Source organism: Corvus kubaryi, unplaced genomic scaffold (assembly GCF_017639235.1).
Source record: "Corvus kubaryi isolate FWS band 111438036 unplaced genomic scaffold, C.kubaryi_AGA036_p1.0 138, whole genome shotgun sequence".
Lineage (NCBI taxonomy): Eukaryota > Metazoa > Chordata > Aves > Passeriformes > Corvidae > Corvus > Corvus kubaryi.
This window is the reverse complement of record NW_024580672.1, coordinates 16,129,065-16,185,820: the sequence shown is the minus strand read 5'-3', so window position 1 is coordinate 16,185,820 and position 56,756 is coordinate 16,129,065. Positions and strand designations below refer to the sequence as shown.

At 40.7% G+C, this 56,756-nt stretch overlaps 1 protein-coding gene across 2 annotated transcripts; it reads right to left on the bottom strand.

Annotated features, from left to right (window-relative positions):
* Nucleotides 1–23,134: 23,134 nt before the first annotated feature.
* On the bottom strand, nt 23,135–55,953 carry TRUB1 (TruB pseudouridine synthase family member 1). Of its 2 annotated transcripts, none has more exons than XM_042019401.1 (8): nt 55,793–55,953; nt 54,016–54,108; nt 50,704–50,759; nt 37,537–37,618; nt 33,032–33,104; nt 31,691–31,836; nt 30,522–30,578; nt 23,135–29,154 (listed from the first exon to the last, which is right to left on the bottom strand). In XM_042019401.1, exons 1-8 carry the CDS (start codon nt 55,932–55,934, stop codon nt 28,940–28,942), a joined length of 864 nt encoding a protein of 287 aa, XP_041875335.1. In that variant the 5' UTR covers nt 55,935–55,953; the 3' UTR covers nt 23,135–28,939. The 2 variants fall into 2 exon arrangements, with proteins under 2 accessions (XP_041875335.1, XP_041875336.1); XM_042019402.1 differs by having other exon boundaries at nt 31,697–31,836.
* Between the last annotated feature and the right edge of the window lie 803 nt (nt 55,954–56,756).

The following is a 56,756-nucleotide window of genomic DNA, read 5'->3' as shown; positions in this document are numbered from 1 at the left end:
CAACCAGGTTTTGCCTGTTCCATTTAAACTCTGACGCTAAAAAGGGGGAACCAGATCCCTGAAAATGTTTCTGTACCTGTGCAGATCCTTATCCATCCTATTCGTGTTGGTACTATCCTCTGCTGAGCTTTACCTTCCTGTCACAAATCTCATTTTTTTGCATGCATTTAGAGCAGCACCAATGTCACAATGACATACAAAAAGAAGAAGAAGAAAAATGTTAATGTAAATATGGGACTGTAAGGCAGGAGACCTGGTTATTATTCCCAGCTCCTCTGGTGCCTCTCTGCCCCTCAGGCTCTAGGAAGACTGTACTCCTTGGTATCTGTGAAGTCTTCAGACAATGTCACACTGAAAGAAACTAAAATATAAGCATAGAATTAATATTAAATGCCACCAATCACCTTCAGTGTATTTTATCACTATGTTTCATTAGATGCTTTTTCCATGCTTGAATTTTCATGAGCAGACCCTTGCATGTCCTCCATCAGCCAGCCTTTTCCCATCTTCCACTGTATCCCTGCAACTCCCCTTAAAAAGGAGAAAAAATTTAGTATAAAATTTGTAATGGCCAAATTAACTGGCATTTCCAGGCTGCCTCAGCTGTCAGTGCCTGTGATGGCAGGGGACGTTTTGCCAGCACCACTTCCATGAAAAGACATATATACATATATATAGCCAAGAACAGTGTGGGAGCTGCTTCCCAAAAAAATGCTGAAAGTCACTGGTGACATAAGAGTTATTAGAACATATAAATTTCTACAGTGTCAAATAAAAGAAATAATGAAAATAAAAGAAAAGGTGCTTTCCCGGAAGGTAGATGTAATAAAGCTGTTTAATTAATATGATGGCTTAGTGGGTGCCATTAAGCACCTCTTTAGGTTAATTTTAGTCTCAGCAGGGGTGTGGATAAATAGGAAGTATTTTACTTGTTCCAGATATAGCATCATTTTATTAAATCAGAAGGGACTAGGCTTTCCCTGTCATTGCATTTATTTGACTGCACTATGAGGTGATAAATTCTGTCTCTGTTTTAAGTATTACAGTAGCATTAAGACCATTATTAAACACAAAACAAAACAAAAATCCCCCAATAACTAGCCAATAAATAACAGATTAAGCCTGCACTGCCCACTTCCACACTGCACACTAGGAAATGTAAGAATTTGAGATCAAACTTGAAGCTGAAGGGCACTGCCCATTTCTGGAGTAGAATTATATTTCTGACCACTCTTCTGCTCTTAGCCAAAGCCAGATCAGCTCATTTTTAAGTCCACAGGATGCAAGAAGGGACAGCAGGAAATACAGTGATTCATGCAAACACGGTGTTTGCAGTGAAGAGCTCTATCAGATACAATTTGTGTATGAAACACAGAGACACCTCTGTGGTAATGCTTCCACAGTTATGTTCCCAGCCTTTCCTAAGCAAGCAAGCTTGACATATTCCTGTTATTTCACAGATAGAACCATATCTTTTAATAAATCCTACAGACTTTTCTTTTTTGAGCATTCCTTAAATATGCAAAAACTGAGAGCGCCCTTGGTTTTCTCGCAGATTGCCCTTCTAGCAAGGAGAGGTGTTTTATATGAATTTGCATCAATAAATGAAACAAGTAAATAAACACCTTACAAAAGTTCAGCAATGGATTTTGACAGAAGTGAAATTCTGCAGCTGAAGTGCAGAGTAAAGGAGATGGTACCACCCACCCGACCTCACCTTACACCCAGGCTGACAAACAGATTTACAGGGCTTCAAATTTACACATTCATTTTCTGATACTTAGAAGTTTAAATATTTAAATCTGGATTTACTTGTTATCCTAAGCAGCCTCCTGCAGGTTTACAGGCCTAAGTTCTTCAGATCTGTCTAATTCCAGTCTGTCTTTTCCTGACACACTCGAGCAGGTTTTAGCCAACACATTTGTTTCTGAGCTGTTGCAGTACCTTCAGGCTGTTCTGAAATCGAGTGTGTGGCTCCTCCTGGGCAATGCTAAGGAATCTTTAGGGTCCAAACCTCAGTTTCCCCAAGGTTTTTTGATATGTGAGTTAAAATATGAATTAAAAAATACGTCCTGTAGCACCTAGGGCTTGGCATCTGCCTGCTCCCATTCCCAGAACCACAAGGAAGTGAAAAAGTAGATAACAAATAAATAAATAAACAACAACAAAAACACAACAAAAAACCTCTCTGCCTTTTAAAAAGAAATTGTTTTTTTAATATCTTCAGCATTGGAATGCAACAGTATAACAAACCATCTCAGTACATGAAGAAGAATAAATAGTGTATGAGATCATCTTAATAACACAGTGTAAGAGACAAGGAAGTGGTAAGAATTTTAGGAATTTGTTTACAACAATCAAAATTAAAAGAGGACAGAGATAAGAGCACAACCTAATACACATTATTAGCATTATCTACAGTCCATGCCAGTGTTAGTCCTGCTAAATGTTTTCTCTGCTCTCTTACTATCAGGCACTTTTGTGGTATTTCTTGTGTTCCTTTCCCCACTGTAGTGTGAGTGTTTAATATAGAAGATAATATCAGTGTTCAAAGCCCTGCTCTCTCTCTCTGAGGGTGTACCTGCTGTGATAGGATGCTGCTTTCCTGTTCTGAAGGAAGACTCTCTGTCAGCCCATTCCCAGAATTTCTTCACTCATTCTCATTATAAGCAGATCACAGTGATAAAGCAGCCCCTGCTTACATTCACACACCTCTTGACTGACCCTGATCAAGAAACTCCTGCCTTGTTCCATCTCTTTGGACTACGTGCTGGTTTTCATTTTGATGCTGTACTTGTTTATTCATAAACTTCATTGTGTCTCATGACATGACAACATCTGGGGGAAAAGAGGGGGAGGCTAATTCTCCACTGCACCCTAAAGAATCTTAAAAGTGTCCCAAAACACAATAAAATCTAATTTTTCATCCTGAAAGAATAGCTGCCTGCAAGCCCATGCAAGCAATACAGCAGTCAAAGATGCTGTTGTCAAGCCTCCCATTCAGAGCAGTTTCTTTCTTCCAAAGCTTAAGCACCATTAAAAGAAACACTGAATTTACACCTGAACATGTGTCAGTCAGGTGTTTCTCCTCTTAAATATATTTTGATCACGTATCACCATAGTGCTGGTTACCAGCAGGGTTACTGGGACAGCTTATTCATATTGGAGGGAAATGGCAGCTGAGGAAATGAAGATATGATGCAGGAAGCTATAAATTATTTTAGCATCATTTAAAAATTCTTGCATTGGAAGTCATTAAAAAACAAATCTTTTTTTTTTTCTTCTTTCCCCCTTTATTCTGCAAGACAGCAGACAGTTTGTGACAGCACCTGAACTCTGTAAATTCCACATTACCAAAATTCAGGCCCTGCCTCCCCCAGCACAAAGCTTTGATTTTGACAGTTACACGAGATCCAGAGCTTCTGGAAACTGAGGACTGAGCAGGGCTGCTGGGTCTCAGCATCTGCAGGAGAAATGCCCTAACACCCCCAATGTCCATTCACCATCAGCCAGTCTGACATCTGCCGGGGCAGTTTCCTCCTGCTACTGCCATTATAAATCTATTTGCAAAGCCAAAGTCTTCTAATCATTAAAAGACTCATGTACTTGGAGCATTAGTGGCTGTATATCAAGCCAGTGCTGTGATCTGTTCTGCCTCCAATACTTTCTGACATTCCCTGGCATTTATTCCTCTTCCCCACAGTTCCTTCATGGCTACCAATATTAACATTCCTCTGACTTGACTTCACTAAGATGGACAATCCAAGCTCTCAGGTTTTTATTTTCTGGGCCCAGGTTTTATAAGCTGAAGACATATATCTATGTCATGAATTTTTGAGGTGGAATCAATTCCCAGTTTTTCAATGTAAAATCTTGCAGGCCAATTTACTGAAGTGCAACACTGTGTGCTGGATGTCTCCTTGAGCACTCAAGTTCAATAGAATTGAAGAAAAGCAATGATCTCCCCTTGACAAAAGAAATTAATGTTAAGCAAATATTCTTAACAATTTATTGAAACAAGTCCTTGAATATTAGTTTTAACACCAACGGGAACCCAAAACCTTTGGGAGTTACTTTAAAAATATTAATGGAGGAAAATACAGAATTTTAATGAATATATGCTAAATATCTTATGACTTGAAGCACTTAAGATGCAATTGACCTCACCACTGTGGCAACAAGTTAGGAAGCAGTGGGAACAGAGACTTATCATCAGATAAAAAGCTCAAAACAGAATTACATTCTTGTCACCAAAGCACTAATACTGAGAGGGTGTGGGAAGGCAATTTTCAGACAAAATTGGAGCCACATAACTAATGTACTCTGATTTTTCACTTGAACTACATTTCACTGACAGAAGGGTCTTTTTCTGTAGCCCATTTAGGAAAAATGAGTGATTGTGTTCCTCAAGCACTATCCCATTTTCTATAGCACTGGAGAATTATTTTGTGTTCTGCTGAAAATTGTAAGGTAATCTAATGAAAACTGGCCAGCCCCTGTCGTCTCATCATTTCGAAGACCCTAAAAATACTATTTACAAAGTATGCAACTGGAAAGCTACACTGAATAATGTATAAAGAACACATTTCTTTGAATTTCATGGCCTTTTGATGGCAAAGACTTGACAGACTGAGGGATGTTATTCTGTCATGTAGCAAGCTAGATGAAGAGATGTGTAAAGTTTTCTTTCTTCCAAGCACATCCATCTTCTGGAAGTAGCTACCTGGAGGTGCATTTATGCTACTTTTTGTTGGTTTGGTGGGGTTTTGATGGGGTTTTTTTGTGGTTTTGTTGTTGGTGGTGGTTGTTTGTTCTTTTTGTTGTTTTTTGAATATACACATTTGGTAGTCAATTCCGAAATCTTTTCCTGAATGTTAAACTGTCTGCCTAGAATCACCCCTTCTTCTCTATCATGTGGAATCCTTTCCTTGATGGCTCATACCTCATAGCACAACTGGGTGATCTCCTAAATTCCAAGGAACTCTTCTGACTTCCCCTTGGGGACTGTGATGGTCCATGGCAACAACTCACCTGCACCTCCTGGGTGCTGGTCCCTGCATCAAGGGGGTTTTCCAGGGCCAAGGGCAAGGCCATGCCCAGGAACACACTGGATATGCTGGATTCAGCCTGCCACTGACAAAAACATGCAGCCAACAGGCACACAGAGACAAGGACTGTTTGTCCCAGTGCAACACCTGCACAGGTAGAACAACTTCACTTTCTCATGGATCGATTTTCCTCCTCACCCGTTCCTTCATGGCCACGAAGCAGGAAAATCTCTTCAGCATGAGCATGTGTTACTGCACACCTCATTCCACAGTTCCAGGGAATTCCTCAACTGTTCTCTCTGCTAACAGGCGTACTATTACCTGTGCTTTATTCCCACTGTAAAAATTAGTCACCATACACCATCTGTTTTCCCCTTTAGTCAGAAGCCAGTACTGTGCACAGAGCATCAGGGCATTTTTTCAGGGTGCAGATAATATTTTTAGTGATCATTTTGACTTTTTCATTTGTAGACAAGCAGATTTCTCCCTCTTCAAGGATGATTGTTACGTTGTGCTTTTTCTGAGAAAGCAGAATTATTAACCCCTACAGCAATCTCAGTTACAAAATGCACATTACATATGAGATATTTAATGTGCACAGCTGGTGTGATCATTTAAAAAAATTAGGAAGAAAATAGCTTTTTGGTTTTCAATTTCTTCCCCAAAAGAATTTTAAAAAGGCACATTTTGTTCTGCTCTAATTAGTATGTGTGCCAGTGCATGACTTCCAAAGCAGGCAGATGCTTTGAATGAAGTGTAATGTAGATTTTCATTAATCTTCTTTGGCACAAGACTTTTCTTCTGCTATGTGTATGCAGGAAGTAATGACTAGAAAAGATGAGCAATCACAGGCAGCTCTAACCAACTTAAGCTGGCTTTTATAAAGGGCAAGACAGGGTCATAAAAGACTATGGTTACCTCAGTGTCTGACATCTCTCGGTTTCTGGTTTTTCATTATAATGAAGGGTTGGGGGTAATTCCATTTTAATACAAAATATCAAATTCAGATATGGGGACTCTAAAGAAATTAAATATCAGTGCACTGACAAACGCATGCATTTCAATCAGTTCTGGGACCAACAAAAGAGAAAACGACAGATACATTTTCCTGACAGCAGGCAGAGAATTCAAAATTGCATTTCCTGAAACCACTTTTCTGTTTAGAAAGGAGTAAGGAGAGTTTTTCTGTCTTGCTGGAAATGAAAGCCTATCAGTGAAAAGTTTTAGAGTAAAGCTGGAATTACTTTTATCTTTTCCCACCTCAGTTTAGGGTTCTAGATTGCTTTAGATATGGCTAAAGCAGAAAAAAAACTTGAAGTGGACTGTGCATGTTTCCTCTTATGAAAGAGCACAGCCAGGTTATTCTACCAAAGACAAAGATCCCATGGTTGGAGAAAGTCCATGAGCCACAAAGAGAACTGATGATGCTTCAGGCCCATTTGCCAGCAGCAAAAACCACTCTCTTGTCAGGAGAAGACAGACATGAAGAGTGAAAGTCAAACATAAACAACTCTGAGTTCAGAGATACTCTTGATTTTGAGCACATCCAGGGAGCATGAGTTTTCTACTCTTGTGTTCTCACATTCAGCATAATCAATTTTTATTTTTAAATCTGCTATTATTACCTTTTGCTTTTCTGCAGTCTCTTCCATGTCTTCTCTTTTTCTGTCTCGAGCCAATCATTGATTCCCTCTGCACTTCTGCTCACTTGTGAGTTTTGCATCTTAGCACTTCTCTACGCTTGTAAGAAGAGACTTAACAGATTGCTGATCTATACATGAGATTTGGGGATTAACTCCTGAATTGGAATAATGGGACTGGGAAGTTCATGCTCCCTCAGAGATGTTGACTTGGGCAAACGCTGCTGCTCAGCTGTTTGATTTCCACTTTGAGAAGAGTCTTTCTCATGATTATGAGGTCAAAATTGTAGCTTCTTGCCTGACAGCCTCAGCTTTTTCCCCAACAAGAAACAGGCCCCTAAACACACTCTGCTGGATAGTTCTGAGCTAAAGATAGCATGTTTGACAGCTATGCACAAGAGAAATTAAATTAAAGAAAAAAAAATGTGCCTATAATAACAAAATCATTAATTACACAAATGGATTTCTATTTACAGTGCAAGTGAAATGATGACTTAAGGAGATTACAGAGCAACGTGCAATACAGAACATTGCTTTCAGGAAGGGCACAAGCCAAAAAAAGAATGAAAATTATATACCATAATTTGAGGTAATGCACAGGGGATACAAAAGCAAGTTCTAAAAATGGAAGGAAATGTAGTTCTTTCTGACCTCTCTAGAAACAGGTAAAACCATTAAGCAATGGCACAGGAGCATTAACATTTCCTGAAAAGTCATTAAAATAACAAAAAGAGGGGAAAGTGGATTTCATCTACTGTAAGTATTGCCTTCTACAAAAGCCACACAGAATAAAACAACACTTTTTCACCAAAACAACAAGAGGCCTAAGTGGTGAATGTTTCTAGGAAAAAGAAAGTAAAGCTATTCTATTTGGGAAAGGTACCTGCTTTAGAATGCAGGTTATAATGGTAGAACTGGGCAAAACGTTAGGTTTCCTAGAAGTAGCAGGATTCAGAGATATTATAATATACATTTCATTTTCTCTTTGCAGAGTAGAACTGGTACAGGTTATCTTTTCTTTCTTTTTCTTTATTATTAGTTATTAAGTACAGTTACTTCACTGGAGAAATAAGGTCGCATTCCACTCTCAGATTTGCAGCCTTCTGCATGGAACCACCTACTTGTGGCTGACAAAACTGTCAGAGCTCCCTGTGAACACTTGTCTGAATGCACATTGCTCATCTGTAAAGCATTTCAAGGCTCTTCAGTCTTTGCTTTTTCTTCAGTGTGAAATTTTAGAGATGAGGGACAGGCAGGCTGATAAAGGGAAGAGGACTGGCAAGCTGTGTGGCCTCAGATCTCCTCTATTTCTGCGTGTATCAGTCTAAACTCTTAAACAGATGACACCTCTCTGCCTTTCTCCACTGGCAACGCTGCTCCAGGAGCAGAAACATCACTTACTGCCCAGAATTTACAAACACACTGCGAGCTGCATTTTGTGTTAACTCCACTGTCTTGTCAACAGTTTCTGTAGCACACACTGAAGCTGGGCATGAAACCCGTGGGTTTGATCAAATAAAGGATTGAAATTGAAAAAAAAAAAAAAAAAGCACTCAGAAGTTAAAGCCCATTGAAACTAGAGTTTCTCTGGTTCATTCAAACAGTAAAAATGATCACACTGTACCTTGGTTTGCAGTGTTGTTTTGTCCCAGCTACTGTAAAGCTGGCCTTGTTGGCCAGAGCCAAGGACAGTTTTGATCTCTGCCCTTAAATATTTTGCTTGGGGGCTTTCAGGGTTTTCTGTATAATTTTTCATTATGAAACATTGTTTTAATCCATTAGCATTTCACTTTATTTTATGTATCTGTATCTATTTATCTATTTGTGTAAAGCAATGATAAACCTGTCCATTACATCAGTTACCATTAAGTGTAGATACATAAATCAGCATAAAACCACCAGATTTGGCCAACACAAATCGACTACTCAAGCTCAGAGAGTATATTTAACATCTGAAGAGAAAAAAAGAATCCTCTGGAGAAACAGTTCACATTTCCTGTAGGTACCTTCACTGAGATCAGTCTCTACTCAAAAAATCACTTTAGGTGACACCCATTTCATAACTTAGGCATTGAAAACCCCTATTAATGACAGTAGATGCAGGAATGTCTACTTTAGCTTTAAACTATTTATACAAACTATTAATTCAGTAGATTATTCTGGAACAGGACACACTGAGACTGGGTTTCCCTTATTATGGATCTTACCACACTGAAAATGATGTAACCAACTAATTAAAGCAACAACACAATTTGATTTTTTTCAAGGTTTGAGCCTCCTATACTGTAATATCTCATAAATAATTACAACAGTGAAAGGACATACATTACAGTGTATCTAAGTGGATGTGGTTATAAAGGAAAAATCTTGCTTTTAAGGCTGACACTGTAACAGCGGAGTGGCTCAGATAAATTGGCTCAGATAAATTATATTTTTTTATCAAAAAAACCCAAAAACCACTCTACAAATAACCTTTGTTTCATAAAGAAAATATTATATACAACCTTACAGGCAGGAGAGAGATTCATATGAGATAAAAGCTCCAAGGCAGATAAGTCAAGAGAGAAGCTGGGGGATGGGCAGGAAGCGGCACCGCCAGCCTGACAGCTCACTTCTTGCAGGAGTATTTTGAATTGTTTCAGTTGTCATTACCTTAAGGAAGTTTTCACTTTGATAGCATAAATATTAAATATTTTTAAAGATGAAAGTGACAAAGAAGCTGCGTGGAATTATTTTTTCTTTCCATCCATACAAAAGCAGTAGTCATTAACTAGACTGCTCATGGGCCACAAAGAGATAAATAAACCTGCACAATGTGACCTTAGAAACAATCAGCTGTGGGTTTCATTAATGTAACTCTAAGCTGAACTCTAAGAATTTCAGCTCTGACCCTTTGTAATGTCAAATATTTTGGCTATGAGGCCTCCTTAGATTGCTCCATGTATAAATACCTTTAATGTGCCAAGAAGAAGAGCCAGTCATAACTAAACAAACAATTAAGAGTAACTGAACAACAGCAACAACCAGAAAAAGCCTTCACATGTCATGTGTTCAGTTATCTGCATTTAAAACTCCATTAGAGAAAAATCTTTTAAAGACTCAACATGAGCTTCATTTTTAAAGTGATATTGAGGCTATGCAATAACATTCAGGGCAGCAAATGGTGCCCACTCAAAGGCTGAAAGAGAGTAAATAAATATTCTTCTCTGAAGAATGCAGTGTTTCAGTATCTCAGGGCTTTTTGTGAACAAGTGGGAGATTTAGCAGCCATACTCTATTTGAATGTTGTTTTCCACCCAAATTTTGGTAAAAGAGTTACAAGCATTCCTTAGACTCCTAAAATGAAGCTGGGGCGCAGCATAAAATAAGCAGTAGATAAAATTGCTCTCCTGAGAAGAAGAAACGTGTGACTCATTCTCTGAGCTCAGATGCTCCTGAGCAGGAGGATCCTTCCCTGCACACCTTGTGCAAGCTCAGCTCCTTTCTGCTGGGCTAAACTGGTGGCACAGCTCAGCTCTGACAAAGAAGAGAGTTCCTGAGCAGGGCTCTCCTGGTAAAAAACAAATTAGAGTGTGGAAAGCAAGAGGCAGCAAAACAAATGAAGCTGCCAGCATCACAACTGGGCTCAGGGCTGTGTAAGGAAGCAGCGTGGAAGGGAATCCTTCTTCTGGGGGGGGGAAACAAGAAGCCCAGAGAGAACATGGGATGGCCTAAAATACAACTTCAGTAGGGTCAGCTCCTACAGCTCAATTTACCTTTCCCAACAAACACTGAGCACTGCCTTAACTGGTGATCCTGTTGCCCTCAGTAGTGAAGGAGATTCTGTCTGGGGCAGGATTCAACCCAGCCTGACGAGGAGCCCCCAGAAACACACCAGGGACAGGTGAGACAGCAAATGGAGATTGGTGCTGGCATCAGAACCTCAACAGCAGGAGGTAGAAAGGATTCATTCCCCTGCTGCCAGCCCCCACCTGAGTGTTCCCCTGAGGAAAAGCCAAGGCTGTTTCGTGTCTGCCACAAAAATGGTCCTGGTTTGAGCACAACAAGAGGTCTCAGCAAAGCCTCCCACCAGAAATCTGAACTCAGAGATTAAAGAAATAGAGGAGCAATAAGAAATCACACATATCCCACATGTTTAGTCTTGTTTCTGCAGTCAGATCAACCAGTAGAAAACCACTTGATTTCAACAAAATCATGATTTTGCAAACACTGAGAATGAATAGAAATTTGTGCTGGAAAAATGCAAAAAAAATGAAAACGCAAACTGATAGTTTTTATTACTCAGAGGTAATAAAGTTATATTTCAAGAATAAGAAATGACAAGTTATCAAAGCCCCAACTCTAGCTGGAGAATTCACGACTTCTGGAATACAAACAGTAAAATCCTTAATGAGACAAGCACCACAGCTAGAGCTGCTGCTTCAGAAATACCCTGAGCAGCCACACTTACCCAATTAGTGCTCTGGCAGGAACGTGAGCACATTCCCCCATTCAGCTCTACAGAAGAAAAATAAATATTTAATGTATGTAAACTCAGTCACTGACTGATCATTAAACATTACCCTGAAGAAACAGGAATATCTTATATACTTGCACAGAGTTTTTTTCAGCTTTTCTCCACATCTTTGTGAAGATTAAAGAACTTTTGTAGGATTTAAATTAAGAGCTCCAAGTTTTCACGAAATAGCTTTGTGTGTTTATTGTCCACTAGAGCACTGCAAATAATTATACCTAAAATATAATTTATGAGTGAGAAAAAAAACCTGCCTGTGATGCTGAACACCCCTAAATTTCCTGCAGGGTTTTCTGGGGAGCTGGGAAAAATATTCTTCTCTTCTCTTTCTAAAGTGCAGTTCTGCTTTTCAGAAAAAAAGGACAATTTCACTCCCACTGTCTCTGCCCCACTGAAGGAAGGAGACACCATGGGCAATGGTGGGTCAGGAAAGCATGGAATCAGGTCACCCACGGATGGGCAGCTCTGCCCACGCCACCCAGCAAAGCAGTGGCCAGCCCAGAGGAGGAGCTGCCCCTTCCCCACCGGGTGTCAGCCTGCAAGCTGTGGCCAGCTGCTGTACATCTCATTAAATGTTCCCACAGCTTCTCAGAATTGCTGATCTGTGTGTCAGCTCTGCTCCTCAGGAAAGGAGAGGCTGCATCATTAGTGGCTTTCTGCTACAGAAAGGAAAAAAAGACTGCAACACCCCTTCAGCACAGACATGACTCAAAATGCTGAAGTTTTCAGGACACCAGCTTTTTGCATCAAGAATAAAAAATGTATTCCTGGTGAAACAATAAGAACCATAAAGAAATGGCATCAGGAGGTCAACACATACTCCTGAGGGTGCTCCTACAACAACCAGCTACTTTCACTGTACCTCACCACTCACCTTCAGAGCTTCCCTCCCACCAGCTCTGCAGGACTAGACTGCCATGAACATTCTCTACCTGCAGATCCTGTCATGACAAAACCTAAACCCCAACAATTTCATGCAGATGAAATTAAGATAGAGTTTGATCTTTTATTAATATTTTTGAATGGATATTGTCTTCAATTTTATTACTAAGTGTCAGAAAAAAAAGTCACACTCGTTTATCAGGGTATCCACATTAAGAAAGACACCATCTACTACCACACAGCTCTGTAAGCCAGGGCAGCCATCCACATCCCAGCAGCAGCACCACTGCTCTTCACGCTGCAGCAGCTACAATAACTTCCTCACAGCCCCAGGAGAGTTTGCTACTTAAGGCTCTTTTTGTTTCATGCATAACATCCAGAGCACGATGAGCTTTTGATTAATCATATGGTGATTAATTACTTGCACTCTTTCTGGTTTGAATTCAGCATAGCAATCAGCTCCTCACAGCAGCATACTCCCAAGTTCTGAAGTTGGAGGATTACCTGTCACTGGCTGCACATGTACCATATTCCTCTGTACATTCCTCATGTGTTTGGATTCTGTTCCTGGAGTACTTGCATGGAAAAGGCAAAAGTCATCCCATTAATGCATCAACACTCTGCAGTCAGCACCATGCAACAAGACATATTTTTAACATGTATTAAAATGTGACTGTACTTTCCACAAATGTTATCAAGAGCTAATCCAACAACAATGTATTTTGAAAGCAAAGTTGTCTTATATACACAAACATCTATATCAGATTAAAATATACCATATTATTGAGCAGAGACTCATATGGGTGAAGACAAAAATAAATATGTCCAACTAGAGACGTGCAATATGTAGGACATTCTGCTTGTACCTCAAACTCTGCCATGGAAAATTCCCATTAGGTCCGTAGGTGCACAGGCAGAGGAAAACAGGCCCGTCCTTCCAAGGAGCAGTGAACTGACAGCTACAGGAAGGACAAAGGTTTGTCCCTACATAAGCCCAGCTGTGTCAGGTCAGACCCAAGACCATCAGACCCAATAAGTCACCGTTGGTCATCTTCCAATAAATAACCAAGAAAGAGAACCAGCACAGGGAAGATAGGGAGTGATTAAAGTACTCTCCCAATCTCCAGTAGCTTGTGGCTCAGAACTACTCAGCCAGAGAAGGTATTACAGTATTCTGCAATTGTAACTTTGCCTTGTATGGGTTTCTGACGGTTGCTTAAATCCCAAATGTTCTTTCTAATTAGCATGTATTTAAATATGCATGAATCCATCTACACTCTTGCTTTGTTTGGGGCCTTAGGGGTGGCAGAGTGCAAGGAATCTTCTCCCATTAATCTCTAGTAAGAATTTACAATTTTTGTGAATTATCTGTTAGAAGCAAGACTTCTTTCCTTAGTGTTGAAACACAAAGCCCAAAATGGAGGTTAACAACTATAAACCTGTTAAATCTATTGTCTGGTTGATATTTTAAGAGAACCACTGCTTTTTACTTCATTCATGCTATTTTCCTGGTTTAGGACTGCACAGCTGGAGACTCTGCATCACCACGAAGATTTACATTTTTATTTTATTTGTAGGTAAAGCATCCTTGAGTCTTACGCAGCGACACTTTCCCAATCTATCTCTGCCGGCTCACTCGGTGCCATTTCCCCAAGATCTGATACAGTATTTGAGCAGAGACATTGCCAGTGTAATTTTAGAAGTTTCCCTGGTAACCACTGCTGACATCTCTAACTCAAAATTTAAGAGTACAGCTCTCTGTAACACCCTTACATGGCAAACTGCCTTGCATCAGTTCAGCTCAGGAACCTCGCAAATGACAATTCAATCTCCTCTGCTGTTCACAGAGATAAGGTACATGCCCACAGACATTCCTCTCACTTAAAGAAAGCTGCCCCCAACTTCCACAGTCTGCAGAGAGGGAAAAGGAATAGATGAAACTCTCAGAAAGAATGGAAAGTGAGACTAAAAAGAGGTAGATGCTGGAGAGGCTTGGTAAGAGACACAAGGGAAGGGAGGAGCTTAGAAGCAACAGCATTTAGAAGCCAATGGGAACACCTGAAATGTATTGAGCTGGCAAGAGAGAACTGAAAACAAACTATTTTACAGAAATGAAAAAAAAAAATGAGAAAAGGGGAAATAGTATTTCTTTAATCATTCCTTCAGTGTATTTTTTGTAGGGTGCTCATCTTCCTCTCCAAGTCTGGAAGGAAGGTAAAGTGAAAAGAGGGTCACTGTGAGATGCTATTGATGGTTCCTATGTGCCTCAATGCTTTATCTCTGGGCAATCTTGCCTGAAAAAAACACAAATTCTTCAGCCATTTCTGTTGATGACTCTGGCCTAAACTAGATAGGCAAATCTATTTCCCTTATTCAGGCAATGTCACAGACCAACAGTACATCACAGATATCTAGCAATCCCTTCTAACTAACTGGGTTGTGCATTTCCCACTCACAACCCCCTCCCACAAGTTCACTTCTTCCCAGTGCCCACCACTGCCTTCCTGGCAGATATTCATGACCATGAGTTGGTTGCTCTCCCTTCAGAGGGTCTTACAGACAGCGAGGCCACATCCCTATCTTGCAAATTATTTTATAAGCAATACTTTTCATGAACAGTACCCCCATGCTCCTCTGGACCCTGTAATCCCTTTCTGTGACCCTACTGCTGTGAGCTTTCCCCACTCCTGTTCATCCCAAAGGCTCATCCTGTTCCTGTGCCCCTGCCTATTTATTGCCCAGCAGTGCCCAGGGCCCTGTGATCCCTCTGGGGCAGGAACTGCATCTTAAGTCTGAGCTTATCCATCATCTAGTGCTTTGGAATTCTGGTCCACAGTGGGTTCTTACTGTTACATGATCATAGGTCAGGGTGAGACAAAGAGAAGAATAAATACCAAGAGAGATGAATAAAGAACCAGGGGAAAAAATCACTTTGAATTGAGAACATTGCCTTGTCTTCATTCTCCCATTTTCCCAGGTACATGAGGGCATCTTGGAAGACATCTCTAGGAATGTATTTTCCCCCTCACACATATTGTTACTTTTGTTTTAACTCCTCAGAGACTGGAGTTGTGATTCAGTACACAGTGTTAAAAGATTTCCAGGCACCACTCACCACTCTGGGCACCATCTTTCCTCCCATCCTTCATCAGTCAAGTTTCAGCTTCTTCGACACAGAATTTCTCTCTCTCTATTTGTGTATTGCTTATCACAAATGAAGTCCAGTTTCTCATTTTGGAGCTGACAATGAAGAGAAAGAAAAAGCACTAAATAAAACAGCTAAGGGCAGGATAATTTAAGAAAATGCTGGAGAATCCCCATTGATTACCTTGCACTGTTCAGGAAAACCTAGGGAGTGTGGTGCTCATTAAGGTGAAAGGAAAAATACACAATACAAAGAGATAGAGGAAAGGGGAAATACAGCTGTTTGGGCCCTTACTACAGCAAAATCAACAAAAACCCCCTCAAAAACAGAGTCAAACCACAGTGCCAATCAAGGACAGGGAAAAAAAAAAGGAACAACAACAACAAAAAAGAACATGCATAGAAACAGTAGAGTGGGGTGAAGTAGAGATCAGAGAGCTCTAACCCATTATAAAAAGAAAATGCTGAGGTAGGGAACTAACACTGCCACTACAGAGGTCACCAGGAAACGTGCTGGGGAAGCGGGGGGAGCAGTGAGGGGAGTCCCTGGGACAGAATTCATCCTGAAAGGGTCAAAGATAGTTACTGCCAAAGCAGGTTAGCTATAATTAGTGCATGGGAACAGACGGTAAAAGGATTGTGATGCTAATGTCTGGGATTTTCAGAAGTATTCAGAAAGCTTTTTGTTCTCCACCACTAGAAGCCCTCCATTGTCTTTGCATCCCAGGTTATTGATGGTTTCAACTACAATTCCGAATACTGAAGGAACACAGAACTGATTATCTTTTGCTGCTGTAGCTGAGCTCACCAGTCCTTCAGAGTGAGAAGCAGGCAGTGTCTTCACGGATGAACATTTCCCCTCTAAAATTTCTGAGCCATGTACCACAGCCCCAAGCTTTCAGCATTCTCTCAGAATCCTTTAACATGTTTTTTTTCCTAGACGACTGGATGTGAAAAAGTGCTTTCCACTCCTATTATTACATTACTGTGCCTTCTTTCCCTCTACTCCTTTATCTTCTAACTGCTTTAACATGTTTGAGAACAAGCAGTGCATGAGAGTGCAACTCGCACTTTAACAGACATCCATAAATTTAGACTTGAATTACACTGCTGGTGCCATGCTGTGCAGCTGCTGGGAGGAAACTAGGCCAGTGTAGAGTAGCTACTGACAGAAGAGATTTTCCTGTAATGATACTGTTAGGTACAATTCAAGGGTCAGCATTTCCACTTTCCGAATATCTGTGAAGAGGCACAAACCCCCTCAGTCCAGCTGTATTTCAATATTGCATAAAATGAAAACCAAACAATTTATCTTCCAGAAAATCTAGACTCATCACCTGAATTTCATGCAATACAACTCCCTTGGCTGCAAAGCCACAATAACTCACGAGCATATGAAAAATCCATATTTTACTGTCCGAAATTCCTACACTATTGGACATCTCTCTCCTTCCTCCTGCACTGGCCTAAAACCAAACATAACCTTGCAACAGCATCAGACAGTGGGCTAAGGGAACTGCAGGTTAGGACCTGAACTGAAAGGGATCTAAGCTGGACTGACCTTTTAACTCATCATCTGCAAAGTCTAAATCAAGTCTTCCTAACAGAAGACACAATCCTGCAACCTTGGCAGCGTATCTAGAAGAAATTTTGGCTTTTCCCCCAGGATGATGGATAAACTCACCCCAGGCCTTAAATCTCTGTCTGTGGTAGGGAGAAGGCAGGAGAAGGTCCTCAGGGTCCTCAGATCAGATCCCATCACAAACCATCCATGAGGATGATAAGGACCAAACAACAAATTTCCAGCCATGAAATTTCTGGTCCATATTTTGATGAGTGGAATCTGCAGCTGCTGATGGAACAGCTCTGAGATTTACCCTTCATCACCAACACATTTCCATAATTTCTTAACATTTTCTTACCAAGCCTGATGCTCCAGAGCATCACAGCTCTTACAGTTCTTCAACATTTCATAAAATGCAGGTGATTGCAAGGCTATGGATGAGCTGCTCTGTCAGGGTAGTGAGGGCAGCACAAGCAAGGGCTGGGTGATAGAGTTCATCCCTGTTTCCTCTTCAGAGCTGGGAATTGCTCAGTGTCTTCCCACCGTAGGAACCTGCCACCCCAGAAACCTGCCTACAGCCCCTGCTAAGGTAGCCCAGGCTGCAGTGGTGCCACTGCAGAGCTGCTTCATGCTGGAACAAGACAGGCATTTTTAAATAACACGGTCCTTCACTATCCTGCCTCGCTGCTCAGCAAAATGTACTACCTGCTAATCAGGAGCTGATTATAAGGTTTTCCTTAGTCTGCTGGAACACCAAGCAGTGTAAGTGGGCCATTTTTCAGTGCTCATTAGGCACGCTCAGAGCCAAGCCTCACACCAGGACACAAACAGAGGCGGGACTGCAGGTGCTGAGTTTGCCAGCAGCCGCTCGAAGACTCTCCCTGGATTCTGCAGCTGCAGAGCTGAGGGCACCTCACCCCAGCTGCTCCCAGGTGTCCCCAGCCCTGGCCTGACCCGCAGCTCACCTTCCCAAGGAGAAAGGAGGCTGTGCAGGCACCTGGGGACCGAGCAGAGAGGGAGGGGAGGCACAGCTCCATCGCACCCATGGTCTTTGCACAGCAAACGTGACACAAAGCTCAGCCGCAGCTTTGCTGGGCCAAGAGCTGCTCCTTTTCATGGATTCACCAGCAGCTACACCACATCAAACCTACAAGTATAAATCCATTTATGTTATGGTGCTTCTAAAGCCCAAAATGAAAGAGGCATTTTTTTACCCATGCTGGGAAGCTGGTTTGGCCATAAACCACTTCAGACCAAAGCAGCAGGTAAAGGGAGGGCAAAGACAGAGAATCAGGAGAGGTTAAGGTCAGTGGTACACAGGACCCTGTACTGCTCACCAGCCTTCTCCTAACTCATTCTTTTCCCAGAGAAAATCTGTCAATGCCTTGACTGAGGTGGAACCCTTAATTAACATTTGAAAATTATTTTCATATCCCCAGGTAAGAGGTGCAATACAAATATGTGGCATTATGAAAGAACAGCCCTTATGCCTGAACTCCTTTAGTAGGGCAGAGAAAAAGGAACTACTTAGAGAATAAAGAAAACAATAAAACCCAGACTTTGAAATGTCATCTGCATTTTTGACCTAAGAAATATAAAAGAATATTTAGCTGGGACATTTAAAGAAGGCCCGAGCCTTCCATGATAGCTTTACCTTTACCCAAAACAGGACAGAGGTCATTGTTCACTGCATCAGAAGATGACTTGTTAAAGTGCAAACGCCTTCTCAGAAAGCACTGTGCTTTGAACATAACATCCTCGATTACATTTTAAAGTTACCAGTTAAACAGGATTGCAGATAACAGGTTCTGGCAACCAGCAAAGCCAGGACAAGGCTGCTTTAAAGTGACTCCCAACAGCGACCTGCAGAGATCAGCCCACTGCTCAAAAGAGATTCCTGGGGGCAGGGGGCTTTCTTTTTGAACTAGGTTTGAACTAGCAGCTAATGGGAGAGCTTTCCTGCATTCCTCCTTTATAACTAGGTACAAGCAAATGGGAGACAATGACAAATGACATTCAACTGTAACATCTTCTTTTTGTATTATTATTATTAAAAAATTGCTTTTGCGAATGCCTTTGGGGTTCCACATTCTCCAGGGCAGATTTCTGCTCTACATCACACAAATATAAATCTGGAATAATGTCAGTGAAGTCAAAGGAAATATTTGGGCACTACACAATTTTGAGCAGAACTGGTTAAGACTGATCTAATTACAAGAAGGGACAAGCAGATATTCTACCATTAGTTAAGGGGCGAGGGGAGCACAGCAGGTTGTATGTGTTGTTTTGATCAAATTTGGCTTTATCACATGCAAGCTGGAGGCTTTAAGGCACACAAAACTACTCCCCAAAATAGTTTTATACATTTTAGACATTTTTTGCATTTCCTGCCCTAAGGTACCAGTTTGTATTTCCAATAACCATATGTACATGAATCCTAAATTATATAGTGAGCAGAATTTCAGTTTGGTAGAACAAGCCATGACCCAGGTAACTGCTAATCTCAACGAGATCTGCTGAGCTTAATTGCTGTTAAGAGTTCACACCCATAAACATGGATGTTTATTTCCTCTCCTCATGATTTGTCTGGCTTCCTATCTAAACTGGGAAACATATGGAGAGGTAAAACATCGTCTGCTGTGATACACACATTGTCTGGGAAGGAACTCTAATGTTTCACATTAATGCTGTCTCATTCACAAGCCAGATCCTATTCTAAGTGAACTAAAATCCCCAATAATTGCCTTAAAGCCCTGCTTGACACCCTTGCGACCATGAGTCAACAGTCCTGAGTCTGCCACTTGCTTATGAAATTAAAGCATAATAATACCTACATTTCCCAGACTTGTCCTCTGTGAAGCATAACTGGGCAGATGAAGAACTTTCAGATGTGCAGGATAAGCAGGTAAGTATAAAGCAATACTCAAAAGGGCCTTTAGATGACACAACCTTATGACACTGACAGTTCTGCAATTAGCAGTAACAGTTCTGACCTGGAGAATTTCTGTGAATTTGCAGCTTCTTTTCATTCTACCTTCAGCCTGCAATAGACTGCATAGACTAATGTTAAGTTTGAGTAAACCAAATCCAAATAAATTCTAATAAACTAGGGTTTTAAAGAAATAAAATTTCCCTTCTCCTCACATTTTTCCCCTGCATACCTGATGCCTACTCCATCTTGTGCTCTGTGATACGATGCATCTTTGCTACAGAGTTAATTTTGATCACTTGGACTCAGCCAGCTGTGTGGCAGCTTTCAAGCTTTGATGCACCAGGCTGTAACTTTGACAGAGCAGCCAACAAACTGACCAAGTTGGCATGACAGAAGCACAAACTCAAATTAAATACTGTTGACTTAGCAGGACCCTGTGAGGAGCAACCCCTGAGCTGGCAGTCAGGCTGGAGCAGCTCGTTGAACCCACATACCAGAATATTCAACAGCTTGTCCAAGAATCCTTCCTCTTCTCTAAACAGACATTAATCCCTGCTTTGGAAAAGTTCCCTGCTAACCCTGAGAGATTACTGACAGGTTTATTTTCCAAAGAAAATATTTCAAAATACAATTTTTTTCCTCTTTCAAATCATTCTTGATACTCTCTTTTTAAAGATTTTCATACTCATTAAAATAACAAGATCAGCTGTGCTTGGTTGAAGCTCTCCATAGTCACCATTCAGTTCCTCAGGTCAGATGCCTGCACTGGAGTCAGTACAGACAGATTTTAGAGGCAAGAATCAGGTCTCTCTCTGCAGTCATACACTGGGATGCACATAGAATGGGGTTAAATTATAATTATTGCAGTAATTAAAGTAATCCCCCCTAATGAGAGAACATCCCAGGAAATGAAATAAGCTGACACAACAGAAAGTTTCTTATTCCTTTACGCAAATGAATTTAGGTAACTGTGGCCTGAAATTTCTTTCAGTGTGGGCACACATCTGGTATTCAATCAATTTTGAGAAATAAAGTGTTTTCTCCCCTTGGCTGCAGCTCCTCACTGGTCTCTCTGGGTCAAATAAATCTCCAGAACAGAAGATGAAGCCTGTGGCTTGGGTTATATATAATAGAAGAGTTGCTGCATTGACCTTACCTCCAAACAAACACTGAAAGACATTTTTCTCACTGAAGGGTAAAATACACTAATGGGGAGGCTGAAGATTTCTTCTTCTTCCCAGCTGTTCCCTTCCCTTAAAATGCCTGTACCTTCAGGAGCAATGACTGTACCCCACGGAATGGAGCCACAGGGCCCTCCTCACCCTCCAGAGCTGCTCCTTGGGAAGTGCACTGGCATTCTGTGCCGGTTAGGACAAATTTTGAGGAAAAACATCCTCTGATAGAAGACAGGTTACAACCACCCCACCCCCACCAGGCTCAGGGGAAAAAAAATTTTCGTCGGAGGAAAGTGAAAGAGATTAAAAACCTATTTATTTAACAAACACACAGGAGAAGGATAACAATGCTAAATAATAAAACCTCTCGCTGTGGAAAGAAACCTGGAAAATTTCAGAGTCCTTCCATAGGTGTAGTCTCTCTCCTCCTCCTCAGAGCTGGGTCAGTGTGGGCCCACCTCCAGGGCCTCGGTGGAAAATTCTCCCGATGTGTTCTGATGTTGAAACAGTCCAGAAGAGAAGAAGGGAAAAACCGAAGTCCCAGGAAAACAAAGTTCAACTCTCCGTCTCCCTCCGGAGGAGCTGAAAGCTGGCTGGAAAGCAAGCAGGGCGCTTCCTCCATGCTTGCTGCCGCAGCAGCAGAACACAGAGGAGTGTGAGTCTGTGTCCTTGAAACAACTGCTTTGAAAAGTTCGGGTTTTTTTCCTCTCCCCCCTCTCAGGCTCAGTTTAAAGGCACAGAAAGGCACAAAGTTAATTTCTGGGCATAGAGCAGCGATAGGGGATACACATCATAAAGACACCCCAAGACATATTCACTAGAAAGCAAGTTTGAATTTCAGCTTTGCTGACTACCTATTGCATTTTACTGAAGGATGTTACATATACATAAAGTCTGCCAGAAAATAAACAGATGTTTATCAATTGAGCTTCCTAAAACCCACAACAGTGTTTGACTGGATACCAATAATCCCATTCTCAGTTCTGAGAGCACTCTTACATTGCTGAGAAAGAACAAAGCCAAGTGCTATAAAATCACCTCAGAAAGCCAAAGCACATTTTTTTGCAGCCTTGTACCACACCAGTGTTTTCAGACACCGGCCATTTTTCTTGATTTACCAAGAACTCTCAGGTGTTTCTGCCACTCAACAATTACTCGCTCCTGGTCAATTTTTTTTTTCCTCCCTTCCAGACCACAGTCAGCAGCATCCCTAGACTGTAACTTTGTTTTATAGCCTGAGGCCAGTTATGAAACCAGTGCATTGTTGCAGTGAGAGATGAATTATTTCAGGGTACCACGAGCAGGGGAAGGGCTTGGGGAAAGCTGTCCAGCTCTGAAAAAAAAACCCCAAGCATGCACTTTTTCCAGGAGTGATGGGAGAAAAGGTGTGTTTTTCTTGTGCAGGGAGAGATTCATGGGATGCCCTCTCCTATTGCCAAGTCTACCTGACACAACAACAGGCACAAAGCAGAAAGTCTGTGCCTGAAACAGAGGAGATGTCGTCAGGCATTCCCTTTTACTTTTCTTCTAAACTAAACAAGTGAAAACTAAAAAAATGGAGGGTCAGAGATGCTCTCAGAATGACATCTGGTGTGTATAGAGCCACAGAAAACTGCAGGAATTTCAAGAGCTGACCAAAGGGCTTAAAAAACAGCCTTGGAACGTGAGAGTCAAAACAGAATCAGTGAGTTCCATTAGCAAAGGAGAGGTGGAGAGTTCACCCAATTACTTTGAAAATCCCACAGAGAAATGGTGGGAGCTTTACTCCTGTGATCCAACAGCTGGATACTCTTCTACAAGATGCACTTCTTGGAAAATCTCTCTGGTGTGCTGTGTTCAGTATCAAAATGCAGATCCACGGGATAGGCAATCCTGCTGTCTTCTGTCTTTGCACCCAGGAAACGCGCTCTGCTTCCAGACAATTTCATTTCCTTAAGTCCTAATCATTGCCTTCTCTGTGGCAAAATGGCTTATTTCTGGGTCGATTCTATAAAATCCTGAAGGACCAACTTGGATTTGTTAAGGCAGGGGAGCAAAGCAGGGATGTACATTCCCTATTTGCACTGACGGAAAGGAGTGGCTGAACAGCAGCTTGGATTGTATGACTGTGCTCTTTCCAGTAATTAACATCTATGGTACAGCAAAGAAAAACAGACAAAACTGGTGCAGGGATATGGAACACAATTCAATAAAAATGTTCCTAACTCTAGAAACAGATCACCAACACACTCAAATAGGTTGTTCCACTCTGTGCAGCCTTTAATAGCACTCCCTAGAGAAATTAATTTCCTAGATAAACACATTTTTTTAAAAAATAAAACCAATTCTACTCTGACAACTTTTGTGTGTTTAAGTAGAAAATAGAACTGCTACATATTCATTAGACATGGAACAACTCTAAGTGTTGTGCCACACCATTAATACTTATTTTAGTCTCTTTTTTCTCCTGTAAGAAGCAATACAATTTTTCAAACCATTGGTTCGCATTAGTAAAATGGAAAAAAAAAAAAGAAAAACATGATAGGTGAAAATGAAACACGCAGGACCTTAATTCAGTAATAACTTACATAATTTAATAAAACAGGACAGGAGTCCTCTCTCTGAGGTCATAAATAATCACATGCTTTAAGTTAGCTCTGTTCCCACAGACCTCACTGCCATTTCCCACTGATTCTTACTTAGAGGGGGGATTACTGGAAAATTGTTGTCCCCTGTCACTCCCTCCATCGTTTGCTGGAGGTTATCGGGACAAGAGAATGAGACACAGGGTCTTCTCCCAACATTCTGGTTTATTTGCACCAGCAACACGCCACACACCAGCCTATGACTGGGACAGATGAGGCGAACACATGCTTCTTTCTGCTGGCACTGTGCCATCCTTGGGAATCATAACTGGTACATGAAGAGGTTAAAGCCAGGAATGTCTCTGTGTATGCAGCTGCTGGGTGAAATTAATCACCTGGACAAGAAATCAAGAGTCTGCCAGTGCCCTTTGTCAAATTAAGACTATAGAGTAAAAAACTGTACACAAACCACACAGAAAAGCAGCAGCGAGGTTTAACACCGCCTGCATATTTCACCAAAAGAGTAATCCACATAGCAAAGATCACTGAGAATTACTCCTGTTTTCTAAATGCATTTAGTGTTTGTATGCAATGTTCCATTTCCACTGGGAATGCCTACTATGTACCTGCAGAACTTGAAACAATTTTGTGATCCCTAGGACAGCCAGCTGTGGGAAATGATTTATTATGAACACACCACTAAGTTATGCTAAGGATTTACTGCAATTCCATATAAACAAAACACCGCCTTTTGAAGGGCATCACAGGAAACTATCTTTTCAACTGCTGAAATGAAAATAAATGCCTTTTTTCACATCAGCACACAGTAACAATTTCTCAAGCATTTCCACATAAAAGCTTCTTAAGCTTTGAAATGGCATATTTAAGCTAATTGTTCTATGTGCTAAAAGAAACAGGAAAGGCAGTAAAAATTGTGTTCCTTCTCTTTGCTCCATTAGAACACTTGATGTCTTTTCTTACATAATTACTAAAACTGAGTTTATCTACTTTAAAAACATAAGAACTGAAATATGCATTTACCTTTTGCCATTCCTTTTCTACCCCCCTCCTTTTAAGCTGTAAAATCATGTTCTGAAGCCACTAAAAGTAGTGTGACATCTGTGAAATGATGCATTTTGTTTCTAATGCACATACTCAGGCTAGAGATTTGACTTTGAAGTACTTAATTCTGAAATATCTAAAATAATCCCATGTCCCAGGGAAATGGCACTAAAGCATTCAGAACCACATCTCTCTTACGAAAGGGTCATGGTAAGGGACCAGACACACCTCATCCTTTTCAGTTCTGCTTTGTTAACAGCATCCCTGTCCCCCAGAAACCACACAACCTCTTTGCTCCACACTGCCCCAAGGCTCACATGTACCCAGAAAGGAATTCAAAAGACAGGATAAGGAAAGTCTTAGGATGAACTGTCTCAGACAGGAGATAAGGGAATGGGATGCAGAGCGGAAAGGCCAGACAGAGAGCTGTAACCTAAAATGAGTATGTCTGGTAAGAAGGCAGCTATTTTGTGTTTATATTTCAATTTCTATTGCCTCATTTTTTGTCCTCCTCATTCTGTTCCTGCTAACTTCTGGGGCTAGCCACACAATCCCCCTTAGAGCCCAGAGTCTGAGCACAGGATTGCTCCAGCATCCACAACACACGGAGCAATGTGACACAGAAAAGTTGGGGAGAGGCTGCAGCTTTGATTTATCCCACTTCTTCGAGCTAGAGGTGAGGAGGGACAAGGACTAAAGCCCCAGACATTCACACCCATAACAAAAACATAAGGTGCTTCTCAGGCAGCCATGCTAAGACTTTCTGTGAACCATGGCATTGTCTCCAACACTTCCCCAAAAAGAGAACTGGAAAAAAATATGGGATTTTTTCTAGCAATATAGTTCTTTTCTTCTTGAGCACAGCAGCCACCCACTCCCAATTACCAACTTCTTGCTTTGCCTGTTTACACCTATATGATCTTAGCAGCTGATGGCAGAGACAGTAAGAGATGCAGCATCTCCTCACCCCAAGCAGACATAAGCATTCACATAATAAACCTGCTTGCCTCACATGCCTTTAACTATTGGTGATTTACTTAATCAGGTCTCACAAAGAAGAGAATTCAACCATGGCTATTAGAAACAATGACTGCTTTTTAATAGAGACAATAATTTTGCCCAGGCTGGCTGAATCCATTCAGTGTCTCTGTGATTTCCCTCTGGCTGTATATTGCAGTTACACCCTCACACACACATGCTCTCACTTTGCTTCTTAAAATTTTATTAAAAAGGCCTTTTTAATAAAATTAACACCATTGCAAACTCACTCCTTGACTCTGCCAAGCAAACAGCATGACCCTACTCATTAGAGTCAGAGAGCCATTCACGCCCAGAGCAGCAAATTCACCATCTATTAAAATAAAAAAATAAGATATCCCAAAATTGGGGGAGTTGCTCCCAGTTTTATTCTGCTGGCAGCAGAAGTATATTATGAAGTGAAAACTACCATTTAAATAAGGAAGAAAGACAGACAGGCAGGCAGGCAGAGACATTAAAGGGAGACAAATTCTGCAGCCCTTGTCAAACTCACTGAAGCAGCAGCAGCATTGGAGCACTCAGGCAGGCTATGGTACCACACTTCCATGGACTAAAGACAGCAAGACCACATTGAGGACAGACAATACTCAGCTCAAGAAGCAGGACACGCTTTTGCATCAGGACTTTCACCATGAACAATGCTCATTAAAATGAGACAAATCTTTTGATCTGTGTCACGGATATATTTTAAATGGTAAATCAGAGACACGCACATTTTCTGGCCAGAGTACCATAAAATTCCTATTAAATACCATTTGCTTCAGCTAGAATCTCAGTACTAACTCTTCTAGTAGTCTCATAAATATTGTATGCACACTTTTCCTCTTGAATGTTGAGATATCGTGACTGTCAGTAACCAAGATATTTTCTTCTAACAAAAACACATTACGCTGTGGATATAGCCCAATTCTGAAGTCTGGCATCTCTGGGATGAGCATGCTAGTAAGAATAAGGAAGTTAGAATGAGTATTTCCCTAGGTTCCCATGGGAACACAACACTTACCTCCAAATCTGCATAGTTTCAAGATAGTGGGTTAAACACTTATTAAAACATATCTAAGTGAGTTATTCCTGAAGTTTTCAGTGCCTTCCCCATTACTATTCACTGGAACTACAGGCTCAGAGAGCCATTAAAGCATGGGGGAACTTAGGAGAAAGCATACACGTGAGGTCCAGCACACAGGAAAATCACTGGGAAGTAGCCAGAGGAGTTGGAATGTTTGAGAAGATAGCTCGAGTATTTAGGAATGGAACGGGGGTGACACTCATCAGTGCTTACTGCATAAACTATTCATGGCTTTATTGCACTCTTCACACTGTGTTTTCCAAGAACACTTCCTGCTGCCTGCCATGGGTTTGTCCAGCCACTCACAGCTCCAGCCAAACACACCTGCTACCCAGTGCTATGGGAAACACCTTCTGTAGTTCAATACAAGAGAACTACAGGAGAAGTTTGTCATTAATTTGAGATAAAGAAATTCTACCTTCATTTCTGATGCACTGGGGAAGGTGAGAGGAATTCCAGGAAAAAAGCCCTAGCTAAAGCTGGTGAAGGGGTGGACTTGGCACTGCTGGGGTAATGGTCAGCCCTAATGGTCTTAAAGCTCTTTTCCAATCTGAATGGTTCTGTGCAGATTCCCGATCATGAACAACTGCATTCCATCTCTCCCTATGCTTTCCATATGCATAAGGACTTGCAGCCTAAACCAGAACTTGTTGATGTCCACAAGATGCTGTTTTTTAATTGCCATTTCATTCCTCTCCAGTGACTAGACTATGGAACAGATCCTGTCTTCTCACGATCACAGATCTGTTAGCAATAATTACAACAGACCAGTTGCAAGCTAACCAAAAAGCTGATGAAAATAGAATTCTCCTTTTGAAATTAAAAATATCAGGGGCTCTTAAATGGAATAGCAGGAAAGGCTTGGTGAGCATTAAACAAACAGATGAGATTAAGAATGTGTTAGACACTTACAACACTGTATCCAAATGTACCCTATTAATAGAGAGATTTCTCAATTGCACTGATTTTTAAAGAAACAAATCCCTGAAGATTAACGAAGCAGACTAACAGAATTATATCTCATGTGCTATTTTTAAAAAATCAGGAAGATAAATAAAATGAGAACTTAATCTAGAAAACCACTGGGATAACATAAATTAGGTTCTTGGGAAAATACAGATTCGGACAATAAGAGAACTGTGTTTCAAATAAAGTCTTTGATCATTCAAGATAAGTATACTGGAAAAAGAAATTTTCTGCTTTATTTGATTTCTTTAGGAAATAATCTCTTCCTTCTCCGTTTCTACCCGAAGTACCAGAAAACCTACCCCAAAAAGAAACAAAAATCTCCCACTGTTACCTCACTGACAAAAGCTTTTCTCCCATCCCTGAAATCAAAATTTCTTGTATCCATTACTTCATCCATATTGTACTTTAAAATATGATGCTGCTGCTGTAGTGTTTTAACATTTCAATTTGCTTGTGCTATTTTCAACATCTTAAGTTCTTTATAAGAATATACAAAGGAAGAAAACTGTTTACTGAACAATAAAACAAAGTCTATCCTCCCTCTAAACAAAACCTTCATTCATCTTGCATAGACTTCAGTTGCTTATTGTACAGAAAACAAAAATAAGTCCTATAGATGTCCGGAAAGGTATCCTGCAATGAGAAACTTCAGGATATTTATTTAATTTCTTAGACTGAAAGTAAGTTTGGAACCACCACTTCATGTAACACCTTTCTGTAAGGTGCTGACACAAACCAGTCATCTTCAGGGACTGTTTATACTTAGAACTGTTCTCTTAGGCTGGTATTTCAGACTTAACTTAAAATATAAGCACCTGCATATACCGCATTCTAGGAACATTTGACTGGAAGAACAATCCACATAGGAAAAACTACAGTAAAATGGATATATCCTGAAATGGATTTCAAATTGCTACACCACATTCTTCCATCTTTCATGCCACAACAGACTTGTCACCGTGGTATTTCAGGATTTGATTACCAGCTGCAAAGAAAAGGAAAATTTTTTTGGAGCACATTCATCAGACGTTATTGTATATAATCTTTTTAATTGATGAATTCACAACAGCAGCCATCCTGCACCCTGAAAGTTCTTTGAAAGTTTATAAAAATTTGGCATCAGTTGCAGTGTGCAAAAAGGACAATAAACAATCAGGAACACAGCTACCACTGGATATTTTCAGTGCACATTCTAAGCCCAGAAAACAAAAGAATGATTTCTCTTGCGCTGCAGCTCGTCACCTTCCCAGTACAGACTTGTAGATTTACACAGGAGGCGAGACAATCCCAACCCAATCTTCAAACATCTCAATCATTCAGTCTTTTTCCTTGACCCAACTTATCACTTATCCTCACAGATTACAGCAGTTTCACCAGGATGCTCTGTCTTCAATTTTTTCCGAGATGGCCCTCCCAGGAGCAGGGCTGTGCAGTGCTCCAAGGACCGGGCAATTTCATCAATTGTCCATTTGTCTTCGTGCAGGGCGTGCTCCTCCAGTGTGAACGGCCCCTGCTTGGTGCGGGTCAGCTCCTGCACTGTGGCACAGGTAGAGAGCTCTGCAGCAAAGGAGGAAAGAGGCATTGGACAAAGTACATGGAAAAACTTCACATTCCACTTCCAGCTCACTTAAAATGTATTTTTATATGTAGCCTTCTACATGATTCTGCTTTGTTTGACAAGGAAGGTCATGAAGATTTATCACTCGTTTGTATCTTCTTAAATTTGACCCAAGGAAGTCTTTTGATTTCAATAGCTGTCCAGTGCAGTAAAGAGTTCAGAATGTGACAGAAAGCTGTCATGAATTTTCCCAGATTTAGATCAGAATGAAAAGTGAGGAAATAATGTCATAAGATTTAAGCAGAACACTCTGCATTCTCAAGTGACCGTGAACTATTTTTCCACATATTTTGAGGCCTTAGCACTTCCTGACTTCAAGAGGAATTTTTAACATTTTTATCCTGTGCTGCCTATCAGGATAATAGAAACTAAGATAAGGAAAAATAAAAAATACATACAAATGCTCTCCTATGTTAAATAAATACCAGCAGGACATAATTACATATCAAGAAGCTACAAAACATAACAGCAACTAGAGCTGACTTGTAAGTACACAGGCACACTAAAATATTCTCTCCCACCCTTTCTGATGCAGGAAGATTTCATTTTCAATTTTTGAAAATAAGTCAGCCATGGACAGACTTTATCTTGGCTTGTCATTAAAGGGCTAAACATAAGGCAGTATGCTCAGAAGGTAACAGAAACTTTGACTTGCCTAAGCACAAAGAACAACATTGAAATTCGTGGGGTTATCCCACATTACTTGCCTTCCTGCAGATGTACCAATAAAAAAAAAAAAGTTTGAAATGGATTATCTATTCTCCATCATGCAGTTTGATAGATACAGAGCAAAAGACAAATAACCCTGCGGGAAAGCAAAACTATTCACAGTTCAGGCAAAGGAGAAAGAAAACACTAGAAAAATCATCACCAGCGTGGAAGTCTTTCCAGCAGATAGGGTTTATTATGCGCATGGTAATGTTCTGTGCAATCTGTTTTCAAAATGTGATGAATAATGTTTAAAAAGACAGTATCTTTCTTCTCCTCATCCTTAATCTGAATTATCTTTAACACATGAAAGAGGGGGGGGAAAAAAGTCCCCCCCCTCACCTTGCATTATCTTGCTCAGTGCTATTGCTTGCTCCATTTTTATCACCTGGCCCCCAAGGTCCTCTGGCAATTATTTAGCCATCATTCCCCCATGCCCCTAAGGAAATTACCTGAGTGTATATAAAAACAAGTGATAGCACTACAATTCTGCAAAATAACACACAGGTCTAAGTAACTTGAGATATACAGAATGACAAAATTTTTCCATAAACACACACTCATTCCTTAGATGGTCATTGGTTTTTTTCATGCCTACCTTTGCCAATGTCATTGACCAGGCTCCTGACATAAAAGCCACCACCACATTCAACATCTGGAATGTTAAAAGTGACATGGTAAATTGCCAGTGCCACGTGAAATCTACTTTACATAGAAGCCATGCCCCCACATAAATGTAAAAATGTGCTAAGCAAACAACCCAGTGATAAAATATTTATAGGATGCAACATCAATTATTCATCCTGTAACATATGTGAGGGTGAGACTGCTAAGCTAGATAGGAGGGAAAGCAAATAAAATGGCAACTGTACTAACTCACCAGAATATAAGTACCTGGTATGGTATCTTAAGATATGCTTCAGTCCTATTCATTTTAAGTATTTCAGGTTGATTCATACTTCTAATGATGAAAGCAAGTTATTTCAAGTATAGCCTAAACTGACTATCAGTGCTTTTCAGACACTGCAGACAGGCAGCTCCATTAAAATTTTAAAATTCACCTTTAACTTTCCCTGTTCTCTCAGCCCTTCCCTTCCCCCTCTGCCAGTGATCAGCTACTTGTCACCCAACTATAACGTAAGGGCTGAAGTCACACAGCACTGAGTTCTGTCACTCATACCTGTTCACCATAAAACATCTGGTCTGTCACAGGACTGGGGATCAACTGGGCAGACAGATCAATACGAGGCATCATCTCAACCTTACAGCAGCATTAAACATTTACAACAATCTTTCTGGTTTATTTATTAATATGCCTCTTAATGCACTACCCAAGTTTCTTGGCAGTAGGAAGGAAGACAGAAGGAAGGATAAGATCCTGCCACCTCAACAAGAAAGGGGTCTGACAGTAACTGAATCTCATCCTGGAAGAGATGCCAGCAGGTCTGGGCATCTGTGTAAAAGAATGGCAGTGAAGTAAGCAGACCTGAAGAGAGGAATGAGCTGGAGGTTGCAAAATCATGGACAGATGTAAATAATCCCCTGACCAGTCTCTCAGAATTTTCCCTCACTGAGAGATCAGATATAATCAGCTTAACTTAAAAGCAAAATACGGTGCTTTCAATGCAAAGTGAAAGTCTGTGCACATGGGCTCACACCAAATAAGTAGCTGAGCGAAATGAAACCCCCTTCACTCTCTTAGTCCCATTCTGAGTGTAAATAAACATTAACAAGCTGGGAGCATCACTCTGCGTAATAATCTTTGACCTTTACCCAGCGTGAACAGTGGTGGCTGGAACTGCTGGAGAGAAAGGCTGTACACTCTTACTGGCCGAGCTGGCTTTGCTTCCACTGCTTCCCCTCTCTTCATCAGAGTTGAAAGCCTTTCTCCACCCTTCTTCAAAGCAGAATAGCTGATAAGACAGAGCATGAAAATTTGTGTCATACGGTTGTAATACAGCAGGCTTCCCATTCTCCAGATCCTGGTAATATTGTACTAGAGTAGCACACCATGTTACTCCTATCCAAGTACTCACAAAAAACCACAAAAACACAGCAAATTCTGCTGAAATCTCTTGGACACAGAATCATCCATTTACCAGTAGTTATATAAAGCAGAAAACAAGAGATGGTCCTGTATTCCTCTCTTGCTGTACAGATTTAAAAGCATTGCATCACTCACTTTGCAGTTTATGAAACAAAAGGGTTTCTATAAGGGTTACACCACTTGCAGCTGCCTCTAACATTCTGTGTCTCAGAAATCTGCAGGGCATCCTCTATTTCAGTGCTATGTTGAGCTGAGCACTGGGAGCCACTCAGACAACCCCTGTAATTCTACATTGCACCTTTCCTTGTCTCACACCAGGGTCTTTCCTGAACAGCAGCTGCCAAGTTCTAGGATGTTTAGGGAACCACTACAGAAGCAAAGAAACTGATTTCACTGATTACATGGAACTTTATCCAAAGCTCCAACTTTGGATGACAGAAAGATGACCATAGAAAAATCAAAAAATCTTGCTCACAATAGTAGAGTGCAATTGGAAACAGGTCACATGAAGCAGAACACGTGGGGCATTACTGACCCTACAGGGCTCACACTGGAACCACGGTAAGTGACACATGGCAAATGCAAAGGAAAGCAGGTTAGCTCAAATCACCATAAAAGCCATCTGTCACAAGCTAAGTCATGCACGCTGCCAGCTACTATGGCTCACCTGACCATAAGGAATTTGCTAAGCTACAGAAGCTCAGTCACTAATCACTCATTCATACTCTAAGTTTTCAGAAAACTAATTCAAAGTCATTTAAGGCACTTCACAGAGAAGTCAGTAAGATTGGAAGACAGGATAGAAGACAAGCCCTGCAAAGCTGTTTAAGACTTTTGCTACTTTACATTTACCCAAAACACCCACAGACTCCAGATCACCATTTGTGCTGATCTTCAAACAAGCATAACCTGCAAATGTTGCAAATGTTAAACTCCTGACTGCCTGGCCTCTATCCTCTTGTCAAAATGTGTCTTAATACTTCTGAGAGAATTAACTTCTGTTGGCAAGCTCTGACAGCTGAACACAACTGTCCCGAGTGCCTGAATATCATGGAACTTACAGTGGAGGGACTTGCATGATGTCCCCTGTGAACTTTTGCAGCACATTTTCAAGATCTTTTTTTGTTACCTGGTCTGTGGAAAGAAAACAGTCAGTATGTTAGTATTGATTATTCCCAAGGCACTAATGGCATCAATCACATTCGGCAAACAGATACAAGTTAGAGTTCCCTCTCTTCTGAATTTAGATGGGGTGAAAAACACCAAAGAAAAGAGATAAAAACAGATTGTAGGCAGGAATGTGAATTATCACAAAAGGAGCAGAACAAACTGTCCAAGGTGATCAGGACAATCTGGATACTTTCAGAAGGGCAGAAATCCTCCCAAACGTTTTCTTTTGCAATTTCCCCCTCTTGAGACTGCAAATTCATCTTTCTTGGAAGCTATATAAAAACTACAACATTTGGAATATTCTTATTTTTTTAACAAGCACCAAAAAGAATAAAATGCTCATCTAACCCTGGAAACTTCTCTCTAAGAGAGCCTAACTGCAGAGAAAAATACAGCAGATTATTAGAGAACAAAACCACTGGTGCAGAAAAAGACTGTATCTTAAACAACACATCAAATTTCCCTGTCAAGCAACTAACCTGCAAATGTACTCTGGGGTAAAGTTATATATTAAGTAAGGCAATTTTACTAATGAAATTCTGTGAAAAAAGACAGCTGGTTTAGGCAATGTACTTTCTTTTAAGAGTACACATACACATCTGTCCCACTTTTATTGGAAGGCTATAACCTAAGTAGCTGATTGCACTGGTCCTCTGAAGCTCTATTCAACAGAGATAACATTCATCCCTAATTTGTTTAGAGAGTGCAAACGTAAGATCTGTAATCACAATGCAACTTCAGTGCATTTCTACTGTCTAGGGTTTGACTAGCCCTGTTTCTCGTAAGTTACATTTAATCAGTGTGATCCCTGCTAAATCAACAACATTCTGGAACATAAACCAACCCAATTTATTGAGCCTTCGTTGTATTTTGAAACAGACCTTTACTTGCAAACCTTAAAAACCAGATGTACTTCATGCTGTAAGTAAAAAAGACAAGATTTCTTTTCACAGCAGCTCTGGGAGATGGTCCTGTGGTTCCTCACTTCTGCAAAGCACAATTTGCAACCTCAAGAGCAGATGCTGTCCCTAGGCCCAAGCAGCTGTCCCAAGATGTGTTATTAACAGCAAGGTTGCAAAGCACAAGGCACAAAACTCAGTCAGAGATGCTGAGAGAGACCAATTTACATCAGAATATGGGCTGGGAACAACAGAATCAATTGTACAGTAAGTCTGAATCTTCTGAAGAGTTTCTTACACAGTTATTTCAATCTTGTTTCTATTTAGCAACATATCACAACAAAACTACATAGTAGATAGTCAGCATGACCCAGCTCCATGACAGTAATCCTGTCAGCCTTCCTGTGAACCCCAGGTTGCTTCAGGCTAGAATTCAGTATTTAAGACCAAGCACAAGTGCCCCTTGGAGTTCTCCTTCTAATCTTCACCCCATGAACTATATTTGTGGCCAGGGCATTGAATGAGACACCTGAGTTCAGTTTTGGCTCTGATCCCATATTCCCCTGACTGAGAGGTTACATGTGGCCTCTGAGGAAGTCACTCATGATATAGTCGACTTCTGTCTCAGGAGAAAAAAAAATCCCCATGTGAAAAATGATGCATTAAGCCATTACCAAACAAGACTTGTGTGGTGTGTTATCAAAGTAAATATTTATGGATGAGTTTGCTAAGATCTAGTGTGCTTCTGAACACTGGTGACTATTGACTGATTTTCCTGCCACAAAGGAAGGAAAATAAAGTTACCCAACCAAAAGGTGCCAACTGTGCCACAACCTCAGAAAGCCTCCACTGAAGGGTGATTCTGCCCTGTGCTTGTTAACAAACTACTCCAGAAGAGAACACAAGAATGATCCATGACAGAGTAACAGAAGTTCAGCAGATGACCTCAATTTGGTCTGGCCCAGCACAAATTATTTGAAAACAAAGAGAATCCTGAAAGGGCTACACTTTCCAAATTATTCAGGTAGCTCTATTAAACATATATTTCAGCATAATCATCAGAGACCTGAGAAAAGCCTCATTAATTTTGTTCTCCATGTCTGAATATAGCCTGTAGGCAGCTGGGAGGAAGTGGGTTTCAGAATGTACATTCCTGTACACAGTTACAAATACTAAAAAAGGGCTACTAACATTAATGTGCTCAAAAAAGCATCAGAGGAATACTAAATGCTACTTGCTTCCAAAGTCAGCATCTGACAGCTTGGCAGCAGGATGAAACCATAACCTAATTTCACGTGGAAATGCAAACTCATTGTCTGAAAGAAACCAAAAGCTATGAGAAGTTCAGAAGGGGTTAAAAGCAAGGAGCTCTCTTCAGTACATCCTGTCACTGTGACTAACAGTTTGCTTCCTAAGCTGCTGTCTAGGGACACTTTGAGGACTGTAATGTAACACTTTCTTAGAGTCAATAGAGCTGGCAACTTTCTGCAGGCACTTTCCTCTTATGTTCCAATGAAGTCACTCAAGAGCAGTTTTATACATCTTGCAAACTGGTTTAGTGCCTTTCTCTGCACTAAGGCCCAGTCCTGGATGACGTTGGCACTGCAAGATTTACAGTCCCTTGCAGATGCTCTGCTTCTCCAAGGATCCTTGTAGGTGTCAAAAGAAAAATGAAGTTCAGCTCAAATATCTGGTTAGCCTTTTCTTGGAGTACCTATTAGGGTTAGAAATTAGGGATGGTGGGCCAAAGAGTATCCTGCAGAAAATCAAGCTACTTTGGAGAAGACACTTGAAAAGATGAGAAATACAGAACATGTAGGTACCGTGGAGAACAAAAAAGGAGTATTCACGTCCTTTTCTTTCTGAGGAAATCACATTTGACTGATTTGCACCAACATGGAAAGCAACTGAGACCACTGCCACGAGCATTTCTTTCAGCCGTCACTTCTGGCAAAAAGGAACTGCAGTGCACCCAAAACTGCACTGCCCCAGCAATGCCAATGCTGCTCTTCATGAGACCACATGATGAACTGGATCATGCAACTATCTCAGTTTAAAATGACAAGCAACTCAAAAAAAAGGGGGTATTTTTAAGCCAAATCAGTTCCCCAAGCACACAGTCTAACAGAAAGGTAAAACACCATAACAGAGGAGGTGCTGCCGAGGTGGGAACTACTGTAACAAGAGCTGCCAGGGAGAGATATACACACAAAAACAACACTCTAAATGCTGTCTGCAGTAAACAATACAAAATTAAAAAAAGAAAAACTAGCATTTCAAAAAACAGATTTTGATTTTTTTTTTTTTTTTTTAATTAACTGACCATGGAAGTTGCATCTCTTTGAAATGGTATTTCACATCTTACATGTGAGCAAGTATCTCTGAATACTTCTTAGTGCAGCATAACCACAAAATTCTACTTCGAGAGGGACAGATAAATACTATGAAAGGAAATCATCACTTCATTTAACCATCACGAAGTATTAGCAACTCTAACACCATGTGGATGCTCAGTCCTCCAGAAGCTTAGAGACTTAGAACTTGATCCTGAAGCATAAATAAATGATCCAACATCTTTGAGTAACACTGCCTAGTAAATAGTACTATTTAGAATGTGGACAAGAAACTCATGCTTGCCTGCCTCGTGAGAAAAGGAAAACTGCAAAAGAAAGGAGATTGGGAGTGAGAGGTGAAATCCAGGCTTTTTCATCATGCTATTAAAAAAAGATTATTTACTTCATGTACTTATTACCAGGTACCACAAAGAATGTAAGACCTGTAAAGTTGCTAAGCAACTGGTTACCTCTTATTTTTAAAATTTTCTCCCCAAGGTTGTGAAAGAACTAATAACAAATACATTTATTGTGTCCCTGCTTAGTTCTACATTGTTTCCAAGATGCCCAGCAAAGCCATAGTCAGCCTGAGTTCTGAAGCTTTAAACCCTTGCACTGTGCTCTGTCAGTCAGAAAACTTCATTTATTAAAGATGCAAGCAAGACCAAGATTTGGAAGATAACCCTATGCAGAATGTAGTTTATGCCACTCCCATTAAATGTTAAGCAGTCCGTAGGTACAGTGGTGTCCTAGAGGGAAGATCCAAGTTCTTTATTCCTTCACTGGCCTTAAAGGCCTTTACTAAGAGAGGACTCCTGGGACTATACTCTGAGAGAGGAAAATGTTACTGGACACAGCACATCATTTGTCAGCCTGTCAAAGATTTAAAATGACACAGTCCTGCCCAATTCTATTTCCTCCCTCCTAATCTAATGCCTGGTTTGTTTTTTTCCAGCAGAAATGAACTATGTCCAGCTTGCGCTGCACATAATTGCATGAAGCTGGTTTGAATTATATGAGCGCTGAAGTTGGAGATGAAATAATCTTAGTTTAATTTCACATTTAAACTTCATTCAGAGTCCCAAACATCTCTTCCGCTTTCCTGTGACAGAGACCACTTATGCCTTCAAATTGCATCAAGCATATGGATACATTTATGCTTACCATAAGGTTTTTCTTCAGTTACTTTTCCTGTAGCATCTAATGTATCAGTAGCCTTGCCCAGCATTCCAATGGCAGTGTATTTCTGGGGAGGAATAGGAGAGATTATTAGTAAGTCAGGTCTTCGAGGTTGTTTCTTTTGATTTTTTTTACTTTTTTTCTTATTTTTAAAAAACAAAGACTGCAACTACCAATTACTTTAAATCAGAACAGGAAGAATACTGCCTAAGTAGTCAATCCAGCAACTTAGGGTAAGCAAAAGTCAAGATGAAAAGACATCGAATCAAACAAAAAGTAAATCCTGTATTACGTGTGCCTGTGATTTCACTGTTAGAAACCCAAGGAAGAAGCAACATGGAATCTAATTTTTACTATAAGTACATAAATACCATAAAGAAAATAATAGGGTAGTAACATCAAAGTCTCTGTGGGGTGCCGTACGTCACAGTTGAAGCAAGGCACACAGAGGAGTACCTTTCACTGACAATTTTTCTATTGCTTTGCACATTAAAAAAAAAACACACAAAGACCTTCACTTGTGAAAGCAAAACACCCACTGCCAAGACAAAGCATTACAATGGTTCTGCCATGAAATGCAGGGATATGCAATATCCTGAAGCTGCAGTTTTGAACTCCTGGAATCTGGAAAGGACCTTGTGACCAGCACAAGGAGTTCAAGGTCATAGAGTAACATCTCTGCTCATCAAGGGCTCTCTGAATACTTGTTTCAGGGTTTTTAATTTTTTTTCTCTAAAAAAATTTTCAGTGTTCTTATGTGTTTGTGGTTTGCAAGAAGGAATCAACCTGACCCTAGGACAGTAGTTCTTGGCCTTATTGCATTTCACCTGATGCCCTCCTTTTCCACACTTTCACCCCAAGAACTGCCATTCTCTGGGCATAAGCAGAACTTGCTGACAGAGGCTTCCCCTGAACCAGCTGCTCCACGACTTGTCACAAGGCTGTCAACACACCAAGCACACTGTGTAACATGAGTCTGAGTCAAGTTTAAGGATACCGTCAGGTATTACATCAATGGCTTGACATACTGCCTATCCCATTCCATTTCCCTCAGCTTCCCTATGGTAAGACCAGAGGCCTTCAAACAAAGCCGTGGAGAGAAAAGTCAAAGTGTTCCACTATTTCCCAGTAAGGTTCCAGTGAACTTACCCCCAGCTGAACTAATACTAATCTGAGGATGTATCTTTTAGAAGCTGGCTGACCAAATCCTACTGGAACACATCCAAACAGGCATAAGCACTAACCTTTTACTCTGAGATGCAATGCATCCTGCTTCATGTACTTGCAAAGTACAAACAAGCTCAAGTAATAACAGTGTAGGCATATAAATCACACCCACACCACTGGACTAGTAAGACATGCCTTGATTTTGTTCCATGTGACAACCTGCCACTTCAATGTATTTCTTCAAGCAACTGCCACAAAATGGAAGCAGCACAAATAGTCAGACAAAGGCAGCAGAGTGCAGACTTTAATATAAAAATAACTGTATTCTTTGGTTACTTCATATGCTGGGCTGGGTTGGGATACAGAGAATTTTCTTCAGAGTAGCTGGTATGAGACTATGCTTTGGATTTACGCTGGAAACAGTGTTGATAACACAGATGTTTTCATTACACTTATTAAACTGCCTTTATCACAACCCATGAGTTTTACCCTTTTTCTGATTCTGTCCCTGTCTCACTCCAAGGAGTGAGCAAACAGCTGTGTGGTGCTTTACCTGCCTGCCAGGTACAACCACACCACCACGTTAGGGCTACTTTTTTCCTAAATATAGCAGATGTATAACTCTGCAGAATTAGGTATTTTAAAATAAAATTTTTGATGTTTACACACTTCTGGAATGCATGAAAAAAGAAACAAAAGGAAGAATGGATGAATGCTGCTCCACAACAAATATTTAAATAAACTGTAAGGTATATTATCTTTTACTACTATATTAGCTTTTAGGACCATAAAATTGACTGCTTTCTCAGACATTTAACGATCTGGTTCTGAACACTTAATAGCATAGCTAGAAAGACACTATTCAGCACCTATTCTAGAGGTTAATAAAAACACATGAGCAGATCATCATTATCCTAAGCACGATGAATGATCTCAGCAGCTCAGTAAAATTCTAAATCTGAAAATTTGAAAACTCACACTCTATCTTCTGATGTTTCCAAATCAAAATACTCATACTACTTCCATTTAAGTTACCTCCTTTCCTTTAATTCTGGTTTTGACTATCTTGCTTTAGGCTGTCTGTTACAACTAACTACATGTTATATTTGACCTGCCAGCAACAGAGAGATAATGTCTCATCTTTTTAGATGTAAATATAAACTGCATGAACAATACAATCCAAATCTCAACATTTCCCCTTTAATTTCTGCAAAAAGAGCAAAAGGGTTTGCAGTTTGTAAAAAGAACATCCTTGAATGTTAGTCACAAATCCCCATTCCTTAAAGGAGCCTCCAAAGAGTCACAAAATACTTAAGCTAGCAATGCAATAAGCCACAAAGAAGGCTATAACAGGTCAGGAAATTAAGAATTACAGTTGGTTTATGATCAGTCTCCGGAGTGCCCTTGGCTATCTACAATTATATATCGTAATTCTTACTTGCCACTGGATAAGGTTTACTTCTTCCCCTTTGGTAGGGTGCAGAACCTGGAGGCTGTAGAAGATAATATGAGACTCCAGATTTATTTGAGTCAAAATTCAGCATTAAAATTCTTTAGACTCTCACTCACACTGCCCTCAGAAGCACCCAATGGATTCTGAATCATTTAGTAAGTGTTCAGTGACCTTTTCTCACCTGTGTTGGCAATCATTTATTTCTTCCAGTTTTATAAAATACATCCAGGGGCATTCTCCCTGTACTCTCAAATTACAGATCACTGCAGGAACAGACAGCAACTGCTCACACCACTCTGCCTTCAACCCACTCAACCCGAAACAAAAAAAGCAAGGTAGTAGGTGTTGCAGGCAGTGGCAAAGCCTGACAAGTGCAGACTGTGACAGAAAGCGTCCCTATACTGCAGCTCCTCAGAGAACACTCTGCTGGTCAATAGCCCCTGCATCCTTATCCTCTACTCATTTCAAAAGACCAGGACCCAAATCATGTAGAGGTTAAAAGCAGCACCTCAGCTTCCCTATGGGATTGCACAACATGCAAGTGTAGCACATTAAAAGCTGAGATGCAGCGTTCCCAGTCACGACTTGCAAGCGCTGCAGCATCGTGCATTAATTCCAACACAAAATGGTGGGCTGGTCCCAAAGCAGAGCCTCACAACTGTACAGCAGTACCCTGAGGACAAACAGACCTTTCCAAAACTATCCTGCATTAGGGGATAGCTGCATCTCTCAGCAGGTCAGAAAAAAAGGAAAAAAAGAAAACTATTATGGCAAGTGAAACAAAAGGCAGCGAAGTGATCAGAAGCCCTTGAGTATAAGCAGCTCCACCACTCACAGCAGTGAGAAGACAGCCTTAAGAAGATACTTTACAGTGACAATCCACTGCACTCCGTCAATGATAATGCACAAACTCTGTCACACAGACTGGGAGATGTGCTGGATGCAACCCCAACAAGACCAGACAGACAGTGAAATGCTTGGGTGGTTGTGCATGTGCACCATACCCATGACCAGAAAGAAACATGCCATAAAAAGCCAGCACTGGATAAAAGATAGGATTACAGGAATCTATAAGAAACAAATTACAAACCTCTAATAAATCTCACGGGTCTTGGAAAAGGAATTTTGTTTTAGTGTCACAACCACAGGGCACAGTCAACATTCTCACAAATAATACACCATATGTTTAGCATAATATTTTTAGCAAGAGAATAGCTATAATTTGGCTTTTTTAATTTCATACCCAGTTTCAGAGAAGTCCTTAGACTAACACAGAAAGAGAAAGAATATCCATAAAAAGAGAGAGAATAAAGGCTTATCAGTATACATATTTAACTGGGAAAGGAGGAAGAGGAGGAGAAGGAAGAAGGATCTCCTCCCATTTCAGGGACTGCACAGCCAGCAGAGCTTTCAGCTGCACAACCCCACCTGGGGGGGTTCTGGGAGGCTGAAGCCTGTGGGCTGACTGCCAGGCATGTCTGCCCCATTTATCAGTGCAAATGCCAGACAGACCATGCAACAGAGCTTCTCAGTTTTAACTGTTGAGACATCAAGGTTTTATTTGGAAAGAAGCCAGAGACTGGAAATCTTAAATTATAATGTGTTTTAAAAGCTTTTTCATACATGGAGAAGCAACACTTTGGAAGAGCTAGACAGAAACACAAGTAATTATGAAACAAGGTCACCAGTAGCTGTCAGGAAGATTTTAAGATGGCTCCCACTACAAGAATTTCCCAGGGAAGCAAGCTCTCTGGAAGAGGCAGTTCATAAGAGTTCATCCAAGGATGACCCATTTTCTAATCACAGCAGCAACTGAACACAGAAGTGTAAAAGGAAAAGAAATAAATAAAGGCTACAAGCCCCTGTGCAAGAGACTGAAAGCTGGGAAAGAGAAGTCATATTCAATAGAAACAGAAATTCAACTTATGTAAACTGATGTCTGCGTGTGGCTAACAAGTTTGAACAAAAACAAACATGAAACAAGTGCTCTAGAGAAGCTGATGGAAATCAGGGTGAGCACACAGCAGGCAAGCACTGATCAGAATTAGTGCTCCTGTGCCAAAACCATTTGCTTCTGCACTTACAGTTTTGTAGACTTAGGCCACTGAGATAGTGAAGAGGCCTTAAATTCTCAGTTTTGTAATGACATTCAGTTTGTGTTCAATGATTTCCAAAGCACAAACAACCAGTTCTGGATTTAATACTTACAGAACTTATTTTGCTGTTTGTATAACATTAGCAGTTACCAGTAGTTTCCAGTATGCTAATCATCCACCAAAATGGAGAAGTACATGAGGGTAGACAAATAAGCTGGAAAAAACCCCAAGGGTTGCCATAGTTTCAATTATTTTCCAAAACAAAGCACTGTCACTAAGCAGATTCCAATATATTAAAAGCACAGAGCCCTAATCTCTCAAAAGCAGGTTGCACAGAGGGCAAAATAAAGACTGCAGGATGAGGGAGGAGTTTCATGTTTTACGATAGAGCAAATTCAAAATTATCAAACACCAAACATGACCTTTTGATATACATAAACATTACAACTTCTCTACCATTCTTTTTTTTCTCCTAAAAGAAAAAGCTGACTTTGTGCTAAGCCTGCACTAAATTGCATTTACTGCTAGATGCTGTAATTGTACTGTCACTGCTGAAGAACTATCTGATCTTTACTTTGTGGACTAACAGGATTTTCTGATCTCTTATGTCAGCTTATTTTAAAGACTTCAAACATCATGGGATGACTAGATTTTCCATGTGAATTACTAGAACCACCTATAATAGGGGAACCCACAAAAGATACTTTGCCAATAGCTCAGAGAAGCTTTAAGGTGTTAGCTAAAAACTGTATCAAGTTTAAATTTGGATGTCAGAGGGAGCACAGGAAAGGGGGCAGGTGGGAGAACAATGCCAACAGTAACAGGAACACTGCATCACCTGAGATAGCACCAGGCCACATGTCACCTACAAACACAGTACAGGCTCACAACATCCAAGAGGGGATGCAGGTTAATGTGCAAAAGTGGTTGTTAGAAACCCACAGTCTTTTTATGCAAACCTTTCTGGCATTTGCTTTCTGTGGAAACCTCCTTCACTCATCAAAACGTCTCAGGTTGGGTCTTAAATGTCATCCTCAGCTTCAACACCTGTTCCATCATTCTGTCCTCTAGTACCCATATCACAGATAAAACAAAGTAAAGAAAGACGACCTCCAAAATCTATCTGGGAAACAAGAGTTTTAAGGAAATACATAATTCGCTACCAGAAATAGAAGACAGCCCTCCCAGAAGGGTAAGACTTTATAGCTACATACAAAATCACAGATAAAACTGAATACATTAAAGCCTTTAGCTGAACTCAAGAGCATTGCTAAGGCCAAGATGCAGCAAATTCTAAAAGGCAGTGCTAAGAGCATCTCCAAACTACTAGAAATGAACACTAGGGAAAACAGTGTAGAATGGCTAATCTTAATTGGTTACCATCCTTTTAATTTTCTGTTTCTTTCAGGAAGAATGAGAAAAAAGCCTTGCCATGTGCAGTCCTGCTTTTATTAATGAATCCATGCAAGAACTGCACATGTAGCACAGCCATATGCACAATTATAGAAAGGTCAAGAGGGAAGAAAGTGCTGCTGACCTCGTGAATGGAAGAACAGAAAAACCACACCAGAATGTACTCTTAAAATATTCGGCATTTGGGGAGGAAAAAGCAGCACAATAGGTGCAGTCTCTTCAAGATTTTCAACAGTTTAAAAAAGAGTGTGAATATTAATAGAGCATGAAGCTGAGCTATTAATAGATTAGGCCTCTGGGGTGAGCATAAAAGAGACTTGAGCAATACACAGCATGTTAAACCAGCTTACTAATAGTATCACTGCAGTACAGGATGTATCTATGCTATTCAACAGCTTCTTCTTCTACAACTTTGGCTCAGGGATGTTGGGCAGGGCAGAAAAGACAAGATATTAAAATCAGCCTCTTCTCCTATGATTTGTTACCAAAAAAAGCAGGTTAAAAAAAATATCATATGTCTTGCAGTAACAGGTAATTAAAGATGTTGACAGAGTGTAAGGCCATTACATCCCTCTAACATTTTAGCCCTTCCCAGTTCTTGCATCCCCCACTGTGCAGGCTTAACATTCTCTCAGTGCAACTTGTTTTGTACAGACACTACTTCAAGTTTTGCTAACACCTTCTACACATTCTCAAAACACATCAAAACCAACTTCATTCATGCATTTTCCCAGGCTTCCTTTTATGTAAGCATTTTCCTATTGACAAAATAAGGGAGACAACCATACTTTCACAAACTGACACTGACCTCCAGTTAATTTATTGAGGCATTTGGAGAACAAGAAATTCATTGTCAATAAGGTAAAATAACACAGGACAGAAACCAGTGCCAAGTTTGCATACACAACAATGGGTCTCTGAACCAATCTCCTCTGCTCTAGAGACCTCCTGGAGTTACAGTACAAAGTTCTGGTTCTGCAAAAACCTTCTCAGGTGACAGCAGTGGTTAAAAAAACCCCACCAACTACTATAGCAATTCCTAGATGTAGCTGTTACAGGCTATAGACAATAAGTAGGACAAGTTTTATTAATAGACATCTTTGCACTATGTTGTGCAAACATATGAGGAAGTATTCCTTGAATGTTTGCACAATAACATAACAAATACCACAGAACAGAAATGTCAAGACTTCTCTGTCCTATACCTATATTTCAGGAATGTAATATCCTTCCTCAAAACAGTAATTAAATGGGTGAAATTCAGCAGCCAGTACGTGTCAGGGAGAATTCACCTAGCCAGTCTACAAGGGCTGAAACACATCCATCTGCCCATGGGTTAACTCCTCTCATAAAACAGTCACTCCATCTCCAATTTGCCAGTCCTGTTCCTCATGGAAAATCCGTAAAACATCTTTCAAAATAAGCCTGGGAACCAAAATTCCTAACTCCAGTGGATTCAAGAAAACCTGAGGACTCAATAGAGATATTAGATTTCTGGCACAGTATGATGTTACCTCACACTAACCCCTCCACGTGCCACAACATATAATCTACCAGGCTTTCTCCTTCCCCTAGGAGATAACCTTATCATCTCCTTCTTCCCTCTTCTGCCTCCCTTGTAAGGAAACAGTAATTTCTTTGGGCTTGAACAGAGGCAAAGGAGTGACATTTCGTGCAGCTACAATCCATTTTCTTAAATGGGTAGGACACATACTGCGCTGTTTTTGTCACCTCTCCCGTCTCACTACAAAAAGAAATTCTGTCAGACCCTTGGTTATCCTGGACAGGATACCATAAACAAAGAGGTGTGAGAAGGTAAACCTGTGGCATAAACCACAGAGGGAAAAATGAGAAGGTTCTGCAGGTGAAAAATTTCCGAGGGAAAAGGCTAAAGAGCAAACAAACCATTTTTACTTGGATTCCTCCAAGACAAATACAGTTGGATATGCTAATACTGCAATTTGAAAGCAAAAGCAAATGAACACAAGCAAGATGGGACCTGAAGAATCATCAAGCAAGCATTAACAGTCCTCCTTGTCTTGTGCTTGGAAACTTGGCTGATCCATTGTGAACAAATCCTTGCTGCTCCACTCAGGAGATAAAACTATTTTCTTACTGTATTTTATAAAGCAGGCAATAAAGTGTAGCCTTATCTTTGGAGAGCAGTTTTGGAGTGTTACTTATACAACTGCTTGCCCACACAAAATTGTTCATATACCACACTCACAAGCATTACCTACTTTTTATTTCAGAAATGGTCTAAAAGATACCTATTCCACTAAGCTCTAAACAAAACTGAAATATGCTTATTTTAAAAATCCATGGCTTCTGTTTTAGATCTGAGAGAGGGCTTGCATATCCAAACGCCTAGGTTTCCGTACCATAACAGTTAGTCTAACAAAATTATTACCACTAACCAAAAATCCTGCCCTTCCAAGATGACGTTAAAAATATCAGAATCTGGAAAAGAAAACAGAACACATCCCTATGCACTGTATGAATAAGTGGATTTGGTTTCACCAACTCCAAAAGAAAGCACAATGAAGCAAAGAGCTCTGCTGGTGATACCCTAGAGAAATTTTTAAGACTAAAAGTAAGAGCACACACCACCAAGAGGATCCTTCAAAAGGAGAGTCAACTCAATTTTCTTGCACTTGCAACTCAAAAATGAACTGGAGCACAAACACTGAAATACACTGAAAAGAAAAAACAACAAACCAGCACAGTGAGGCTATTTAAAAAGAAAACTAGAATTTCCAAAGAAATAGCACTTACACCATCGTGGTGTGCATGTCAATGTGCAAACACACAAATGTTGGCAGAAGAATAGGGGTCTCAGAGATGCCGAGTTCTTATAAGCCTCCTGAAAACAGACAGATAGAGGAAATAAATCTATTGCAGCTTCCACTAAGAGGGTCCAGAGGGAGCCCCACTGAACTACTGGATACCAAAAAGTCCACATGGGGCTTTGGTGTCTAACGATCTGTAAACAAACAAAATCACAAGTAAAGGCTTCATTGGTTTTGCTCCTTATAGAACCCCTGAATTTGCTTTCTAATGCGTTATTAATTCATTGAATTCACTGCCAAAGGATGGAAGCAAAGGATTTAATTAAAAAAACAAAATGAATTCATGGAGAAAGCTTTATGTTTGAGAAGTTAAGGGATACAAGTAAAAGCATAATTTTTAGGACAGGAAGATAATCACAGGAGTTAAAGAAATAACCTTGTTTATGGACACTTTGTTCTGCAAGATCTGATGCCACCGCTCCAAAGAAACAATTTTGCAATATACAAACTCTAATTTCAGAGTCACACTGCAAAAAGTAACTTACATGTCTCAGAAGTTCTGCTAGGTGATTTGAACCAATTCCTGTCCAGACAAGCCCTCTCTCACACAAGCATGACTGGCAAGATTTAAAACTTACCACTGACCTAGCACTCATTTTCTATCCAGGATTTGTAAGAATACAAATTTTAACTATCATATGAAATAGAAGTTGTCACATAATATATCTTCATTCTGCCCATAATCTCTTCTTGCCCTTCTAGGCTTTGTGAACACTTGGAGTTTGGGTTTTACTCCACTCACAGGTTTGGGGTTTTTTTGGATAGCTTCATTCTGGAGAAGCCAAAACTTTTGAGATTAAATTTTCTATTTTAACCTGTCATTGCCCAAGCTTGTGCCACCAGTGTAAAGTACTCAGGTAATTTCCTTCACACTGAGCACTTGGAGATGCATTTTGTCTGTGGACCATGACAAGAAGTCACATCCTCAGATAAAACCAATACACCCCAAGCTTTCCATTGATGGAGAGGCAGTGATTTCAAAGACAGTCTGATGGATGGCCAGCTTCTGGCTTCATTCACACTAGTATGACTAAAATTCTCTTAGGTTGAACCCAGGTGCTATCTTACTGAAAAATAAGCAAATTAAGCACAGAACTAAAACCTGAACGCTTCAATTCTCTATAAAGACTGTATGTGTTGGGAGACATCCCCTCCCAATGGAAAGTATTAATGAAGAATTTCATTGCTTAGTGCTCTTCTTTTTTTTCCCTGACTAGCACATGATCATTTCCCTCATTCCTTCTATGTAACAGGACATTCTCATAGATGAGAGGTTTTAAACGAGACTACCACTTTGGAAATTGTGCTACCATTTTCTAGCCCTTTTTGCCCCCCAAAAAACACACTTCTACATTGTGTTTGAGACAGACAAGTCATACGTAAGACTGAGTTGTTCACAAACAATTTACCATAACATTGGTCCACCCCATCATGTTAATTTTACTGGTGAAGCAGAAAGTATTTTCTCATTCTACTCTCTTTACTTTGCCAATATGGTAAAAAAACAAAAATCTTTAAAAATACTGAAGTGCAAGAAGTCCAAACAAGACCAAGTGCAAGTCCCAAGAACAAAAAGAAAAAGTGATTCTCCTATGGAACATTTATTAAATGCTCAGTATCTAAATTTCAGATCCAAGAGCATTCAGCTTCTCCCTCTCACTTAGAATATTTGAAACAAAGTAAGACAACCAAACAAAATCTAAGCCAGATTGTACATATTTTTATTTCTGGATAAATATTAAACATTCAATGAGAAATCTGGAACACTAAGCAGGTATTGCCCTTGGCTGCACATTTCTGTTTGTCTTAATTCCTAAGGAGGTCAAACAAATGAAGAACTCAGTTTACACGTCAAGAGTAACATTCCTTGCAGAATGTGTGCGAGTTGCACACCAAGTGATAATGCTCAGAGCTGCCACACAGAGTCAGGAAAGTTTCACACAATGTTTGGGAAAAAGTCAGAGACAGTCCAACTCCTGGCAGAGTCACCATATGGAGCTTACTGCAGTACCATACGTTTTGGCCACTCCGCATAGCTCTGCTGCCAGCAATGATAGACTGAACTGTTTCTTTACAAGACTCATTCCTAGAAGCAAACAGAAAATCCTGGCCAGAGAGGGTCAGACAGCTCCTCTGAATCTTTATAATAATAAAAGGAACAAAAGAAAAACATCACATTTCAACAAACACTTTAGCATCCAAAATAGTGGGGGAAAAAATTAAGAGTATAAATTCCAAGCACATGGCGTGGAATGCAAAAAGATGCTCAAACCTATTTAGTCATGAATTTATGTCTTGATACATTATGAGATGCTGCTGTCAGTGTGGTCAAAAAACCCAACAGGCAGACATCTGTGAGAGATCCTTCAACTTCCTCAAGCCTCACCAATTATTGCATGCCTAATTTATTGAAGTACAAATAGGAAATAGGAAGGCAGAGACAGGAAAAGCTCCAAATAAATGCTGCAGATTCCATAGCTGGCATGGATGTCAGGTATCTCACACTCTCCTCCACAGGAGGAGAACACAGGAACAGCTGCAGTGGAAGAGCTGCTGATGTCTGTAAAGATGTGTCTCTGCCTCACTGAACCAAGTGCCCACAGCCTACACCCACGTAAGGCCAGGGGAGAGCTGATGGATCTGGCTGGGGTAGCTCATCAGGCTGCCCCCACTGCACTCTCTCCCCTCCCCTGCCCCTCAGGAGCCATCTGGGAACAAGGTGTGACTGGATAACCCTGTTCATGGCTACAGGACCTCACAGTGAAGTTGCCAAGGAATCTGAGCATATCCTCTCCTGCCAAAAAGGTTGAAAGTACTTTATCCATCACAGCTGTTTCCACTGCAAACACCAGCTTAAGAGGTAATTCCATCACTTTATGTGTTTTTAAATCAACAATTTACACATTTAGCTACGATGATTTAATTTAGCTGAAGTAAATCTATGACTTCTTTTATCTTTAAAGTTCTTTCAAAGGAGATGTCAGGTGGTAGCTGCTTACATCTCCACTGTAAATCCAGCTGCTTACTGCGCGTTTCAAAACACAGATGCCTCTGAAATGCACTCATATAAACCAAATGCAAACCCATTACAGCCAGTGCACAGACTGGCACTGCCTACCATGAGTATTGGATCAGACTCTACAGCTACGTCCTTTCATCATGGTTTTCTTTTCTATCAAATTATTTGCCTCCGAGTTGAACTGAAGATTGTCAATCAAATTCTACCTTTAAGCTACCAGTTCAGCAGCGGTAAAAGATCTAAAGTGTTCAGATTAGAAGAGAATGGGAAAAATGCATTATTGACTTTCCCTGAGTGTAAGATGAAATTTGGAAGGCTTAATTGATTTCTACATCTGCCATTCTTATCTAAACTTCTCATGTAAAAATAATGGCTAAACCCACAGGATTTGACTTGTGAGGAAGGAACCAACACTGGTAGATTACTCTTGGGAGTACTTGCACTTTTTTGTGTATGTAACACCTACAGTCTGGGGGCTGACCAAAGTAAAATTAACACAGTAAAATTAATCAAAACTAGCAATGAACAAAATTTCTATGTGTCAAGGCTCTGGTCTGGATTCTCTCATGCAGCCACGGGGCTTTTGCTACCTCTGGCTTCTCACATGTGTCTATTGCTGTATTTGTAGAGCATCCCTCTACAGCAGCAACAATGCAATCCAAAACACTCTAAATTCCAAAAAGTGCCTCTTAAGGCCTCATGGTATTTAAGGAGACAGAAAAGAAACAAAGACCATCTGTTACTCCAAACTAAATAACAATTAAGTTGTCTACACTTAAGGAAAATTACCAAAAATTAAACTGTCATTCACCACTACATCCCCAAAATACCACTTTCAGTGCCATCTTCATTAGTTTTTCTTTCTTTTTTTTTTTATATACACTAAATAGTATAGAAATCTTCCTGTAAAATTGTAATTTGGTATTTATTAACATTTTGCAGAAAACCAAGACAGTTTTTGTAATAACCATTCTGGACATTAAAGTCTTAGTAGCACATTTCTGACTAACTGCAAAAAGGAGCTGAAGTACACATTTGAACTCAATATGCAGGATGGCTGTCATATTTGCATGTTGATTCAGCTCTTCACTGGAAGAAAAAAGAAAACCAGCAAACAAAACCCCCCACTGATACAAGTCATTTAGCATTCCTTACCTTGGAACCTGTCAACATAGTTCCCAGCATTTTTGTTCCTTTTCCAATACCAACCACTGCAAAGACAGAAGAAGAAATGCCACTTCAAAACAGCCCTGCAGTTCCCTTTTTTAACACCATTCAACACTAAATATTATGCTAGTCAGAAACCCAGCCTTTCATGCTCTGTTAGCATATGAAGAGAGTCACCACTTTTGAGAAAACATCTCTGATGTTCAAACAACATGGGACCAGTGAAAGGAAAAAAAGTCTAAAGCAAAAGATAAATAACCTTCATCTATTGTTAAAATACTTTAATTCAACTCCTACATTTATTTATCTTTTAATCACCAAAGAAATGGAGAGTGCAATTAACACTGCCTCTGGTTTGATGAAGGCTATGGCTCACCAATAATGAATGAACGCTTCATTGTAAGCTAATAGTTCTTTTAAAGGTTGATAGTGACCAAGAGTAATACAGCCAAGACAGCATAATGAAATTGTTTATCAGGCTTACAGCAAGTAAAATAACCAAAAGGTCCAACTGCCCATTATTGTGCATGTACAGATTACTGTTATTTCAATTCTAACACCAGTATTCTAAAAAACAGCAATCAGTCAGCTTTTCATATAAGAAGGAGACAGAAAAGGAGCTCTGGTTTATATTTTACTTTAATGCTTTTTACAAGGTGCTCTCCTTTAAAATGCTTTCCTATTGATTTTTTCCACATACAGCAATCTGAAGAAAATTTTAGAAGGAAATCAGTTTTGTGTACAACTCATGGAATATATAATAGCCTATGTACTTTATTTTAATAAAACTAGAGGAGTTAAGGGAGCTTTCAGGAAATCAGCTTCATATTAATTAAGAGCCAGGACCAAAACCATCAAACTGAAAATGAACTTAAAAAAAAAAAAAAATTTACTTGTGTTCTAATGCTTCTCAATTTTTATGCTCTGAGACTCGTTACATTCCTCCTTGTTCTCCATTACTACTCCTCTTATTCCTGAGGGTTTTTAGTCACTTGGTGCCCTTGTGCTTTCATGTACCTTCAGTTCAACCTGTTCCTGTTATTTGCCAGATAGGAAAGAGCTGCAAGAAGGCTGAGGAGATAAGTACACAGGTAAGACTTTATAACCAAGCACTTTCCTTGCAACATGATGACATAACTGACACTTCAACAGCTGAGCTGAAATTTGCTGAAGAGTGTCAAGAGATTCTATAGAATAATTTTAAAGAGACATTGAATGCTTTTGTGAACAAGATACTAACAATTTTCTCTTAATCATCAGCTTATGGAGAATATGTGTTACTAAACAGTGACATAAACCCTACTTGGCAGACTACATTGAATGTATAAAGATTTACCTGAATTTTAATTTTTTTATACTTTTTCATGTTTTCTTCTACTGTGGAAGCATAGTTCATTACTGCCATATAAAAATAAGCCAAGTAAAATTCCCATTATGAGCAAGAAACAGCAAACTGGAACCACAGCCCTAGAATAACAACAAAAGAAGATATTCACTAAGACTCCACCTTCCCTTTCTTTCACATGTCAAAGATCACTGACCTCTGCCTCCAAGGTCCCTCCTCATCTACACTTGCTGTCAGTAAGAGAAGAAATATAAAAAGGATGTTTTCTGATAAAGAGCACAGCTCAGTTATTGGCAGTACACCTGGCACACTAAGCAGGACTCTGTATCAGTTATTTCCCAGGACCAAAGTTATAGACAAGCAGTGCATAAATCTGGGAGACAGCAGTATAGATCAAGAAGGGTTTCAGAAAATTTAACACTTCTATCATGCTCCTGTCCATGAGGAAGGAAAGCTTTCTGCTCCACCAGCCCATCCTGAAAAGCAGCACACATACTCTGAATAACTTGTTTCTGTTGTGTCCTTCCCTCCCTCATTACCTCACCTGAACACACAAGAAATCTGGGCACATTCCCTTTCCCACTCCTCTCCAGTTTTGTCCCTTCCAATCTAGCTACCATTAATTTTTCCCTGTGTGTTTTGTATGGCAGTGGAATCCTATGCCTTTTTTCAATCCATCCACAGCATATTAGGGTGATGTGCTTCTCTAATTATACCACACACATAAAGCCCAAATACTTTTTGCCATGCCATAGAAGCAGGTTTTGGACACTGCTGGGTATTGGAACAGTTGGAGAAGCAATTAAAAAAGCACGAGTAATTTTGCTTTTCCTATGGATCAATTCTATCGACTTTGCACAATGAGAAGCAGCATGCTCAGAGGGAACACCTGTGTAAAAGGAAAACATCTGCTTCAGCAATGCACACTGAATTCTCTTGTGAGTGGCCACAGAGTACAGGAAATTAGAACCAAACCAGGCAGTGCTCCCTTCTAACCCAAGGATGTCACATTTTGCCATGTTCACAAGTGACAATTACCAGCTACAGACCTCTAGCAACACTCACAGCAACCAACCTCCCCTTGAAGCTGAATTCTTCCTGAGAGAAGTCATACATCAAATCTCAGTGCATTCACTTTCAGTGTATACTCAGAGTTGCACCTGTTTATTTTCAACAGCAAAAATGTATTGCTGTTATTTCTCCAAGCCAAGGAGAGCTACAAGGTTATGATTTGAGCAAGCTGTAGCCTGCATGTTACTTATCAATAAAACTGCTGGTGACAAAGTATGACGTGGGAATAACCACACCCACAGCTGAGGTTTTAACACCAGCAATTGACACATACTGTTATTCAACAAAATAAAGGAATTCAATAAATGGATTGCTATCAAAATTAAAAGAAAAAATATCTTTGAAGACTCTTCTTTATGAAGCAAGACAGGACAGGGAGCTAAAACTTTTTCTGTGCTGAGCCTCTAGAAAAGCAGCAGCTGAATTGTTCTTATAAATCTTTCATTTGGCAAGTATTAGCAACCCTAAAGGCTCCCCCAAAATCCCAGAATAGCATTACTTTGAGACAAAATAATTCAACAAATTATGATGACTATAAATCCCCAGCTTAACTTAAAAAAACCATCAATTGCTCAGGTACTTTACAATTCATTACACAAGAGTTTGTATTTTCCCACATGTAATAACCCAGAAGTTATTACAGTATTTGGAGGAAGGGAGGGAAGGCAGGAAGGGAGAATACAGCCTTCTGTTAAGAACCATGTTACATGTATGTACAAGTATAAGCACAGGAAATTTAATCCAGACCATTCTTCCACAGTAATCTGTCATTACCCCAAAACCTGCCATGCGTATCCCAAATTGTTCCTCCACCTGACTTCATGCAGGCATGAAAATGTTTCCTAAAATCATATTTTGATGACTGTAATTATGTTTTTCATTACCCAGAACTCCTGTGGCTGCACTGTCCAAAGTTCCTCCATGTCCAATTTTCAAAACCTGATTTCTTTTGTTCCCGTTTGTTTGCACACCAGCTTCTGCAAATAGAAATTGAAAGGAAGCATTATAAAATAACCTTAGAACATCGGAAAAATGACCTGCATTTCCAGACTGCTAAAGGAAATAAAAATCAAATATTTAAACTATTAATTAGCAGTGCAGAAATTACTGTAATGCAGTAAAACCATTGATTAATTTAGATTTACTCCCAACCTCAAACAATTTGCAAGGTATTTTCACTTAGATTCTAATGAAGCCTCAAATACAAACAGATTTTTGGAAAGTACTGCTAGCAAACCTGGTCCACCTGTGAAGTTTAATTAACAAAGCATGGAAGAACCAGCAGCAGAGTTCCCAAAACATCTATTATACACAAATTTTGTGCTACATAATCTGAGCAATTCTTGATGTATTTACTGCCTTATACTGGGATGTGTTTACTTGCACATTTGCAGCCCTATGGAAACTGCAGCGAACTGAATTTGCTCAGTGCTGCTTTCAAGCTGTCAGTGTCCCAACCCACCAAACCTCCTATGCAGCTGATGACTCCAGGAATTTTGCAGAGTCCAATGCCCCTTATTTATTAGTATTAAATACGACAAATGGTCTAAGCTCCCTTACCCATATTTCTACTATCTCTCCATTCAGGGAACCAGATTCTTCCATACAAGAAGTGTGTGCCTACACTACACTCAGTGTGTAGTGAACTACAGTACACTACAGAGTAAACCATGTTAAGCACTCACTAGTCTGAAAGTATGTTCTCACTTCTGCAGCAAGTGCCCAAAAGCCCAGACTAGATGATCAAGTCCCCATATCCATTATAAAAAGAATCTAGGCCATAGTCACTCATACCTTTGCAATGATCTCACTTTTTTTTCCCTTAATATCTGACATACAGACTTCCCGGTACTCAGAAAGAGCAGTTTCTGCAGACTGTGCCCAGGACTTTCAAACTTCTTGAAACACTATGGTTTTCACTCCTTTGGTGATATTTTTTTAATGGCAATAGGCAGGGGGACTGCAGCAGAACATCCTGCCAGTGCTGGGCTGCAGAGATGTGGCTGACACCCATTCTGGCACATGGGCACACTCTGTCCCTGCCCACAGCTCTCCAAGCAGCCTGGGATCCCCTGCATTGTGCCCTGCAGGACTGGAGCTTCCTGCTGGGGCAAAGCTCATCCCCATGCAACCTCAGGACTCACATCCTGCTATACCATGGCGGTAACAGGTGCCTGCCACCAGTACCATGTGCTGAACGCGGTCTCACAGCTCACGGTGCAGCGTGACCAACACTGACTCTGGCTGGGACAGTCTTTCCTTAAAGGCCTCCAAGGACACAACTCCACCACCTCCCTGGGCAGCCCATCCCAATGTCTAATCACCCTTTCTGTGAATAAATTCCTCCTAATGTCCAACCTGAACCTCCCCAGGCGCAGCGAGACAGGATGTACCCAGGAATGGCTCCATTCTCCAAGGTGGGCCATGCCATGGCTATGAACTACTACCAAAACAAAACAAACCCACAAACAAACAGAAAACTAAACTCCGCTTATCCTTCGGTTTTCTGAGCGCTGAGAAAGAGGGTGCAGTGCTTTACCGGGAACTGCGGTTCCCGCACCCCAAAGACCGCACACACTTGACCCCATCCCACAGCCGCGCCGGGCAGGGCACGCCTGGCCCAAACTCTCCGGATGTGGCGGCCCGGCCGCCGCCGCTCACCTGCCAGCAGCCTCTCCTTGAGCAGGTTGAGCACGGCGGCCGAGGTGGGTCCCTTGGGCTTGCGGACAGCGAAGAGCCCGCTCAGCGAGAAGAGCCTGTCGGCCGCGCGGCCCAGCGCGCCGCCGCCCGCCTCCCCCGCCATGCTGCCGGCAGCGCGCCCGGCCGGGGCCGCCGGGAACTGCAGCCGCGCGGGCGGGACGCGCGGGAGGAGCCGTGAGGGAGGGCTTTAAGCTCGCCGAAAGCATCGCCGGCGAAGGCATCGACAAAAGCAGGTTTAATGTGAACGGGAAGCAAAATCCGTTGATAAGGCTCACTGTACTGGTTACTAGAGCACACTGAGGGAAAACGAACTGAAATCTCAAACCCATCAATCTAGAACAAAAACCAACGCCGAAATTATGCGGAGGCGGCTCCCCCAGACGCGCAGCGGTTTGCAGGCATTGCCGGGGAAGTTCGCTGACCAGTGTGTTGTGGTACCTTCGATGCCCAACTGGAAAGAACTGTATTTTGGCAGGACAAGAGAACAGAGTGTTAAGCTGTTCCAGGAGAGGTTTGGGTTGGAGATTAGGAACAATTTCTTCACGGAAAGGGTGATTAGACATTGGAACGGAGTCACCATCCCTGGAGGTGTCCAAGGAAAGGCTGGACGGGGCACTCCGTGCCACGGTCCGGTTGACACAGTGGTGTTCTGTCATAGGTTGGACTCGGTGATCTTTTCTAACCTAATTGATTCTGTGATATTCTGCTGACTAGTTGCTGTGTCCATTAATCTTCCTGCCTCTGTATGTGTCATATAAGAGATTGCTGGGAAGGCTTCTCTCAGATTTCTCACCACGATACATAAGTACAGTGTGTGGGTTTTCCTCTCCGGGTCTGATTCGTACAGACTCGTTTCTCTGACAACATTCCCAAGGCGTTTAAACAAGTCACGCCTGAGCAAGGCACCGAGAGCTTGGATGCTTCA

Coding starts and splice junctions, on each gene's coding strand:
- TRUB1 (XM_042019401.1), bottom strand. CDS start 55,934: ATGGCGGGGGAGGCGGGCGGCGGCGCGCTGGGCCGCGCGGCCGACAGG. Junction 54,109..55,792: donor CAAGGAGAGGCTGCTGGCAG/GTGAGCGGCGGC, acceptor TTCTATTTGCAG/AAGCTGGTGTGCAAACAAAC. Junction 33,105..37,536: donor AACTGAAGAAAAACCTTATG/GTAAGCATAAAT, acceptor TTCTTTCCACAG/ACCAGGTAACAAAAAAAGAT.